Raw genomic sequence first — 71,620 nt, forward strand, 5'->3', positions numbered from 1 at the left:
TACCTGCCCTAAGGCACTGATTGAGGGCCTGTCGCACGCATCGGGCTGGATGCCAAGGGGAACACAGATGGAATGCATCCTGGATTTTAAGGAGCAGCTCCGGGTTGGAGGGATTCTCTTCTGGCTTCTGCTGCAGGAATTTAATCTTGGCCCTGGCCCTCCCGAACCACCTCCACAAACCCAGGTGAATGCTGGCAAGGTCATGGCTTGTTGTTGTTGTTGTTGCAGACCCAAGTGAACTGGAACAAAACAGATCCCACGTGCTCTACACGTGGAAATGGTCAGAGCCAATGGTTTATAAACTTGCCAAATGCTGGAGGAGTAAACACGTCTGTCCGTGGAGGCGTTGTCTGGCAGTGATGCATACAAACAGAGAGCCTGGACTTCCGGCGCTCGCCTTAAGGTAGCCTTGGTTTTAGAAGCCGGGGGCTTGCTCAGAGCTTAGCCACATGCACGAGCCTGCGCATGGCAAGCTCTTAGTCCCATGGCAAACTAACAGTCCCTATCATTACTGCCTGTCACAGAATGAACCTCCGAGGCATCCACGAAGCTGTCTGTTCACGAGCCTCCTTGCCTTGCTGAAAGCCGTTCCTCCCGGTCCTAACATCCTTTTAGGGTTTCGCGGTCAACTTGGCTTTTCAAAACTAACATTTATTACGTGCTTCGAAGCGCCAGCTTATGTATATTTATACGTTGTCTCCTAGAATCATCTCTAGGCCCTCTGAGAAGACTGCTGCTATTTTCTCCATTTCATGGATGAAGAAATGGAAACCCAGGGAAGTGAAGCAACTTGCCTGAGGTCACACAGCCTAAGTAGAAGTACCTGGTTTATCTGACCCCAGAGCCCACACCCTTGCTTTTGACCTTCTGGGCCTGACTATGCCATACGCACATTCATATTCCATGACGCCCACTGATCAGAAGGTTTCCTTTACTGGATTGATATCTCAGCCCATAAACCAATGGTTCCTAATCACCAGCACAGTGGTTACTGCCCTACAATCAGCACAGGAATTGTTCCATTGAGGATAAGTTACTCTGCCTTACACTTGCATAGGATGTGGCTGTTTACTTTCAGATATGTGGTTTGCCTTCACGGTCACAGCTCTGGGAGATAGGAATGATTATTTTCATCTCACGGCTGCAGGATCTGAGGCCAAAGAGGGGCTGTGGCTTGCCGAGGCTCACAGATAGGAATGGGGCCTAGAATGTAGCTCTGCTGACACCGAGCCCTTTGTCTGTGGCATCACACCCAGCTGTTTCCTCATCACCAGGGGCCTGGGGGCGCTCACTCTTCAATTCAGGCCCGTGGAAGAAAGCCTGAGGTCCCTGCCGAGCTGGGCCCCTGTGATCTTCATAGGCCACACTTGCACTCATTTCTGCACCCTCATTCCTAATGTCCCCTTTTGTCTAAGGAGCAGAGAACACGTGGTCCATGAGGGGCTGCACCTGTGTCCTCCGTCCTCCAGGTCTGGGGTGGACTCTTCTCCCAGAATGCAGATTAGACAGAAGAGAAAGTGGTGAGACTTCGAAGAAGGACATTCCCGTACCTCATGGGGAGGAAACAAGCTGTTTCGTTGGCTGCTGAAAACCCTTCTCTCTGTGGTAGGTGTTTTGCTAGTGGTGGAAGCAGATCTAGGGGTCGCTAGTGCCCTGGCTGGGGACAGGTCAGAGGGACAGACTGGGAATATAAACCAGAGTCAGGCACCGTACTGCTCTCGTCTCCCAGAACCAGGAGTTTTGCTTTGCTAGGAGGGCTGGGCTGTGTCCGGCTGAGGACGAGCCCGGGGCTCACTCTAGTTTTCTTTGACTTGTTGGAGGGAGGCCTTCCGGCCGAGGAAGCTGCAGAGGGGAGGGTATCAGCTCGACTCTCCGGCCTTTGGGGGAACTGGGCAGGAAATCTCGAGTGGCGAGCAAAGGAAGGGCCAGTGGGGTCCTCAGCAGCCGCCCCTCTGTGGGACATAATGGGTGGTTGCGAGCTATTGTTTCAACGGGTTCAAGTGTCTGGCGCCCCGATGACCTGGGCCCGCCTCTCAGAGGCAGCTGGGGTGGGTCTGGAAGCCAGAGCTCCCCTGGGTGTGGGCGCAGAGTCCAAGCTGTACAACCACCGGGTTTGGGGTTGTTTTTGGACCGCCCCGACTCTCCTGGGCCAAACTGATATCCCGATGCGGGGTGTGAAAATACTGCCTCCCAAGCGGCGACTCGGGAGCTGGGCCTCGAGCTTTGCTGCCTTTGGGGAAGGCCTTGGCACGGGTGGGGTGAAGGGGACCTCTTCTTACCTGAGCCTCGGCCTCCGTCCTTCCTCAGAGGCTTGGAGGCTGCCTTCCCTCCGGCAGGCCAGGAGAGTCCTGAATATACATTGTCGGTGTCCCAGCGGCGTACAGCGCCGGGACAAGCTCCCCAGACTCTTCATGCTGGTGTAGCCGCTCATAAATGGAGTTTTGGGGCTGGGAGCTGGCGAAATGCCTCCCTCACTGGCTGCCCTCGCCACGGCCAGGACCCCACAGGCCTGCCAGTCCGAGGAGGAAGGGCCCCCAGGAATGGTCTGCAGGCAGAGCCAGGAGGGCCGAAGCCTCAGGCCCTGGAGCCCAGGGAAAAAGCCACAGACACAGGCCAGTGGGAGGGCTCCCTCTCCCCAGCCTTTATCTCACCAAGTATCTCGGCACACAATGTTCTGGTTGGTGTTTCTTGAGCATAAATCTTTATTCCAATTGCAGTAGCTTTGACAGGAAAAATAGGGTGCATTTTCATCATGCTTTCCCCCTAATCAAATGCCTCTCTTGCCAGAGCGCTCTACATTTCTAATTTGGCCCTATTTGGATTGGGTTGGGGGCGGGAGGGACAGACGGTGTTATAGAGGAATGGATAGGACCTTTTTTTTCTTTTTTTTCAAATCAGAGGGACCATTTGGGTCTAAAAACTAGAGTAGGCCTTTCACCCTGGCCAGGAAGGGATGCTAGGAAAGCAGAAATTCCATTTCAGTGTAAGTGTTCCTCTGGGGGAAAAAATGCACCTTCAGGGAAAATAAGGAAGTTAAGGGGAAGGTGGCACGTGGAGGATGGGTGGAGATCTGTCACCCCTACCCTTGGCCAAGACATCTTGAAGTAGTCAGTGTTGATGAGCATAACCCCCCCCCCCAAACACAATTGCTCAGGGTGTTGGAGTTTTTGGAGGCCCAGGATACTGATTCTAGTCAACACGACACACTTTTCACCTCTTTCTGCCCTGTGGCCCCCTCCTCACTAGCCTCTCCTCTCCCCTCTCCTGTTCACTGTCCCCTGTCAGGGAGCAGTAGGAAGTCTTTGTTCCCTTCTGGCTTGGTCCACCTTTCCTCTGCACCTCCCCGAGTTTTGTGTGGGTTCTCATCGTGTTTACCTCTTTTCCCCTCTACGACCATCTACTCTCCCAGTTTCCTGACCCTCCCTACCTTCAGTCACTTACAGAAGTCACCCAATTAGCCCTTTCTGGGAAGTTCTTGGCCCCGCGATCATGGCCCAACACTGGGGCCATTGGAAGCTGCTGTGGGGCCGTCAGTGGGTGGCAAGAGTGCTGGAGGCCCTCATGTGTTCTCGGGTAACGATCTCTTTCTGCAGGAAGCCTCTGCAGGATAAGTGGAGGGCCCGCCATTAGTCCTAAGGCAATCTTAACATGAAATCAGATCTACCATGACAGCTCTCATGAGATTATTTCATTACCATTCTTCCAGACAGCATTGCAGCCAAAAGCAAATCTCTCCCCCGACCCCGAAGCAAGCCAGCCTCATAGGTCTTTGGTGCAAGACTCTTCCTACTGTAAGGCGAGTCCCTCCAGGATTCTGAAGCAGTGGACCTGCTTCTGCTGAGGCTCCCCAAACCTCCCCGAGGCTCATGCACTGGGCCAGTGGGCCAGGTAATCCAAGGATTAGGTAGCTTTGGCTCTGGAATGCTGAGCAGAGTTGCAATCCAGCAGATGTCCCTTTCTAATTATGTCCGGCTTAGGGGAATCTGTGAACCCAGTCAACTTTGCCCTGAAGTTTGCAGAGCTGGCTGGGGTGGGGGGAGGATGACAGCCGGGGGTGCCAGGGGTAAATTCACCCCACAATGTCCCCAGACTTGCAGAGGGTCACACTTGGGGACAATGACTGGAGTGCTGGCACATGGGATGCTTCCAAAAATTTAATAAATAATGATTTTTTTAAAACTGTATAAACTATAAATTACCATGCAGTCTTTATAATTTAAAATAATTTACAGGCTGAGGTAGGGAGGGGCCCAGGAGGGTGTGGAGGGGGAGCTCGGGGAGGGGGGGAGGGGCGTCCTGCAGGTCAGGCTCTTCTCCCAGTCTTCCTGCTGAGCACGCACACGCAGGCCGTGTCGATCCGGATAAACCGCCAGGCAGCCTGCTTGCCGTCCATGGTCAGCGCCTTGACGAAGGTGTGGGTCGTGGTACAATACGAGTTCCAGTGCTTGGAGTCGATGCCCCTGCACCCGCTGTCCACGGGCGTGGGGTCCCGGCACTTGGTCTCAAAAAAGTACTGTTTGAACACACTGTTATTAATGTTCACCTCCCCCAAGACCATCACCTCCTTGCCCTTGATGTCCGTGGCGGTGGTCTTGTCCCCCACCCACACGCTGACGCTGTCGCACACCGAGAACTCGCCCCGGTGGAAGACAGGGTGGGAGGACGACCGCTTGCTCCTGCGAGTCCTGTTGGCCAAGGCGGCTCCGCCCGCCTCCAAGTCCAGATCCTGAGTATCTGCGGCCACAGGAGGGGGGTGCGTGCTGAACAGCACGCGGGGTGAGCGCAGTCGCCGCTTTTTAAAGAGTTTGGGGTCCACAGTGATGTTGCGGGTCTGCCCGGCCACCCTGGCAGCTATTGCCCCTGCCGGGGCGCTGCGGGCTCGGCGGAGGGCTGTGTCAAGGGAATGCTGAAGCTTAGTCCAGTGGGCTTGGGGGATGGCGTGTCCTGCTGGGACATGGCTCTCGGGGTGGGCTTCTGCCTGGGTGCCGATCAAAAGAGCTGTGATCAGAGTGTAGAACAACATGGACATTACGCTGTGCACCTGGAAGGAGACAGAAACGGAGATAAGTCCACAGGGCACGGAGTTCTGTACAAAGGCAATTTCTGGGTCTTGACCTCCCGAGAGGATCCCAAAGAGCTGTCTCACCTGGGAGTCCAAGAGCAAGGTGAGTCTGGAATTTACCGTTCAAACCGAGAGACTTTTGAGGGTGAGAGGGGTTGCTGGCCACAATGACAGAGGATGACAGGTATAAACAGGGCTGGCTCAGGTGATCTGGAGATATGGTCACACCATCAAGGGGCTGGGATTTTTCAGGAAGGGACAAAGCCCCCAAATTCCAGTCTGTGGCACCGTGTGAACTTGGCAGCACCGTGTACAGGGTCCTCTGAGTGCTGTGTCTGCCAGCTGCAGGGGTCCGTGTGTGTCTGACACCTGTCCTTAGCACTCTGTTGAGCCCAATGACTTGACTCCCCTGGGAAGGCAGTGGGAAGGGTTTCCCAGGACTTGTCTTAAAGCCCCAGCCCTGAATCCACCCTCTTCACACAGCAGCACTGAGATCTGGTGATGGGGAACCCTTGTTGCAAATCCATGAAACATCATGTCTATCAAAAAAGTACAGAGCTCTGGGACCAGCATTGCCTGCCTAGTCAGCCACCAGCCAGCACGTAGAAATACCGACGCTGATCTAGCTCCTTGTCGTGTGACATTTTAAAACTTTTCAACTGCATTCATTTCTAATTTCTCATTAGTCTTGACTTAGGATTTATCATCTTTCTTTCATATACAAGGAAAGTGATCCACAGAAAAGTAACCAACAGGCCTAAAGTCATCAGCACAACTACGAACAGAATCCAAAGCTGACCCCTTCTGAAATCAGTCTACCCTTCCTTCCCCCCTACTTTGTCTTTCACCCTTTTTCTTTCAAAAATATTTTATTTATTCATTTGAGGGAGAAAGAGAGAGAGAAAGAGTGAGCGTACAAGTAGGGGGAGGGACAGAGAGCCTGACTTGGGACTCGATCTCATGACTTCAGGATCATGACCTGAGCAGAGGGCAGACGCCCAACTGACTGAGCCAGGTGCCTTTGTCTTTCATTCTTAAACATGCCTTTTCCTTTTATTATTTACTCCGATGTGAGTATACAGCGAATGGCAGAAATCCATCTGTCCCCAAGAGGCAGCGCAAGCAAGCCCAGACAGGGCTCCAACACTGTACCAGAGTTGCCCACCTGTGGATGGATATCAAATGTCACCTCCTCTGTGAAGCATCTCTAAATCTTGGTAGGCTTAGTGGCATCCCCTAGAGAGGGGGCCCAAACTTCCTATTCCAGCCCTTCCCCTTTCCCATCCCCACCCCCACAGGCCATTCTGCATTGGATCTGGAGTTAGAAAACCTTGTTCAGATTCCCATCTTGGCTACTTGCAAGCAGAGGGAAGTCACTTAATCTTTCTGAGCCTTAGTTTCCTCATTGGTAAAAAGCAGGCAATAACAACTATTTCACAGCGATGCTGCTGGGATTGAAAGGTGCGCACAAATCTCCTTACTTCTGAGTCATTCCAGTGTCCTGTGGCCAAGGACTTCATCTTCTTCAATCACACCGCGGCTTGTTTGCTCTCTGAGCTTACTCCTGTAAGATTTCAGCCTGTCTCCCACTGGCTGCAAGGTCCTGGAGTGCAGAGTCGTGTCTCATCCACCTGCCCTAGTCACTCCTTCCTCGGTGAGCCCCTCTCCTGTCTTCCATGGCGGCTTGCCCATAACCCTATCACCTTTCCCAGTGCCATGGGTAATCACATACATTGTCTGTCTCCTGAGAGCCCTTTAGAAGCTGTACCATTTAGAGTTAAATATTTCTGGAGCCATGTGCAGTGCTGGCACATAGTAGGTCCTCAAAAAATGTAAGGCAAACGAATGAAGGAGTGAATGGGGACGGCCCGAGAAGATCACTGCCTGCCTTCTTCTCACTGTGGTAGGTGCCTTCTCTTGGATTTTGTGGCTGTGGCTGCAGGGTGCATTTCTAATCTGTTTCAAAGTGATGCATTCTTCTCTTCAATACTGTGTTTCCCCCCTTCCATCCCCACTGGAAATAGGCAGCTCTTTGGTGAAATACCAAGAATAAAACCACCACATTCTTTTCTCTTGGGTTACTTTGAAAAAACACTGGTGTTTACTCCAGTCCTCCAGCCGACTATGCACATCTGGGCTTCTGCCCACTGCTGGTTCTGCTGGCTAATGGTGTGGCACATAAACTGTCCAGCCGACTGCCACAGAACCGAGCATTCAGTTGGCTGGCAGCTAAGTCACGCCCCTTGGTTTGCTCCTTTTCTTTCTTCTCAATACATGGTATCTCTCATCAGATAGAAGAAGGGAGAAGAAATGAAACCGAAAATTCATCCATTTATATCCAAATTAGTAACGCTTAGAATTTGGATGGGGAAATGGAAAAAGAAAACCACAAAACTTGAGGGTTTTGATGGTAATAAGGGACGTACTGCTCCCTATTTCCCATGACCAGGGGTTCCCACCTCCTCCTCCAGTCTCCCCCTTGGTAAGCCCATCCTCTTCTAAGGAGGCGGCTGAGACTTCTGTGGGATTGATGCCTGGACTGGGATCTCTAGCCCCACTGCTCTTTCAAAAGCCGGTTCTGAACCTCCAGGGACTCTCCCCGGATACTGATATTTTAAACGCAAGGCATCCCAAGCAAAAATCTTCACACTGCTACTCCGCTTCAGGATGATCAGTCCCGCCTTCCCTCTCAACAGCCGCAGCCCTGTTTTGGACCACTTGGTGGTTTATGGTGTAGTTCCCCAGCAGCTATCTCTTGTGAACATCTCCCCACACTCCCCTCCTAAATGTGTTTGTTCAACATTTCCCTTTATGCTGGCCCTGGAACCACCATCCCTTTGTCCACCAGCTCCAAACCTCAGCTCAACGCTGGCCTCTACTCCTTCCTCCTGGCCCTCCCCCCAGCCCTTTGCATTCCGTTCCAGTAGCAACTCTTGAAACTGTAGTTTCCATTCTCACCTCCTGTTCCTGGTTCAGGTCACAGAGCCATCTCCCCACTGATATCCTGGGCCCTCATCTCTCTTCTTTCAGTGCCTATTGTCTCTAGCCACCCCATTTAGCCTCTTGAAGCCCCGCTCTGATCACCTGGCCCTGCCCAGAGGGTCCAGTGGTGAGCAGCCGTCCTCTCGGTTCAGCATCTTCTTGGCCAGGAATGCTCCCCCCCTGCCCTCCCTGTGCCTTTTCTGCTCTGTTGGTTGGAGTCATTCACATCACCTTTTAGCACCCAACTCACATACCACCTCTACTGGGGGGGCCCTTTTCTATTTCCACAGAGACCAACTCTCTCCCTTCTCCACTTCTGCAGAGCATTTCCTTAGTCCTGCCTTAGGGCCCTTGTGTTCTCATCTCCTCCCCCCGCCCAAGGCAAACTCCCTGGAGGCAGAAAAGCACCCTGCCCCTCTTCGTTGTGTTCAGGTGACCTAGTGTTCACAGGTGACTCCGGCTCTAAGAGTCAGGGAGGGTGTGGACGCGCCCCTTGCTTCTGTGCTCCTTCACTTCTCCACGTGACCTCGGACTCTTAAGGAATCTTCCAGCTCGGACACGCTTCGGGTTTCAGCAGCCATACAGGTTACTGCTCTGCCCAGCACTGCAGGTGCTACTGAATTCTTAACATCGACGGTGACTTCCAGTTCACTGTCACAGTAACACATGGTAGTGGACGGCATTTCATCACGGGGGAGGGTTGCATCAGGCACAGACTGCTTCGTTAAGATTTTTGAAAATGTTGGAAATGTTCTCTCATTCAAGTTTTTAATCGACTCACCCCTAATAGCATACCCCATAATCTTTTTTAAAACTTTAGTTTTTATATTTAAAATATACTTCTTGGCCTGTTTTTTTTTTTTTCAAGTGAGAATATTGCCATGTCTGACATTTTCTCATAAGCCAGGGACAATATCAAGTATTTTTACTTATTCATTTTCATTAAGCTTTTTATTTTAGTTCCAGTAAAGTTAACAGTGTTATAGGAGTTTCAGGTGTATAACACAGTGATTCGACAACTCTACCCATTACTGAGAGCTCAACATGGTAAGTGTCCTCTTTAATCCCCTTTGGCTATTTCTTTTTAAATTAAGTAAGTGTTTCTTTTTAAAAATCATCAGCAGAGAACTAAAGAAAAGAAAAAAAATGAGTGTGATTTCTAGTCCAGTGATATGATGAACAAAGCACAGTTTACAAAAGAACATTCTCTCCTTGGCTGACGTAAAGTCACGGAGTGACTTTTCTTTCTTTCTTTTTAAGAACAACCCTCGAGGGGCACCTGGGTGGCTCAGTGGGTTAAGCCTCTGCCTTTGGCTCAGCTCATGGTCTCAGGGTCCTAGGATCGAGCCCCGCATCGGGCTCTCTGCTCAGCGGGGAAACCTGCTTCTCCCTCTGCCTGCCTCTCTACCTACTCGTGATTTCTCTCTCTGTCAAATAAATAAATGAAATCTTAAAAAAAAAAAAAAAAAAAGAACAACCCTCGAAGCCTTTCTGATGGTGACACGACAGGAGCCCTATCAGCTGAATGATCAGCTGGGGATGACGTCGTTAGGGGCTCACATGGGGGAATGTGTTTTGTGTCAGGACTGAATGTTCTGTATTTGTCCTGCTCCTAGCCTGAATGGAGGACATATGATTAAGAGAGTGTGTATGTGTATGTGTGTTGGGGGGGTGCCTTTTATTCAGGGCTCCCCAACTTTTGTGCCCTCTCGGACCAGGGGTACATTCTGGGGGTTTCCATGGTTCCTGTGCTCCAGTGATGACAGAAATTTCCTGCATCTGGTGAGTGATCTGCACACTGACTCAGGCTGCACGTGGGGAGGTGATGAAGCTGCTGGACGCAGCTGAGCAGGTGGCCCACATCCTTGCAGCTCGGAGGATTGACAGCACCTGGGGACGGAACCCGTCGTGGTTCACTGTCCAGGGAGTATGAGGATTCCTGCCTCAGAGGGGTGATGCCTAGAGCTAGTAGTGATTCTGGGCCAGAGACTGAGTCAGTAAACCGAGATCATTAGTGCTAGTGAGGCCAAGTGCCTGTGGCTGAGGAAAGCCAGCCTCCCCTTCCATCCTACTCGCCATGTTATGAGAGTGGGTCAAGGGTCCTTTTCCACGTACACTTGGCCTTGCTCTCATGTAAATATGCTGCGGTCTTCAGTGTAAAGATGGGGACACCCCCAGTTGTCAGTGCCTGCGTAGAATGTGAGAGGCCTTCTGCCGCTCCTCAACTCCCCAGGGAGGTCTCCCTGAGGCCTCAGCAGAGAATAGCATTTCCAGGACAGAACCCAGTGAGTGCCTCTGCTGGCCTCTCCCCAGGTAGGAAGCTTGGACCGGAAGGGACATCGGAGATGATCAAGTCCAGAGATTCTGGGTGTCAGAATTACCTGGAAGGTCTGCCAAACTGCAGATTGCTGGACCCCACTCCCAGAGTTTCTGATCGAGTAGGCCTAGGGTGGGACCCGAGACTCAACGCTTCTCACAGGGTCCCAGGTGATACTGACGCCGCTGGGCCGAGGACTATGTTTTGAGAATCAGTGATCTGGTCCAATACTTGAACTTGACAGAGGGGACACATGGGTGTTGGGGAGTCTGAGTGACCTAGGGGTTCTGCAGCTAGTGAGTGGCGGGCTCCAAGTATGGGAGCTTCCCATCGCTCAGCCTCAGCACCTTCCTGAGGAGAGAGCCCCTGAGGCCACACACGCACTGAAACCCATGGCTACACTGAGTTGCTCACCAACATCAAAATGAGAATTCCATTCAACAGGCTGTAAGTTTTACCTTCCTTGTGCCACAAATCCGGACACTGAGGGACACTTGTATATTCGATTATTTTCCTATTTGGTTGATCAGGTTTCTAGGCATCAGGTCGATTTTGTCCAAAAGCACTCAGAGTGCCCATGATAGAAATATGCAGCCAGAAGGCACTAGTGGGTACAGGCACCTGCGGCTTTCCTGGGAACAGGATCTACTGGCCTGAAGTCTTAGGCACACATTTAAAATGAATGAGGGGAGATCATAATTATCATCATTATCCTTTATTGGGCATAAGTACCTCATTAACCTTTGCAACAAACCTGGGAGGAGGCCTTATCATGATTCCTGTTGTACAGAGGAGGAAACAGACAGGTGTAAGAGTAAGTACCCAGAAGTGGGCACACACCCAGCCACCGTGGAACTCAGCGCTGGCCTCTGCCTCCTGATCTGGAGCTTCCCTCACCTTCTACTCCATGGCCAAGGACGTGAAAGTGATCAAGGATACTTCATCTCACAAGGCTGCCTACTCAGACAGACCAGGCGCTGTGTGGAGGGTCTGACCACTGCTCTCTGTCTGTTGGAGGCCCCGGGTTCTGTTACTACAGAGGTGGACAGCTCAGACTCTTAACCTGTCCCTGGAGGTATGGGACCAGCTGAGAGCATGAAGGCCACATGTGTTGGATCACTAGGCCCATCCCAGAGCCCAGCTGATTAACAGATGTGACTCCCCTTCTTCAGCCCGGAGCTCATGTCCAGCTATCTCAGATGCTCCAGAGCCAGCAGCCTCAGTGAGGCAGGTGCCCGTCAAGTGCTTACCTCGGTGGGGCCAGGACAGAAAGCTGCTGCCTTGGAAAAGCCGTTATTGGGCCCGGACGCTGAGCTGAGCTTGGGTCCAGCATGCCATCCAGCCCCCTGGACTGCACGACCACGGGCCAGGACTCTGTGGGATGAGAGAGCTGGCATTAGATGGGCGCTTTACCATATTCTCTAGCAGATGGATAGCTGTACCCTAGGCAGGAGGGTACAATAGTGTACACGTCCTAGGCAGGGGCGTGCCAAGAGGACAAATCCCATTCCCTGAGTTTTGGGTCTTTAGTGGCATCAGCACCTGCGAAGGACCTAGAGTCTAGCTACCAAAATTGCCAGGGGCTGACCTTGCACAGACCTGCGGTGGTCCCTGCCTCCCATTCTTGTGCCAAAGTGCTTGGTTTCTGCCCGGATGCAGCCCATGGGTCCTAGTGAGGAGCTTCCTGTCCCGCCCCAGTGCCCTGCTCCAGCAGACCCTGACTCAGCACCAAACCAGAAATTATTCTGTACATTACACACATGCAGATATAGTAGACCCATCTCAAGTTGGGATGGCCCAACTTAAGATTATTTATATGGAAGAAAAAGTCCTGACAATCGAGACCAAGTTGGTACTCTGATAAAAATCCAAATGAGTAATGGTGGCGGATACTATGACCTGACCACTGGATGGAGAACAGAAAACTCTTATGGAATTGGGTTGTGCCTCTCAGAGAATCATGCCAAAAGTCAAATTTTATCAATCAGAAGATATATAGGTGATACAATGAGAAAAAAAGTACTATTCGAGTTTAGATTGTAGTTCCTAGAAGCAATGGAGGTTTTCTGTTCCCCTCTCACTTCTATAAACCTTGTATATATGTTAAGTGTTTCCTTCATTCATTCAGCAATATTTCCTGAGCACCTGCTATTTGTTAAGCACTGATCTGGGTGCTGGAGACCCAGAAGTGAATAAGACAGACAGGATCTCATCTCTTATGGAGCTTACAGTCTTACATAAATAAAAAACATATCTTCTGATTCTTTACATGTCATGAAGGAAATACACAAGGTATGGTGAACAGATTGCGGGGTGTAGCGAGGAGATCCTGTAGATAGGTTGCTCAGTGAAGAGTTCTTGGAGGAAGTGGTATTTAGGTTGAGATCTAAAGAATGAAAAGGAATGAGGGAGAGAGCTTTCCAGGTGAAAGGAACAGCAAGTGCAAAGGCCCTGAGGTAGAAACAAGTCAAAATTGCTGAACATGTGGAGAAATGAATGGGGAGGTAAAAGGAACTAGGTCCGCAAAGACATAGCTGGAACGATGGTTTTATCCTAAGGGGAAGGGAGTGGAGGGCTTTAAGCTGGAGAATGATAAAATTTTTAGTGAATAAGTGAATGAATTATTATGTCTATTGTAGCACTTGCGAAGGATTGAGTCCCCACCCCCCCCCAAAAAAGTTCTAGAATGACATCTGTATCTTTCCTGTTTATAATATCTCTCCAATTCCAAAAACCCCTTTCCACATCACGTTTTTTCCAGTATGGACCCCCACCACTCTTCTCCCTTCAACTCCCTCTCATCTTGTACTACAGAAGCAAATGTCAATGAAGCCACCAAGTTCCTAATCACATACAGGAGGTAGAGGACAGGGAGGTAGAAAGAGCATCTGGAGTGGTTTTTCTGCTGTTGGAAATCATGATATTAAGGACTGGGATATTTCCATTCCTCTTCCTTACCCACTCTACTCAAAATATTCTGTTTGCCTCAGAAGCACCAGAAAAACCTTCCCATAGTCAATTGGGATTCAAGTCTAGAGATGGAAATTTACCTAAACACCCTTTAAAAATGTTAGACTCTGCGGCAAAGTACACCGTCATGTTTTCTTGGGGTTGGGTTTAGCAACTGGAGGAGGATAGCATGTCCCCCGGGGTAATAGGTGGGCTCCTAGGAAATCCAGTCCACAAATTCTTCATCCAGGTATTTGGCCAAGACTGACTGACCATTTGACTGGAACCCACAGTTAAGCATCTCCCAGCTTCCTCTTCCAGAAGACAAGGAACTACTATGATGATAGCTAAATTCTCTTGCCCTGATCATCTGTGATTCTATGATGTCAATTCATCTTTTCTGGCCTGTATCCCTACTGGATTCTTAAGTAATGCTTTCTCCCACCCAAACACTCTAATTATTATTTTTTTAATTAATTTTGTTTTTGTTTTTGTTTTATTAACACATAATGTATTATTAGTCCCAGGAGTACAGGACTGTGAATCGCCAGGTATACACACTTCATAGCACTCACCATAGCACATACCCTCCCCTATGTCCATAACCCCACCACCCTCTCCCTACCCCCCCACCAGCAACCCTCAGTTTGTTTTGTGATATTAAGAGTCTCTTATTTTTTTTTTCATTAATTAAACCATAAAACTTGCAGGCCCTATGCCAGCCACTATGTTAGGTTCTAAGGACACAAAGAAGAATATAACATAATATTTAACTTCCAAGAGCAAATAACCTAGAGGTGAGGAAAGACAAACACATGAACACACCTTCAAAGAACAGTGTGATAAGTATGATGTATATTTGACATGATATGGAAACCTAATCGAAGAAGGAACTAGTTTCATCTGGCCAGATGAACCAGAGACATAGGTTCATGAGGGGGTGTAACATCTGAGCAGGGTTCTTAAGGATGAATAGAAGTTCATCAGGGAAGAAAGGAAGGAAAGGCATCACAGATCCCCTCGAGTTCAAGAACTGGCTAGAGGTTCAACACGGCTTGGGGAAAGGAACAGTGATGGGTCTTGTACCCATACTACTTATGGTAGCAGGTGCCTATGAGCTTGGAGAGCTCACTGCAGTGGCCTGCCCATGGACTATTACTTCCTGTGTGACATAAAAGGTGACCACTTTCCCCTCTATGGATTAGCCAGGCAAGTAAGAGTGACTTTCTCTGGAAATATTCTGGATATTCCATTACAAGCCACCATGGCCTCTAGTTTAGATGATAAGGAGGGAGTGAAGGTTGATCTCAATTAAAAAATTCCACAACATCCAGGCAGATCTGTCTTCCCGGGGGTTTGCTATAGACCCATCACAAAAAGATCCCTCGCCCTATTGATGTCATCTAGGCCAAGCCACCTTGGTGCACCAGGGTCACCTGCCAAGCTAGATGGCTGAGTGCTATATTTGAGACCCTGTCTAGCATCCCCTCAACCCCTATGCCTTTGGCCTTCTCCTGTCCAGTGTAGGTACAGTTTGCTTTTGGAGAGAACAATACCCTGTCCAGAATACTGAACACTAAATGATTTTCATAGATGCTGCTGTTATTGTGTTTAGTCTTATGCTAGTGAAGGTTAGAACTCTAAAATTAAATCTGATTTAAATATTACCAATTTCTAATGCAAAGATATGAGGGACAAGCAACCCTAAGGCTTATCTATTTAAAAACTCTGTTCTCATGAGGCAATCACTTAATCAGATGGTTCTCACCCTTTCACACGTGCATGAAAATAAAGCCAAGTTCATTGCAGACCCACATTCCATTCCTTTTTCCAGGGCGTGACAGAATACTCTTTAAAGTCTGGTGTACCTCTTGCAGACCAGGACAACCCTAGTCTGTCCAGGGTTTCATTATTAAGGCAGTGATTCTCAAAGTGTGGCCCATAGTAGTATTAGCAATATCTTAGGACTTACTAGAAATGCAAATGCTCAGGCTCCACCACAGACCTAGCAATGCTGAGTGAGACCCTGTCATGTATGTTTTAACAGCCCCTTGGGTGATTCTTTGCACACCTAAGCTTGAGAATCACTGCTTTTGCAGGTCTACTCTGGCTCTCCTCTGTATGCAGCCTCCCCATGGAGTGAGGGATCCGGGACCAAGTGAGAGGGTCAACCCGGAGTCAGTCCACTACCGTGGATGGCTTGCTTGATTGGAACTTCCCATGTTATAGCCCATCTTATGTGTAGACCATGACCCCAGAACCCCAGAACAACCAGCCTCAAGTCAGCTAGAATTAGAGGTTCTTCTGGGGCCCCCTGAGATAAAGCCTACTTGAATATCTCTCTGTGTCCCCTTCACTTTCTTAAGGTCTCAGTGAGACCTTTTGGTCAATTTTAGCTAAGAAGCTTAGACAATGGCCAGTAGTTGAAAATTCAACTTGATATACAGTTGGAGGAAACTAAGCCTCTGGAGAGTTATCGGGGAGTAACAGGCATCAGCTAACAACCTGCTGATTGTTGGTCAGCATCCTGCAAAGTCCTCCAAGCTTGAACTTTGTGGAAGATCTCATCTAACCTCCTCGGTTCCCCTTTCCACTGCCCTCCTTCCCCGGTGGCTCGCCACCCTGGCTGACTACTGAAATTATGCAAGGAGCTTTCCACAACCCTGACACCCATCCCATCTCCAGAGGTTCCAGCTTAACTGTTCCAGAGCGCTGCCTGGGGATCAGTATTTTGTAAAGATTCCTGAGGAGTTCCCAGGGAAAAAGCCAAGGCTAAGAACCACTGCTATACAGGATGAACAGGATGCTTGACATCCGCTTTGATGAACTAGCAATTAAGAAAAATTATTAAGAAGTTAACATATCTCAGAAAATGTAAAGTGCAGACGTGGTCACATTCAGGCAACAAGAATCCAGCTTCCAAGACTCTCCACCCTCTGCCTGGCCAACCATCTAGATATAATTGATGTTCGTGAATTGGAAGGTTTTCTTTTTACTCCTTGCACGCCACTTAAAATGTTGTTTGGTGGCTGGAGCTATGGTAGCTTATATTAAGCCCAAGGATTATTTGCTGGCAAGGATTTGGGGATGCTTGACCAGAAAGACCTCTTGGACCATTCCTTGCACGTGCTCAGACGCGATGCTTAGTTCCAAGAGCAGCTTAAGCCACATCAAAGATGCCAGAACATCTGGTGCGAACTGCAGCCTCCTTTCTCCTCGCTTCCACCTGCCAGAGCTCTGTGCTGGGAAAACTCACTGGGGATGTCGGGCATTAAGAGCATGTAGTTGAGGGTATAATATAACAGTAATCATAGTTGGGGCTCTCGCTGTGACCATTCCCCTCCCCCCTTGATTCTCTCCTTTCTCTGGTAGTTCTTACTCTGAGCCTGTAGACAAAAAAGAAATTTGAAGTCTTTCGTGTTAAGTCTGTTTTCCTAATTTTTAGCCTAATCAGAAATTTTCTAGTATGGAACATGACCGTGAGGTTTGCTGACTAGGAGCTCTTTTTGGGGGGGTGGGGTAGGGAGGGTATTCAATTTTGGCCACTCAGAGATGATTTGATGTGTTTTAACTATTTAGTGGTTTTGGCAAGTCCAATAGGAAAATAGCACATCTGGCACCAAGGACGTAGGAAGACATTAAGGTTCAGCAAAACTGCTATTCTTTTTGACTGAAAGGATCAATGCTAGCAATTCTAGAGTGCCCTGCCACATTTCTCTAAAAGATAAATGGTCCTCTGGCTCTTTGGAAGACTCTGAGGTAAATTATAGAACCCTGGCATTTCTCCAGAGAGTCGGGCAGCTTAAGGGGGAAACCACCGAGACTGGCTGACCTCGAGCTTCGGAATCAAGGAGCAGTTGCTATGGGTGTCCACAGCCTGTTGGTGTGTGTGGCTAGCCACAATCTGCATGGTATTTACCTGACTGGAGTCATGAGCTGTGCAAGGCCAACACCGCAGGGAGGTTCCCAAAGCGTGGGCAATTAGAACATTGATGTAGTGGTGGGAGATAAGACATGCAAACACACAGCAGCCTTCCACTACAGAGCTGAGGGCAGCGCACTACTACAAGAACATACAGCTAAGTATCAGTCCTCGTATTATAGCCCGTCGGCTTAGTAATACTAACGCTATATCTATAATCTACAATTCGTTGCCAAAACCAATCCAATCGCTTTTCAAACTTCTCTGCAACCCTAAGAAAACATCTCCTTGGTTCCAACTGGCTGATGCTTAAACCACAAGAAAAAGATCCATTTCTTTCAGCCCTCCTTTTGGCCTTTCCCTGCCTGCCGTTCCCATCCTTGGGACTAAGAGCAGACAGAAGTATTGGGGGGAAAGGGCTCTCGGGTTGGTTGGGGTCTAAGGGAGTTTTCGATAACACCAGCACCTAGCGAGGTTTCTAATCCACAGCAGACCTCGGGTGACCACCTGGGAAGGAACGCATGAATGCAAACAAAACCTCGCCGGTAAATGCTAACCCGGATCCAAGTTCTTCCTTCTACTAGCTTTATAGGATTAAATGTCCTCAGCTCCTCTTGAGCTAGCCTTTTCCTCTCAGTGTGTGGTATGTTTTCCAAGCACTAGGTCAAGCAACGTTACAGCACATAAGTCTATAATGCAATTCAGATGTAACTTCAGAAATAAAGACAAGCTAATGATCTACAGTTCTGAGACAGACCAAGAAAAATCCTGGCCTTGCACAGTGTTCTAGGGCTTTTAAAGGCAGGCAGGCCATCGTTCAATTGGTGAGGGATAAGGTACGAGCTGTAGGACTTGAATGTAAGAATCCCAGTAAAATGTCACCCTCACTGGTCCATGAGACACCCACACCTGTCGTGAGACATCCATACTTGTTTGTGAGGCATGCTTGTCCATGAGACACATGTGCCTGTGAGACACACTCACCCATCCATGAGATGCCCATGCTTGCCCAGGAGATACACTCACTCGTCTGTGAGGCATACTCCCTTGTCCTTGGGAAACCCACACTTGTCCACGAGTCAGGGCCATTTCTGCTTGAGCAGCTGGACTCCTGTCTCTGCAAACACTGCCGCACCTTGGCCACCCTGCATCCATGAACATCTGGATCATACCAGCCAGCACGGAACACATCACAAGGGGAAACTGAGTCCCAAAGATGAGTTGGACACTTTCCCATACCGCACCACTCTGGAGTGACAACTGCCACCGTGTCTCCAGCTCCCTCACTCTTTCGCACTGACATTTCCTGGCTTGTCTGCTGACTTCACACCCAGAAAATCTGACTCAAGGCACGAAGGAGATAACTCAGCCTTGTTTTGCCCAGGCATGCAGCGCAGGCAAATCCTAGGGAACCTGAGGCTAAGATAAGAGCTGGAAACAAAGAATTTACTTCCATGTATGTGTTTGTCAGGGGGCTTTATGCTGTTCTAGCTACTTCCTGTGTACGGCTTTAACTATCCCAGTCCCGAGTGGGTTCCTATCGCACGGTAACGTATATCCTTGATGGGGGATGCTGGAATGTCACTGGGGTGGTTAACTATAATGAGGCTGTTTGACGTGCATTTTTTCAGCTTATTTGAAGGAGTTTCATCTAGCTCTTTCATTACCTTAGGAAAAAGGTCAGAAGAGATGAAAACCTGCTGTCCTTTCAAAAGTCCCTTGATTCTCAGAACATCCCCAATCCAATGTTTCTTCTTTTAGGTGTTATTTGCCCATGACATCATGAACAAAAGGAAAAGTCTGCCCTGCTGCAATTTAGTCCAGAGCTAACAAGAGACTCACAGGACGCATCCATCTCTGGGGACCCAGAACACTGTGGGTAATTAGAAATTCCACAGATGAGGACAGACAGTTTCACCCACTCGACTACCACATACGCATGTGCCTGCGTGCATACACACACACCAGCCATGCATCCTGCTATTTCTAAAAGTAAATTTGGATGTTTAAGATCCAAAGAACTATAAACTAATTTAGAATCTCAGTTGTGTTTTACATAATGACAGACCGCAAGAGCTGTAAAGAAAGGGCCACCAGTGATTCTACAGTCCAGATCCTTCCCTTGGCCCGGGGCTGGGTGCATTTCAGTCCTACCCCTCATCGGCTGTGTGACCTTTAGCAAGTGCTTTAACCTCTGCCTTGGTGTCGCCCCTCCAAATAATAATCTTATCTTCCACATGGGGTTACTGAAAGGATTAAACAGAAGGAGCATTTTGCCCAGAGCCCGGCACCTAGTTCGTCCTACATAAAGATCAGGCATTTTAATAACTATCATTAAAGACATCCAGCCAGAACTAGGTAGTGAGTTATCAGCAGGCTGGGCGCGGAAGTGAAAGCAATGCCTTGCGTCCATCTCACGTCCCCGTCGGGCCATCTCCCGCAGGATGAATCCTGCTGTTTGCCCCAGTCTTGGTTGGAAGGGCTGGCCACGCTCATGCTCAGAGGCCCCGTCTGAGCAAGCGTAAAACGCTCCGTCTGCAGCTACAAGATGATTATCTGCAATCATTTCTCAACAAAACTGCTGAGTAACAAACTGAAACATTTGTTTTTGGAATGATCCATTTTCTCCAGCCATGTGGCAGAGGGAGGAAGCCGCTCTGGCCCTGAGTACAGTTTGGGGAGCACAGTGCTCTTGGGCCATCAGGAAAACAGGCCCAGGTCCCATAGACCTGATAGCATCTTTAATTGGGGTCATCGCTGCCTCACTGGGAGGGTGAATCACAAGGAGATTACAAAACGGAGGTATCCTCGCTGTTCAGTTGATGCTCAGGTTTCCAAGGGGCTGGGGACAAATGGTAGCATCTGCTTGAATGTTGACTTCTTGAGGTCTTCAGTGTTTTTCGAACCACGAGCTGTCCCAGAGTAGGCTCTTAGGGAACGTTTATTGAACAGAACTGAAAACTCTTCCCACAGCTGCACCAGCTTACTCAAAGAAAATCATTATTTCCGGGACGCTTGGGTGGCTCAGTTGGTTAAGCGGCTGCCTTCGGCTCAGGTCATGATCCCAGCGTCCTGGGATCGAGTCCCGCATCGGGCTCCTTGCTTGGCAGGGAGCCTGCTTCTCCCTCTGCCTCTGCCTGCCTCTCTGTCTGCCTGTGCTTGCTCTCGCTTCTCTCTCTATGACAAATAAATAATCTTTTTTTTAAAAAAAATCATTATTTCCTATTATATTGGGAAAGAGCAAGTGGTCCCAATTTATATTGCTGGATCACTGGGTCAGCCCCCCTTTCATTTTGGTGAAGCTTCATTGAAGGAGAATGTCCCACTGGTGGGCTGACAGGTGCACTGCTGAGGAACTAAGAGTCTTAGCTCTCCCAGGACCCTCATCCCACCTCCACCACCAGCGCTAGTAAGTACATACAGGTATTGAATCAACTCCTTCTTTCCAGCTTGCTCATGTCTTTGTCCAGAATTTATTTGGGGAAAGCTGTGCTCCAACCCAGCCACTGGTTCTATTGTGCAATTCAGTGGGATGGCAATCACCTCATTGTTTAGTTACAACCCAGGAAAAGATGAAAAAAAGAGAAGAAAACAAAGCACACACATACAGACCGAGGGTGGAGGCTGTGTGATGATAATGAAAACCATTTGTTAGTACTTCACTCCTTTCTGTGAATCCACTGGGTTCCTGGCGCCAGGCCTCTTGTCTGTGCGGGGAGCTGCACCTCTCGGGCCTTCCAGGGACTCATCCGCCATCATGGCGGATGTCTAGTCTAGTCTAGTCTAGAGTGTGTCGCCTTTTGTCCTCAGGAAAGAGGACATTTGACTGTCCCGGCTCCTTCTGGGCCCCAGCCACCAGGCCTGGCTCCGGCTCTCACCTCTGTCCCAGGGCGCCTCTCTAGCCTGTGGAATTATGCATTAACCTCAGCTGTTTTTAAACTCTGCCTGAGCCAGACCGTGGTCTGTGCTGTGCAAGAAGGGCTGTCCTCTGTGCCTACACTCTGTCCACGTGCAGTCCCGGCTCTCGATTTAACTGCTTCAACTTTTCCTTCTCTCCAAAGAATTTCCATATTCCCAAAATACAGATTTGAACTACTTTGTAGCATAAAAAAGAAAATAAAAATGTAAAACTAAAACAAACTTAAAAATTTCAACAAACAACCCCCCCACCCCCGCAAAGCCACAACCAGGAGAATAGTGTGTATCTATCTCCCTCAGCATGTCTGTTTTGCTTGCGCCATCCCAGGTGAGGAATCATCTTGAAAGGCACAGGGAGATACAGGCTTGGACCTGTGCACTTGGGCCCATTAAGTCCTAGTGCCTCACTGCCCACCACTCTGCCCACTTCTCAACCCATCACAGCATCTGTCCCAGTCATGTCTCTCATTCAGACCCATGGAGCATGGCAGCGTTCTCTCCAACCCACACCACCATCATGACTACTGCCTCCTCCATCATCATGACCACCACCCACCATGAAAGGCTTAAAGAACTTTCTGGAGTCAGGGAAGTCTGGCCAATGTTCCCCACGACCTCCTCTTAGGCTGTCAATAGAATCAGCAGAACCAGAAAAGAGGCATGCCTGGGGGTTATCTATTCTCTCCAGAGTAGTTAAATTAATTGTTCAGGTCCATAGAACTTCTGATGGAATGGTGAATAGAGCTGGGTCTAGAAATTAGTATTCCTGCTTTCCTGTCTGCTCCATTATATGTTTCCCAGTACCTATTTTGGAAGCTGCTTCTCCCCCGCCCCTTCTTTCTCCTGAGATTTTGTTGTCTTGTTGTTGCTTTTATCTTTGTACAGCCAAAAATGTAGATGACAACATTATTCAGTTTTGACCTTGATAAAATCACCTCAAAAGAGGTATATCCATGATGGTCCCAAGAACATTCTAGACACGCACACACAAATTCACAAAGGTAAATAAGGAATTATGTATCTTGGTTCTCCAAAATGAGGCAGGTTCTTCCATTTGCCTAATGCATTGTAGTAAGGATACGTGTACAGTTTTTGCCAACATCTTTGAGGGTGTCTGTTTCCTCACATCTGAAGAGAAGTGGACTTTGTATTTAGGCCCTTGCAGGGATAGAACCCTCTCCCAGACCCCTCCCATCAATCTCTGGAAGGAGGTACTCCTCTGACTAGTCCCATTCCATAGTAGTGATTGGTCCCACTGGTTAGAGAGGAGTTCCCTCAGAGTCCAAGGATGGCTCTCTCCCCACCTTCTGTGCCAGCAGGAGAAGGGACCTGCCAGTTGTCCTAGGAGGAGGCTTGGCCAACTCCCTGGCATGCTTCTTCCTCAGCAACAAGGGTGAGTACACCAACATTGGAAATTTGAGTCTGGGCTTGGGGTGGGAAGGGAAAAAGGCAGGAGTGGCACAGAAGTACCCCAAGATTTCCCTTAGGCCTCTCCCTTAGGCTGTCTGAGAGGCATTCATAAAGACAGAATTACCTCTATGCTAGGTGTAAGATTAAATGTAATGTAACATTAAAATATGTATTAAAATATGTTAAGTACTTCACATAAAGTATGGGTTGGAAGTGAATACACCTACCATCACTAATAATATGGAACATTTATGGTGTCTTATGTGCCAGACACGCTACTGAGGGCTTTCCATATATTATCTTTTAAAATACTTGTTAGAAATCTCTGAGCTCAGTATTATCCCCATTTTACAGATAAGGTAACTTCAGCTCAGCATGAAGTGAACAAGTGCAAGGTGACACGGCTTAGTGGGTGGTGTGACGCCCAAGAACCCAGGGCCTCTTGCTCTGTGGTATCCTCCTCCACACCTGCTCTAGATTGCTCACAAACCTGATCATTCAAAGGAGCAAGAGCTTCATCCTCTGGGGTTTGCACTGAGTGTCGATTTCTGCTTCTGTGCTATGGGTGATGGATAAGCGAAGGTAGCCATTCCATTACTTCTCACATACCTTTTACTCCCAAATTTACTATATGCTTTTAAAAATCTAATGCCGACATCTATAATTTTCTATTTATAAAAACCCAGACTTCTTCACTTGTCTGTCGGAAGACTCTCATTGTTCACAACCTCTAGGGAACCCATAAACCATTCTTCCCTCCTCGCTGACATACTCTAACCACCATGAAGTGGACTCTGGAAAGACCAACTCTTCTGACAGAAACGTTGGCACAGTGGCTCCAACTCTTGGTTTTGGCTCAGGTGAGGATCTCAGGGTCATGAGACTGCGTCCCCCGTCGGGCTCTTTGCTGAGTGCAGCATCTTCTCCAGAGTCTCTCTCCCTCTCTCCCTCTCCCCCTCCCCCACCCCTGCCAAAATAAGATAAATCCCTAAAAAAAAATGGAGGCACAGAAGATGGATGCTTAGAATGTACAGTTGTTTCTTCCCGAGTAATTTATAGACATTGGAATGTAGCTATTCCACTTACTTTCATACGTTTTCTGGATATGATTTTACTCTTAATTATGAGACCATGAACAATAGCCACAGGCAAGACAGGAACTCCTCTCTCTGGGCTGGGATATGATTCTCTGCTGGTTGGCTTTTTGGGTGTGAAGACCAAGCCAGAGGCTGATGGGGCCAAGTGGAGTCTGTTAATATTTCCATTCATGGACATGCAATAGAAAACCATCTCATACATTTACAGGAAAACATCGAATATAATATCATTGTTGAGCTTAATCAGAACCAGAGTAAAATTCCAGTCACTAAGAATAGAAACTTACCCTAATGATTTCATTTTTAGTCCAAAATATACAGTGTTTTCTCTGCCTGCTCTGTTTGTCACTTTCTAAAACAAGAAATTACCAAGCTATGACTTTGGTTTGAGGGATGGGTAGAAAGCAATAAACACTGAACAGAAATGCAAAGAGATCGAATATCAAGGGTCCTTGGTGCATGAGTGTTCCAAAGTGGATTCAGCCTGTGAATTGCTGACTTTATTTCCCAGAACTGTGTGAATTACTCAATCAGGGTCCAACTGTCCAGGTTTCAAGCTCTCAGCAATGACTATTTATACAACAGAAGTCAATCAAAAGGCAAAGAAAAAAAGGAGTTGAGTTACCAACAATGTTTTTTGTTTTTTTATTTTTTTTCCTGTTTCTTTTTGGTGTTTCTTTTGGTTTGTTCATTGTTTGTTTGTTTGTTTGTTTTAGGCAGACATGGTTGTTTTCACTGATAAAAGGTGAAATGGTTTTTTCTGAGACGAACGAGAAACTCCCACTATGAAAAACACCAGATCAGGGTTTTTCATCTGACACTCTGGGGTGAAAATCGGACAGTCTCTTTAGCCCACAGGCCTGCTGCCTCCAGTAGCCCTCTTTAAAGGACACAGGGTCTCTGTCATCTTTTAACTTCTCGAGAATAGCATGAGCAAGAAAGTGCAAAGCACAGGAAGGCTCTTCACCAGTGAGCAACGGCTGTCACCTACGGGCTGACAGCGACATTTTGGCAGACACATCAGAATGGCACACACTGGCCATGAATTAAGTGGCTTGGCCCAATCCCCTTGGGGCACCATGGGGGCTCTGAATAATGCTGGCACCAGGACAGGTCTGGCTCTGATGCTGGACCTGCTGTTTCCAATTAGAGGCCAGCCTGGGGCCGAGCCCAGGTCAGGGGCAGAGGGAGAAAATGCCTTTCTCATTTCCCATCAGCTGGAGTCTGAGGGGTGTTTGTGGCATGAATAGATGAGTCCTGAACAGATGGGATCGGACCAGCCAAACACCTGCAGGACCAACGCAGTGAGCCGGGATTCGCCCTACCCTTAGGAAACCTGATGTATTTATCGAGCGAAACTGAAGAAGCGGCCTGAGAAAGATAGAGCCACAGCCCACCTTTGAAAAAGGTGGGGGTTAAGGGTGCTGACCCCTCATGCCCTTGAAGATCCACACGAAATTTTGACTCCCCTGCGACCTAACCACTGATAGCCTCCTGTTGACCAGAACCCTTGCTGAGAGCATGAACAGTAGATTAACACATATCCTGTATGTTACCTGTATCACATACTGTGTTCTTAACCATAAAGTGAGCTAGAGAAAAGAGAGGGTACTTAAGAAAAATCAGAGGAAAGAGAAAATACGTTTACAGTGCTGTACTGTGTTCATCAAGAAAAGTCCACATGTAAGTGGACATGTGCAGTTCCAAAGTCAACGGTATCATAGGAAGCAATCGAGAAAGGGAGGGAGTGGGCAAAGCAGAAGGAGGATGAAGAAAGAACCCCACGGGGTAAAGGAGCAATAGCAAGGAGAGGGAAAGAAGCCTGGAGAGAAACCAGAGAGAGAAGGGGCTGGAAGAAAGGGAGAGACTGATGGAACACTCTGAAGATGGCCTCAGCCTCAGCTGCAGGGAGGTGAAGGAATCCCCGCCCAAATCACACTCACACTCCTCAGCCTAGAGGAAAAGCCCAAGCAACAGGTAATCGGAGCCATTTATAATTAGCAAGCCCCCTCCCCCAACCCGAAAGAACCCAGACTTAACTGAACTGGCTTCTGGTAACCTTACAAGATAATCCTGACAACGTTTCAATCAACAGTCCATTAGAATATGAGTTTTGCTGGAAAGATTCCAAATTTGAGCCCAAACCCAATGATAACATTGCCTTGGCAGGATGACACAGTGATTTCATTCCATAGGTTAGGATAAGGCCACATCCCAGGGTACACAACATCTTCAACACAAAATCCTTCAACACAGAGCCGCCGTGCTGGGAGTGCCAGACTGGCCCTTAAAATAAATGAGATTAAATGACCTCACCATTATCAGATTCAGAGAAAATGACTTGGAAGAGAAATTGTGAGGGAAAAGGACAGAAGGACAATATCAGGGGAATTGGGGCTTCCCATTGATGCTTGGATCCAGCTGGAGATGGTTATAGTGTAAACTTTGTTTAATCAAATCCTCTGTCATTAATAAAACCCCAAACCAAATCCAAACACAGATAAATGATGATGTACTTGGACTTCATATTGGCTTGCATCATTGCTTTCCCCAGGTGCCATGCATAAATCTGGAATGCAGGCTTCGGGAGCTCGGGCTGCAGAGAGACTGGCTTCCGCCATTCCGCTGGTGCCCTGCCATTTCCGTTACCGGGCTCAGACAGTCTGCAGAGGGGACCCGCGACACTCCTCTCCTCCGCACGGCAAGCATTAAAGGCAGACCAGAAAGGTGAGGCATCTGGAAACCACTCCAGAACAAAAATGACTGGATGACTTGGAGAAATTACAAACTCAGGAAGGCTTTCAGGGGGAGAGGGAGACGAGCTGCTCTCCATCGCTCCCAGAGACGCAGTTGGGATGAATGGGCAGAACTGGAGGGAGAAGCTGGTCCCTCCTCCACACAAGGTGGCTCCAGACATCCAGAGAAAGGGATGCGTGGCCCGCTGAGCTAGAATCCCGACACAAGCCATATTCAAGTCAGGCTGAGTAACTGTAATGGCCTCTCCTTACAACAAACCTGTGTTGATTCAGGTATAAACAATGCAAATGAAAACAAGGAGGAGGAAGGAAAGGACAGAGAATGGATAACGATTTAATAGTGAGGCTGATTCTTTACATCACTCCACCAGATGAGCACACGTGATGGAGTCCATCCTTCCCTCAGCATTAGCTCCCACTGACCTCTCATTCTGGGAGCCCGTGTGTGAATTTACTCTCAGGGATTTGCATGTTTAAATGGATGGCCCCTTTGAGATCCAACCAGAGAAAGAGATCTGTCCTCACACTGGAGGAAAACTAGCTGGTTGGACTTATTGGGGGCATTATGTTATTCTCCAATGTGGGGTCTTCCTTAGGGTTTAAAAATTTTTTTTTCATTTATTTATCTGAGAGAGAGAGAGAGAGCATGAGCCGGGGCTGGGGGGGGGGAGAGGAAGGAGCAGACTTCCCACTGAGCCGGGAGACCAACATGGGGCTGGATGCCAGGACTCTGAGATCATGACCTGAGCTAAAGGCAGTCACCCAACCAACCAAGCCACCCAGGCACCTTCCTTAGGGGTTTTTAAAGGTCTATCTGGCAACACTTCACAGACCTCTCGCACGCTGATTTTAGAATACGCCCTGGCATGAGTTGCAGCCAGGCTCTGATTAGAATGCTGAATGCTAGAGAAGGGTCCTGGGCAGGGAGGGCAGAGAGATGGCCTTTAACAGAAGGTGGGCGATGGGGAGGAGGCTTCAGGTGTACCGAAACAATGAGGGTAGCCCCAGAGCCTCCTTCACCCTCAGACAAGACCCCTCTGATATATACTTGAATTACTCATCTGTCTTAGTTGAGGCTAGTAACGTGTGTAACTGCTCCTTTAGAAAGCCCACTCTTGTTGGCATAATAAAACTAATTTTAAATAGATGCACATATTAAAGACAGACATGGGAAAAACCACTAGAAGGAAATCCAACACAGTTGAGCAGCGGTTGGGTTAAAGGGATTATGCATGATTTTTATTTTTGATACTTTCCAATATTTTCTAAATATTTTGCAGTGAGTCACTGATTGCTTTGATCATCAGAACGATGTTATCGCAAAACTTTGACAATATTATATTTAAAACTGCAGAAGTTTTCATGGATTTTTACCTATGAAACCCCACTTTGGAGACTTGATCCTAAGAAAGGGATCCTAAAAGGGAAAAAGCTATATTCGTGACTTTTTTTTCCTCAGTGATTTATAACCGCAAAATCAGAAGCCAAGTGTTCTTCAATAATGGACTGGTTAATTAGTGACATCATGGAAAACCTTTTTCAAGAATTTCTCTGTAGTCATTAAATAGGAAAACTGTGAAGACAATAAGAACAGAGCGGGGGACGCTTGGGTATCTAGTGTGAACTGGGTGGCAGGGCGGGCTGGGGGACAGGTTAGAGAAGATGATACGTGAAATCACAGCAGTCAAGAGAAATCATGTGTGGACAGACCAGGCCTGGAAGTAAATACACAAAATGAAAACAGCTGTACTGAGTGTGAGAACTTTGGGTGATTTCCTTCTCTTCCCCCCGATGCTGCAAATGTTTGTAGTGTTGTTATAATGGCTTTATAGTGAAAATAAAGTCCATAAACCTTTCCATCGCTTCTTTCTGTAAACCCCGTGGGTGCTGGGCGATACCAGACATGCTCCCATGTCAGTGTTACCCCCGCAGTGCCTCGTCTGGGCTTCTCCACTCCGCAGCAGCCCAGTCAGCACCCCAGGCTCATTCGATGCCTTTGGGGAGGTGGGCGTCTGGGACATGCTCAATCCGTGAGCAGCCTCTTTCTTTACTCAAGTTATAGTTTTATCATGTTGAACAGAGAATAAGAAGCACACGAATGTTCCGATGTGTGTGGACGCACTCCCTCTATTTCGCAGTTCCTGGGCATGAAGGCATAGGGCTGAGGACTCAGATTCTCCTTCGGTTATTGTTGACTCAGGCAGTTCCAGCCTCTGAGGCTCACATAAGGTTTGGATAAAGTGTCAGCTCCTGATTATCTGTTCTATGGAAGGAAAACATTGGAAACAAACCACCAAGCTGTCTGTTGTGCACATCACTGGGTTGGGTTCACCCCTGGCTTTGGGGAAAGAGGAGTTGGGGGAGTGGCCGGAAAAGGAAGGGAGCTACTAACATTTAGCACACGCCTACCCCTTGCTAGGTATGATACTGGAGGCTTTTCGGTGACTGCTCACTTGCGCTCATTGGACAGGCAAGGGAACAGAGACTCGGAGAGGTTAGGTAACTTGTCTGTCCTAAGTCACACAGGCTAGAAGAAGGAATTATCTCATTCCAAAGCACAGGGAGTGGTAGCTTCCGTTCTCTGGGTACATACTAACAGATAATCCACAGAATTTAAAAAAAAAAAAATCTGGAACTGACTTTAACCACCAGGGATCCTTTTATCATCCGTGGTCCTCAAGCTGGGATGGTTTTGATCCCACAACCCCACACCAGGCGGCATTTGGCAACACATGGAGATATTTCTGGAGTCATAACGGGGCGGGGGGAGGTTGCTACTGGAATTTTGCAGGCAGAGGACATGAATGATGCTACACATCCTATAGCACCCACGACCACCTACCACAACAAACACTCAACTGGGCCACAGTGGGTTGAGAAGCTGTGCCATATCGTAATAGAAGTCATTGCAACTTCTCCCCATTAAATTCACTTCCCAGCTCACTTAGGAAATTAACTTTCTGTGGTTCTGAACAATTCTGAAATACATAAAGCATCCGAGGTGCTGTCTGTTGACTGATCATAAAATTAGGAACCACTCAGCATATGTAAATCAAATAAATGTGCATAAAATCTAGATGACAATGCCAAGTTTAAATCTAAAATTTATGAAGGGAGTTTACAGTGAAATTGCCAACAAGAAATTAACAACTCCCCAAGTGTTACCAATTGTGGCTAACCCTAATCTGTGTTAAATTCTATGATGAATAGCTAAATGCTCACTTGAGTCTCGGGATTCCCATATGTAAAGTCAGAAACTTGGCTGTTTTCCGATTACAAGGTCAAATCACTAAATTTTAACACTTAATATATGTCTATAAGCAGGGAGTAAATTGCTTTAGTTTGCTGTGGCTTGCCTCTTTGGAGGAGTAGCACAGACTAATTTTCTTACTTCTATGGCATTAAGACGGCTTCTGGAAAATTAGGGGCATGAATTATTCAATATTCTTATGGCTCCCCATAATTTTATACACATAGGGTTGTACAAATATTTGACAAAGACTCTTAGGCGCTCTGCAAAACTTAAAAGGAATCATCTGTGTTAGTCTTTGTTGTTTGTTTTCATTTGGTTTAGTCTTTAATCAACCAACTAGCATTCATTGAATAGTAGGTCTACTGCGTCCAAGTCCATGCTCGGTACCATAAATACTAGACAAGTATAAAGTATGAGCGTTGCCTTCAAATATAAACAACATAGAGGAGAAGATAAGACCAGTGCACAGGAAATGTTCAGGGAGTAACTTCGCTCCTAAACTGTGTTGTATAGACTGTCAGCAGCACTGGTTCAGAGAAGACTGTATCACAAGAAATTGTTGATGTCTCACATCTATCTTTCCCATTACATTGATGCTAGCAGAATGCAGGAGCCTAGACACTTTCTTCTTTGTATCTATCTTGGTGTCCTGACAGAGCCTGACTGTAGAATCCATTAAATTAATATCCACTTAAGAAGCAAATGAACGATCTGAATAAGAAGTGGACTTTGATCTCGGCCTTAAAGTCACAGAGATGTCTAAACCAGTGTTTCCCACCCCAGAATGTACAAAGAGATTTGGTCAAACAAGGGTTCCATGATCAAATGCATGTCAAAATTGCTGGGTTGGAAACAGCTCTCTTTATCAAAGTGTTCGTGTGCCAATATGCGCTGAGAATCTCTGAAATGATTCATTTACGTGAGCTCAATCTTACTTGATCACGGAAACATTCTTTTTGCTGAAGATTCAGTAACATAAATTTGGATCCATATACCAAAAAATTCACTTTGAGAATAAGCTACACCATCTAAAGAGAATGGCTTCTCGAACTGACCAATGCTTTGATAACCAGTACAATGGAGCCTCAAAAATGAGCATTGGGAGATTTTCTAGAGAGAGGAGAAAGGAAGTCCTGTCCCTCCAAGCCAGGCCTGTACGAAGGGCAGACCAGGATATTTTTCACGTCGCCCTTAAGTGGCTTTTCCGAGTGACCTCTGTAGTCCTGGTTTCTCGAATCCTGCTTTGGTTTGTTGTAACAGCTCGAGCCCTGGATGCACATTTTTCAAAAATTTGGATGAATCTATTCTTAATATTCCCAGTGGGCTTGTACTTTTATTTTTTAAATGTCTTCTGCCCTGAACTGCTCAATTGGGCTTGATAAATTCTCAGCAGATTGCTGGCCCCAGAGCCCTAGATGATCTGGACCAGCTGCTGCTTGTTTTTCTGTAAATCTGCCCTTGCTTTGATTTCGGTGGGTTTCCTTGCACAGCTTCCAATTATAAGGATCACTTACGGGCACCAATCCACTAAAAAGGTAAAAGCAAAAGTACATAGCATATTAAGTTTCTTTACCTTATTAAAAGCTTTCCCTTTGTCCCTTTCATATACCTTTCAAATGTATAGTTGTTTTTTCCTTTTCTCATCAACTTTCGAAACAAGCCTTCCAGATCCCAAAGGGTTTTTATTAAAAGACAAAGCAGTTTAAAAATAATTGACGGTGAACCGGAGGGCTGAGTAACATTCTGCTCCCACCAGGAGAAAACACAAGCAGACAGTGACACATTTTGTGAATTATTTCTATTTAAACATTTGAGCCTGAGGATACAGTTGAGGCAGAGCTAAATCCATTTTCGCAAGTAGCTTTGATTTTAAGATAAATTTGTAAAATCATTCCTAGTACATTGTGTCATGTTCTATCCCAACTTATAATCCTGAATTTTGTTTCTGGATGCCTCCCAAAGGCGCTGGTCATTGGGAAGGGGCCTCAGCCCAGCCTCACCGACACGGGAGCCTGAGGCTGGCATTGCCAAAAGGCCCAGTTCCTTACCCCCAAAGGAACGGACAGATGCAACTTCAAAGCCCAGGAACCGAGTTGTCAGTTTCTGTGGAAGGGTAGCAGAAGAAGACAGGAGCACAGATCCTGGTGTGTCTGACTCACCCAGGTTTGTCTGCGCAGTGCCGCGGCGGCTGTGTGGTTTACCCTTCCCCTCCAACACCGACACTGTACCCTCGTGGCTCAGGTCGAATCAGCTCCTTTGGTCCCATTTGCTTCAGCTGCTTTCCCCAGAGCTTGGCTCTCAATGCACAGGCCTGGCCAAAGGTCGCTGCAGAGAGCTGTGCTGTGTCTGCACCTCCCTGTTTTCTCCATCACACAAAGCCCCATTTGTGCTGTGCCTTCCCCGCAGAGTTGCTGCCCAAGATCTAATGAAACGCTGGGACCATCTCTCAGGAAACGAACAAAGCCTTTGGGCAAAATGCCTCTTGTAGATGACATGAACTGGAGAGAAGTCACATAATTTGTGGCTAGTGGTTGGCAATTGTTCGACTTAAATCAACAAATGTATAGCAAGCCCCTGTTCCGTGCAGGTGCGCCACGGTTGGAACTACTGGAATCACAGAACACGAACAACTACACAGAGATACAGAATGGAGGTATACTGTTGGTTCACTTACGCAGCAAACATATAATGAACACCTACGATGTGGCAAGACACTGCTCTGGATATGCCGATACAGTAGTGAACAGAGTGGAAAAGTGCTCTGCTCTCAGGGAGCTTAAATTCTAGTAGGTCAGACAGAGAACTAAGAAGAAAATATCCAAGAAAATGTCAGTCAGTGAGAAGTGCTGGAAAAAAACAAGGCATGGCAAGGTTTGGGAATTTTAAGTCAGGGAAGTGCTAGTTCGGTTGGGGTAAGGTCTTTTTGATGAGGTCTCTCTCTTACAAAGAGATCTGCATGAAGTATGGGAGAGAGCTATGAAGAAATGTGGGAAGAACATTCAAAGTAGAGAGGATGGCCAGAGTAAAGGTCCTGAAGCAGGAGTGTGCTTGGTGGAAAACAGTGAACGTGCTGGGGCAGAGTGTTTGCCCAGGAGGGTACAGAGGATGAGCTCTGAGACACACACATGGCCAGCTTTCCTAGAACTTTACAGGTGCTGGTAGGACTTTGGACTTTATTCTAAAGGAAAAGGAAGCCATTAGAAGGCTTTGAATAGGAAAATGACATGAGCTGATACATTGTTAAAGGAGCACTCTGACTGAGCCTGCACCGTGGAGAGCAAGTACAGAAGCAAGAAGACTGCCCAGGTGGCGGGCTGTCATAATCTGGGCAAGAGGTGGTGATGGTGAGGACTAGGACAGCAATGCAGGGGAGATGAGAGGACACCGTGAGCAACATATATGGAAGGAAAGAGGCAAATAAATTCCCTACTGGACTATGAGGTAGAGGAGAATCAAGGATGGCTCGGCTTCCAGCTGGGTGGAGAACATTGTGGAAGGGGCAGGTTTCAGGGGCGGAATCAAAAGTTTAGGTTTGGACATGTTAAATATGAGATCCCTATGGGACACACAAGTGGAAAGTCTGAGTAGGCAGCTGACATAGAAATCTGGAGTTAAAGGAAGAGGTCAAGTGCTGTAAGTATACATTTTGTAAATATCTAGCTTTGGAACTTGTCTGGGATAAGGAGCCTGGAGAAGCAGTGCAGGGAGGCTTACTATGTGACTTGACTTCTGACCTTCAGTCTTCTGTAGAGGAAATTAAATAAGTGTCCCCTCTCTGAGATTACCCCCTCGTTCCCTGCTGTGCCTTCTCTGGTAAGTCTCTGGAAGCTTCCTGACAGCAGAGACCATCTTATTTAGTTTCCTGTCCCTTCCAGTGCGGAGCATGTACCCAACACTTCAGAGGTCAAAACCACTGATGAATTGGATTAGCAAACCATGTACCAAGTACCTACTCTACGCCCAGGCTGGGCCGCCTGCCATGTGCTTTACTAGTGGTATAAGGCCCACTGGTGTGGAGAGTCAGTATCACCTACGATCAGACAGTAGAGAATCTGAGAAATCAACTGCCGATGTGAGGGATGCACCAATAACAGTCAGTCCCCCCGGGACCAGTCTTATCTCTGTTAACTCAGTGACATCAGGTAAGTCATCCCACTTCTGGGCTCAGTTTCCTCACCTGTAAAATGATCTGGTCTGACTTATCTCTAAGATTCCTTGTGGGGCTAAATTCCAGCCTCACCAGATTAAGCATTACACGGAGGCTGGAGGGCTTGAGCTGGCCCTGGGTATTTGTTTCACACTCACATCTCTTTCAAGTGAGTCCAATTCAGAAAGAAGACACTCAATATCTGCTCTTTTGCCCACTTATTTTCTGTAGCTCTTGGTGTCAGCTTTAAAAAAAAAGAGAGAGAGATTTTATTTATTTATTTGACAGCGAGAGAGGGAATGCAAGCGGGGTAGGGGGTGGTTGGGAGAAGAAGAAGCAGGCTTCCCGCTGAGTGGGGAGTCCAAGGTGGGGCTCCATCCCAGGACCCTGGGATCATGACCTGAGCTGAAGGCAGACGCTCAATGACTGAGCCACCCAGGCGCCCCTTGTGTCATCTTTATGTGTATTCATTTCATTCAAACGAATATAGTTCATTTTCATATATATGGCTAACAATAGCTAAAATTTATCAAATATCTGGTCTATGCTATGGATTGTAAATACTTGAAATAGATGACCTCACTTAATACTCAGAGTAGTTCCAGGTCTGCTCTGTGCACAGAGGAGGAAACCGAGGCTGCATACGTGCTGTGTATTTGCTAAAGCAAACCTCAAAACTCAACCAGCTAACCAACAAACTCACACCAACCTCATGTTCTAACCAGATCACATAATTTTAACCTCAAAAATCTCAAAGAAAGTCAATGACACTTAGATTAAACTTCTAAATCTTAGAGCAACAGAACTGGTTTAATAACTAGCTAGAATTTTAAGATAAATTTATCTTGAAGGATACTGCATTAAAAAAATTTCCTTATAACCTCAGGAAACCTTGGAAAGGTCTTTGGGGATCGAGTGGAAGTTTCTCAAACAAGTATGCACAATTCCAGGTTTGCCATCCTGTTTTCTGTTCTAATGCCTCCTACTCAGAGGTAACTAGTATCAACATGTAGAGCACATCCTTCTAGAACTGTCTGTGGTATCTAAATTTCCTACTTTAGCTATCTAGGGGTACTTTCTTTCGACCCAGGCTTATGCCCTCAGAGTGTGACAGAGAAGAGAAGGCCTTTCTCTCTTGCCCAGTTGGTAAAAACGGAGTTTCACATGGCAGTGAGGAGAGGGAGTCATGGCTCTTGTAATTTTCCAACGTGATGGCGCTTGCTGGAGGCACCATCTGTTCGCAGGGCAGCTCTGAGGGCTGGACATCTGATTTCAATAAGCCTGGAGAGTGGTTCCATCCTACAGCACATTAGTAGGCAGGCACATCTGCTCTATTTCCACACTCCAGAAGCCAAAAGAAAGCTGGTCTCGTGGAGCCTGTGGTGCGGCTTGACGAGAGAAGATGGTAGTTACTGTTGGATCTGCTCCAATCCCTTAGAGGTCAGGTTGTGACCCAGAACCTTTTGGAGCTGAGAAGCCAGGCGAGTATTGTTCTTTATCATTATTTGTGTTGTCTCAATCAGACAAAAAAAAAAAAAAAAATCTATGAAGTCTGGATGCAGAATTCTCAAGTCTGGAATTCCGCCCACGTATGGAAAACAAGACTCACTCAAGGAAACAATGTCACTGTGTTTGTCACCCACATACTCTGGGGTCTGACCATGGAGAATAATTTGCGCTTTATCTGGGCACTCTTCACCTGGGGCTGTCGGGGAGCTGCCGCCCAGCAGAGGCCAGCAGGAGACGCCAGACAGGGGACTGTGACAGCAGAGTCAACACTTGGAGCTCGCTGGGTGACTGCAAGGGCGTCCCTGCTGCTGGGAGGAGCCCCGTGTTCTCTGTGATCTCTGGATAATTATCAGCAATAAGATGTTTTATTTAACAATATTTAGACACTGAGCATAGTAACATCAACAGGCTAATTGCTTCCATGTTAATGAGGAGAGCCTCCCTTCATCTCCAGGCGGCGTGCCTTGCGGTGGAGTAAACAGATAAACCTGTGCCCGCCCAGCTTTCATGAAGTGGGCAACACTTGGTCCTCACCCTTCCCTCCCACTGACGGGGCCTCTCCCCTGACCCCACAGCAGCTGCCTTCCCTCTTCTCTGGGCTTTCCATCCTCTCTGGAGGCCCCGATCATGGTGCAGCTGGGCTGTAGGGAGCCTCTGTGTGAATTAGCAGAAGATGCCCTTTGCTCCAGCAGACGCAGCCTCATGCCAGGGGGACGGCGGCGTAAGCAGAGGCCCCACTCATCCCTGTGGCTAGCCACCCTCCCAGGACACAACCTGCACAACCACACCAGGGATACCCACTGTCCCTCCCCTGATGGCTCGTCAGGGGTCCGCTGGGGACTCTCTCACTGACTCCCAGCCCCCAGGCCCGGACCCTCAGATGACTGACTGCGCATTGCCAGAAGGGCCGGGAGACACCCTGGGGACCCAAGGCAGTGTCAGGAAAGGCACAAGGAGGGGACGGAGGGGACAGGACCGGCAGGGGTTCAGGTCCACCCCCCCTTTCCTGCATTCCCGAGGGCGGCTCACCTGGCACCAGCCTCCTTCCCCACTGCTTCTGTGATCTCTGGCCACTGTCTCCTTCATGGTCTCCTTCCTACTCCATACACACAGCACTGACCAACGCAACGGCTTGGGCAGCAGCACCTCCCCCACACCCCGGCAGAACCCCTGCCGGCCTCCCACCCACACCCGCTCTGGGATGCCTCTCTCCCTCGGTGGGTCCCCTGTCACCCTCCGTGCTCAGCCTGGGGACCCAGAAGTGAATCCGACACTAGGTGTTAGTAGCTGGGAATGTGGCCCTGATCGCTTTTGGTTTTGCTGTCAACGGAAGCCTTCTGGAGACTCACTATCAACCCAAGCGGTGGCGCTGGAGTGGGGCTAGGGGCAGATAAAGGGGGTGGCTTCATGGGACCCCCTGAATCATGCATGTTCACATCTGGCTTTCACAGCAAATCCTGGCTGGGAGGCTTCCTGGTGTCACCCAGCTTTGAAGTCAGATTGGAGGTCCAGGTAGTAAATAAACGCCGAACTTCATAGCACAGGGGGGTGCTTTCCCAGCAGGGGCCAACTGTGGGAGCCACTGGCTCCTGCCCCGGAACCGGAAGGGAGCAGCCAGAAAGGGATTCTCTCCATCTCTGGTGCCTGGCTTCTCCTCCCAACCAGCCCCATGGCTGGTCTCTCCCTGTGGGATTCTCCATCTCAGAGCCCTGCCTGCCTTCCTCACGTGCACCTGCACTGCCTCCACAGCCACCGTTTGTTCCCCATATTCTGTACACACAGCAGACATCACACACGCGTGCACACACACACACACACACACACACACACAAGAGCACACATGTGCCCAGGAAACAAAGGTGCTTCCCCTGCAAATCCTGTGCCCTGGATGCCCGTCCAGCCTTGCTTTCTGCTGGTCTTCACAAGGACTCAGAACTCACTTTTTCTTCTGGCAAGTTCTCCTCAGAGAACGGACGGTGGGCTGCAAGGGAAGCAGCATCAGTTGTTTCCGAAACCTGACTAAGTCATATATATGGTGAACTCTGACCCCCCACTCCCTTGGCATTTCCTGTGCCCAGAAACAGACTGGGGGAAGGAGTGGCGGTGCTAACCCCTAATCCCCGTCAGCCGCTGGTTCTCGTGCCCTGAGCCGCCCAAGTTATGTTAAGGAAGAACAATGTCAGTCCGGCAGCCTCAGCCAGCCTCCAAATTCCTGAGGGGTCAAAGCCTGACTTGAGGTCTGCCCAGCCAAGTGTCTCATACAGTGCTGGGCCGGTGTGGGTGGTTGACAAAATATCATTAGATGGCAGGGGTGCGACGAAGACCACAAGAATGGGCTCTTTCTTGCTTGCTACTTGCTTGCTATTAATTTGCTGGGACATCCTGGATCCCAGGAGAAGCCAGATGGCCCAGGGGATGAAGTAAACAGCCCTAAGGCCCAAGTAGCTTGTTGACAGTGCCTTTCTGGGAATTGGTCCTTCGTGGAGTTTCTCAGGAAGGGGATCAGGCATTTGGCTCAAAGGGCAGGGTCTGTGTGACCGACAGTAGGAAACAGGTGGAATCCATGGAGCCCAGGGTGTGTTGGGAAATCGGCTGTCCGAGGGGAGGGGAGTCCCGGTCTGCAGCACCTGCTGCTTTCTATGGTGTGAATGCTCCACTGGAAACTGCCAGTGCCACTTCACTGCGTGTGGGTCGAGAAGAGAAGCTTACTGGGGAGTAGGTGTGAGCCTGTCGTGGGCCAGCCCCAGCCACACCCTCATCGAACGGGGAAACAGGGCTGTCCTTTACCTTGGCAGCATCTGCCCTTCTCCCCCTTCCTGCCTGGCAGATCTCAAACGAACCTCAAATGCCTTCCTGCAGGAATCTGCCCTGCCCTACTAAGACACCCTCTCTAATGGCAGTCTCTTACCGACGTAGAAACTCGCACTCCCTCAGGTGACTGTTGGCCGTTGTCTTCCTGGCTAGTCTACGAGCCCCGTGAGGGAGCTTGTGAGGGAGCTGGGTGAAGTTGTTGTGCCCCCTTGGATGACTGGTGCCCAGCACAGTGCATGGCACAAAGTTAGTGCTTAGTAAACAGCCAGGTGCGAGTGAAAGAAAGAAGTGAGCTGAGGCCTGACCTTGGCTTTGCTCTAGGCACTGCGATCATTCTCTAGAGGTCTGATCCTCCAGCCTTTTGGTTTTCTTTTTTTTTAAAGAATTTAAAGATTTTATTTATTTATTTGACAGAGAGACACAGCGAGAGAGAGAACACCAGCAGGGGGAGTGGGAGAGGGAGAAGCAGGCTTCCCGCCGAGCAGGCAGCCCGATGTGGGGTTCAATCCCAGGACCCTGGGACCATGACCTGAGCTGAAGGCAGATGCTTAACGACTGAGCCACCCAGGCGCCCAGTCTTTTGGTTTTCTTTCCTTCTTTTTCTCCCATTCATATATACATCACATATTATACATGCCACATATGACCTGTAACATATATGTCATATATACCATGTATGCTATATGGAACACACCATATGTGACATATGACAAACACACCATGTATGACATGCATAATACATATGTCCTATATGCCATGTATGATATGTAACATGTGTGATATGGGTCACATATGATATTTTATATTGATCTATATGATTGATATATTGATTGATATGACATATTATATATATATGTATAACAAAGATGGCAAGACTTCAGAAGGATAGTGTAATTTTCAAATTACAGCAATGGGTCCACCTTTGTGTGTGTGTCTCTGTGTGTGATGTATGTGTGTTTGTGTCTCTATGTGTTCACATGTGTGCGTGCCTGTGTGTGTCTGTGAGAAAGAGAGAGAAAGAGAAAGGAAGGGAAGAAGAAAATCTTATAATGAAATGTTTCTGTTTCCTCTTCCTTGGACAAGGCCACTGGGTCATAGGAGAATCCATCTGACAGCCAGCCCTGTGGCATTAGATTCCTCGCTGTCATTCTTTTCCCAAAAGGCTACAGACTTCCTTGGAATTAAAAGGGAACTAAGAAGTGTCTGTGGGCAGGACACAGTCGTAAGCATCCCTGCTGCCCAGAACAGTGCAGCTGAGCTCAGGGATGCCTGCTGAATACTTAACTTTGAGACAGATCTCCCCTTGGTAGTAAGAATGAGTCTTCGTTACCGATTTTGTTGGGAACAAAAAGTCCCTCCATTTTGACCTATCTGCTTGGGACACGTGGATAGAAACATCTTCAGAACATTTTACTAGTTTTGATCATAAACTAGTTTTGATCATTTACTAGTTTTGATCACAACTCACAATTTACTTCTCCCCAGAGTCTAAGAAACATAGAAGACGCTTGTCTCTGCGATTTCTTTCCTGTCTGCGTCCAGCACATTCTGGCAGAGCCAACAGCCAAAGCTAAGTTCAAGGCCACTTTTCCCCCTTGCTGGTTGCTGAACACATTCATTTCAGGGGCCATTTCATTTCAGGGGTCAAGGTTCCCTTGCTTTTGTGGCCATCCTAGGAAAGATAGGTGAGAGCCAGGTAGGACCACCTCCAGGTTCCTGGTAGGAATGGAAAGAGGCCGTTCCCCATCTGTGCCCAGCATAACAAAGCCACGTGGAGGCCGTGAGTAGTGGATCCCAGAAATCTGTAGGAGTGATTTTTAGCTGGCTGCAAATGCCCCATGGCAGGAACAGACCCAGAGAGGTGGGGGAGAGTTCTGGAACAGGGTGGGCCCGTGTATGTAGAAGCTGGACCTAAGAAAAGAGTGGGTGGAGAACTAGTATGGGGAAAACGGGTTGTGATTACAATAGCAACAGTGCTAAACTCTTCGAGGCTTATGTGCCAGGTGCTCTGTTAGTCATTTTGTAAGGATTTCTAGCCCCATCTTACAGATGGCTTTACTGAGGCTCACGCTACAAATGAGTAGTAAATCACAGTGACACCATGACATTGAACTTCTGTCTTCCTTGTCTAGGGATTTAAACTCCAATCCCCTTCTCTTTCACAGTAGGAATTCCTTAAACTCTAAAATATTTCATGAGTCACTGATACCTGAAATTTAACTTTCCAAATTTTTAATACTTTAGTGAGAATATCTACTGTTTGAGATATCTACTGTTTGAGGGGTACCTGGGTTGCTCAGCGGTTAAGAGTTTGCCTTCGGCTCAGGTCATGATCCCAGGGTCCTGGGATTGAGTCCTGCATCAGGCTCCCTGCTCAGTAGGGAGTTGCTTCTCCCTCTCCCTCTGCCCCTCCTTCCCCCACCCCCACCCTTGCTTGTACTCTGTCTCCCTCTCTCTCAAATAAATAAATAAAATCTTAAAAAAATATATCTTCTGTCTGAACAGCTTTTATGTGCCAAATACTGTGTGGTTACACACATTCTCTCATTTAACCACTACTTTATAAAGGATGTATTATTATCATTATTATTATTATTCCAATTTTATAGTTGAGGAAACTGAGAATCAAAGGGAGTTAATATCATGTATTTAAAACCACACAAGCAAAATAAATAAAGTCACACAATCAGTAGGAAGGAAGGACCCAAGCCAACCTTCTGCTTGCCCTTTTGTCTGTGAGTGGTTGGCTGCCTTCTGATGGAAAGAATATGATGGCTGCTAAAAACATCTGCGCCTAGGATAAGCATCGGTTTCAGCACTTATCAGCCCCATATTTCTTAGTATGATGAAGGGTCAGAGGTCACTTTTGATGGAGAAGTCTGAAAGCATCAAACCTCTGTACACCAGGAAGGGGACCTAATGAGGGAAGGGGGGTGCCCAGTGACAAGTTGGCAGACAGGTTCTCTGAGGGAACAGAGAAGGGACGGTCCCTCGGCTGTTTCATGACTTCTGAGGCAGTGTGACAGAAAACCTCATCACCTTCACCCTCCAAGGCAACTATGAGACCACGTCTGTGGGGAAATACATATTTCTATGGACTGAGTCAGGGCTAAATTAGACATTAGGGTAATGCGACACATCTGAATTTCATCACCATGACATCATCTTTTAGACCTTATAAGTGTTCATAACGGTATTTTTGGTAGGCTGGAATAAGCTGTCTCCATCCGAGGTGTATTACTTTCAAGCTACATTTAACAGACTAATAAAATGAGGTGTTAGCCAGCTAATCCCCTGTAGTCATATCCTCAGAAGTAGCCACGCAGTGAAAGGGACCAGAGTTATGAGTAAGTGTCCTGAGGTGGCAGTGAGGGCACAGACCCGGACCATACTGTGTCACTTGGAGGAGATGGTGGGACGACCAGCGCTGTGTATTTGGGACCAGCCACTCCCCTCTCACAGGAGACTCCATTATCTACCACCTTGGAATCCTGAGACCTTAGAAAATGATCCCTGGTCTGAAGCGACTCCCCACCCCTGCCTCAAGAACTGGACATCCACATCCTTTGTGAGGTGGCACAGGGGGCTGATCTGGGGACGTGGGGAGCATCTCCTTTTCACTTGCCCTGGGCTAAACATCAGTACTTGTGACATTACAGGAATTACTTTCCTTAACTGAAGAACAGGACCAATGTCTGATATCAAAGACTATCTTTGAACCACGATTTGCATCATTACTTCATGTGGTACCAACTTAACACAGGTCAGTGTGTCTGTTCAGGACCCAGTCTCTGCCAGGCTGTGTGGGATGCCTGACTTTGTCCCTCGCTGGCCTTCCCAGTGCTCTAGGTCCTACTCAGCCCTCACCGAGCTCCTGGCAAATGATGGCACAAGCCCCCCCCCCCCTTCGCCAGGAATGACCAGTGGCCCTTCAGGATGAGCTGACCCAGAGATTTTCCCCTGGCGCTGGCTACTCTTCCCTCCCTCTCTTCTGGGGTCTGCTCCCGACTAGAACCAACTTGAGCTTAGATTTTGCCCCCTTGCTCCTGTTTTTCTCCCACTCACCTCCCTTCCCTGACTCCTCTCTTCAGTCACACATCTCAGAGCCCTTCAGTCTTGCTCTCTGTCCCATTGAATATTAAAGTTCACATCCAGCTCTGGTCTACAACAGCTCTTCTGTACATCTACCAGAATAGGCCAAGCCTCCTGAGCCCTGCTCTCTCTGGGTCCCCTTAGCTGAAGGGGACTCCACAGACTTGCAGGGCAGCCCATGTCATGCCTCCTCCAGGAAGCCTTCCCTGAAATGCGGGATCCCACTGATGTCCTTCCTAACCTTCTGTCATAATCCATGTCTGTGCCATACTTATCAACTTCATTCATTCAACCAACACCTACTGAGCTTCTATTACGCGATGCACACTTCACGAACACAACAAAGTTCCTGCCCTCATTCTTACATTCCTGTGGAGGAAGCAGATTAATACTGAAACAAACAAATACTAGAATTAAGTATAAATACTAGAAATACTAGAAATAAATAAAGCATGGTAAAGGACTATAGCCTATTGGTGGCAGGGTTTGGTGGGAGGGTAAAATAGATATCTTAAATTGGAGCCATCAAGGGGCACCTGGGTGGCTCAGTCTGTTAAGCATCTGCCTTCGGCTCAGGTCATGATCCCAGGGTCTTGGAATGGAGTCCTGTGTCAGGCTCCCTGCTTAGCGGGGAGTCTGCTTCTCTCTCTGCCTGCTGTTCCTCCTGGTTGGGCACTCTCTGTCTTTGTCAAATAAATAAATAAATGAATAAAGTCTTTTAAAAAATAATAAATTAGGGCAATCAAGAGGGGACATCTGAGCCGACCAAATGATGAAAAGGGAACCATGCAAAGAAGATCTGTGGGCAGAAGCTATCCAAATAGAGGAAATAGCCAGTGCAAAGGCCCTGAGGCAATAACCACAGCACTAGCATGCTGAAGATATTACAAGAAAGTCAGTGTGGCTGCCACATAGCAGGCAAGGAAAGGAATAAAACAGGATGTTGGAGAGAGGGAAGGGATCCAGTTCATAAGAAGGCAGGGATTCTCCTAGCAGGTCTTCAAACCTACTGACATTTTGAGCCAGATAATTGTTTGTTGTGGGGGACCATCTTGTGCATGGTGGGCTGTTCAGCTGCATCCCAAGACTCTACCCACTAGATGCCAGTGTCACTAACCCCACCCTCACTTGTGACATTAAAATTGTCTCCAGAAGTTGCCAAATATCCCCTAAGGGGAAATCACTCCCAGCCAAGAACCACTGAAATAAGGTCATGGCAAGACTATAGATTTGAGTCCTTAATGGGAACCCACTAGAAGGTTGAGGCCTGGGAAATAAATAAAATAAAGATTGACATCTTAATTTTTGAAATATGTTATTTATTTGTTTTATAGAGAGAGCAAGTGAGCATGAGCAAGGGGAGGGGCAGAGGGAGAGAATCTCGAGCAGACTCCCCACTGAGTGCAGAGCCCAATGTGGGGCTTCATCCTATGGCCCAGGGACAATGACCTGAGCTGATGCTAAGAGTGGGATCCTTAATAAACTGAGCCACCCAGGCACCCCATGACTGGCATCTTTAAAAGGGTGCTCTGACCTTAGCTGGGCGAAAAGGCTGGGGAGGGAGAAGAGTGGAGGTAGGGGGCTGCATGAGGGGGCCCTAGTAGTATGGGGGATAGGGGATAATGGTCTGGACAGGCAGTGGTGGGATGGTGAGCAGTGACTGGATCCAGAATTTATGTTAAATCCAGACTTGCTGGTGGATGGGAAGTGAAAGGTGACAAGGAAGATAGAATCAAGGATGGTTTCTAGATTCGGGGTCTGGACAACTATGGGGATAATGATGTCATTATCTAAAAGGGAGAAGACTAAAGTAAGACCTAAATCTACAATATCCAAGAGGACATGACAGTAACGCCCAAGAGCCAGGAGCCCGGGGAGAGGTCCGCATTGGAAACAGACATACAGAAGTGGTATTTAACACCTAGGGAGGATAAGGTATCTAGGAAGAGAGTGATATGGAAAGGGAAGGAGGCTGGACTGAGCTCCAGGGCACTCCAACATCTGGAATCAGAAGGCAAAGCCAGCCAAGGCGAAAGAGAAGGGAGAAGGGACATGAGTTACATCTGGCCTGGTAACTCCAGCGCCACCTCCTGTCCACGGCTGGGTCACCGAACAGTCGGGCCGCTCCTTAGGCATATCCACTTGCGTCCAGCGCCAACAACCCTACAAAACCAGACTGGGGCCACGCAAACCACTAAGCAAAAGTCACCGTGTTTAATCCTTCCTAAGAAGTACTATTAGTCCCATTTTCAGCAGACGAAACTGAAAATTGGAGAGGTATGGTAAGTCACTGTCAATCACATGTGTTTTTAGCCCCCCGTCCTGGGCCTGGAACCCTGGAGAGTCTGATTCCACTTTCACACTTTTTCCACAGTGCCCTTGGCCTCTTAGATTAGGGGCCCACTCCATGCCTGGCACTGGCTCTGTTCCCATTGTGGCAGGAACGGCTCATTTTTGCCCAGGCTTCTAGGAAATGCTTTCCCATCTGCTGCTGCATTCAGTATGGGCAGGAGGGAGCTAGGATCACTCGTGCAGGGCAAGTGACTGTTAGGGGTCTACCCTACCCCCCACCCCCAGCCAACCAAGGGCAGAGCCAGTGCTGGTACCAGGAGTCTCGCAGTCCTTTTATAAGTCTCACATCTTACTTTTATACCACGGCCAAGGTGCTTCCCCCAGCTGGCAACTTATTCAGCCAGCTCTACCCATTCACAGGGGCAATATCATTACTCTCATTTTATCAGATTAAGACTCGGAGGCTCAGAGAAGCTCTGGGATGTGCCCAAGTTACAGAACTTGGGAGAAGCCCGAGCCAAGGGTAAACCCCTGGTCTCCCGAATCTCAGTATTAACTGAGATGAAATAAGAACTCCCTGTCTGATTTAACCACTTCTTCTTCCTTATATAACAACTCTCCCAACCCCTGAAAGAAAGAACTACAGACAGGTTTGTGGAATTTTCCCAAGGATGAGTTTGCCAGTCAGAATTCTGTAATAGGGGGCGCCTGGGTGGCTCAGTGGGTTAAGCCGCTGCCTTCGGCTCAGGTCATGATCTCAGGGTCCTGGGATCGAGTCCCACATCAGGCTCTCTGCTCCGCGGGGAGCCTGCTTCCTCCTCTCTCTCTCTGCCTGCCTCTCTGCCTACTTGTGATCTCTCTCTGTCAAGTGAATAAATAAAATCTTAAAAAAAAAAAGTATTCTGTAATAGGTCCATCCATAATCATTTCAGGAGGTGAAATGATTAGGAGATGGAGGTTCTGTGTACCCTGCCAATTTGAATCCTTATTTTGCTTAACTATAAAGATCTTTTAAAAGAATCTTTGAAATGTAGTTTTGCTTTATTAAGCCCTGTACTTCCTGACATGTCCCGCTCTGTTTAAGAAAAATTCAAAACAACAACAGTTAAAAGCCCTTCCCTCCCCCCAAATATTTTCTTTCATTTCCAAGATACAGAGATGCTGACACGTGAGCGTGAAGTATGGAGTCAGGCTTTGGTGTCTGACCTCCTCAAAAAAGAAAATGAAAACATTTCTGGGTGTTCACACTTTCCCCAGGAAAGGACAGACACAACACTCTTGAACCCGGATAAAAAGAAAGGTAATTCATTTCATGCCTAAGAAACATTCCTGATGGTGTGTCATGTTCTGGGACAATTGAGTCCATCTGTCATTGCAAGTTTCAGAAAGGGTAGAAATAAGCTCTTCCCCTCTCCCCCCGGCTGTGGGTACACAAGAGTCAGTCAGCGTGTGTGTTATTTCCTTGAAAATAAAAACAACAACAAAATCAGGTGCAATGGTGATGTACTTAAACAGCCTCTTGGCTGCTTTCCTTGTAGCCCCCTTCAACTCCCCTGCTTGGCTCAGTAAAACCCACCTGCCTGCGGGAAAGGAGCTGGGTTTGACACGCGAACGTTCCTCTGTTATAAACGTTAGTTACAATGTGCAACTGACCTGGTGACATTAATTTTATAGGGAGTAGCGGAATGGGTGGTGGAGAGGAGGGAATAATACTCTAACGGAGATGAAAATTATCCCTGAGAACCAGGTCCTTTTTCTCCCCTTCTGCCCCACTCCCCTGAAACCTCAAATAGAGATGTCTTAAGTGCCCCAGAAAGGAGCATTAAATCTGTGGTCTGGACAGGAACTCAGCATTTGAGGAGAAATCACTAATAATCCTTTTTGAATCTTAGTGGTGAAAATAGGGCCCAGTGGGAGGGCATTTTATGAGGAGAGAGTTGGAATGAGCCCCAGGGGAGCGTGAAGAAGCAAAGATGAGGGGGAAGGCGACAATTCCACAGGAACAAAGAGGCAGGCAGTTTGTCACCACTGACCTGTCCTCAGGGGCTGCATTAGCTAGGCTCTCAAGAAAATTGGGACATGTCACCTTTGTGGCCCCAAAGAAGAATCTTGGCACAGGTCACTCATGTCCCCTCCGCTGGGAAGGGAAGGTCTAGGGTCAGTGACACATCGTGGGCTGGGGTGAGGGCTGGAGTTAGGATTAGGGTTTGGTTTGCCTGACTGTGGCCGCTCTGGTGTCCACAGGAGGAGCCTTTAAGTTATTTATCCAGGAGAGAAAGTTAAACCCCATGCATTGGGGCGCCTGGAGCCTAGCTCATGAGAAAATGTTAGGCTCTCTGCTCTGGGCAGGAACGTCTTTAGAATTTTGACAATGTCAACATTTTAATGGCATCTTAGCTCTCCTGCCCTTATAAAAATATACTAAACGGGAAGGATGTGATTTGTGGGAACAGAAGCTCCTTCCAGAATTACTGCACCCACACTAGGACCAAAGCATTTATCCTGGTCACATGGCCAGGAAAGGCAGAGATACCCCTCTGACGGTTCCTGGTGACAGAGTAGGACGCCTTGTGTCCCTTGGACAATGATGTCATGGTCCCGAGTGGGGAACAGAATCACAGGAAGATGGCTTTGCAAGTCGGAGATGGAGAAAGGTGATACAGGAGGTGGGAACGAAGACAGGAGACGACTGTTGGTGTCCCCTTGCTCAGTTTGCCAGAGAAACAGCAAAACTCAGGAATAATCACATTTAGGGAAGTCCTAGTTCTGATGAGGTTGAGGAGTAATAAAGAAGGAGGAGGAGGAGTTAGAGGAGGAAGGAGAAGACATGCTGATAGCAGCTCTCAATTCCAGAGGGTCCATTTGGTGGCAGGCACCTCACACGTCTTCATTGTTTAATCTACACTGTTGTTTAATCTAATCAGTTCATTGTTTAATCTACAATGGCCCTATGAGAATGGAATCCTTGTGGCCTCACGGAGAAGGACAGGGAGGCCGTGCGAACTCAGGTCACCCGCAATCCAACAAGTGGAACTCGCAGAGCTGCGACTGAACTCCAAGTCTGTCTGGCTTTGGAGCTACGCCCTTTCCTAAATCATGCTATCGTCCTTACCAGTAGCTTTTAACCTTTTTCAGTGACTCACAGTGAAAAAATTCATTTTCCATCACGATCCAGTTTGCACACATGTATGCCTAAGCATATGTACGACTAAAACAGAAGTCTCATGTATACTTTCCCTTTGCTACATGCAATGCGTTCTGGCTTTTAAAAATTTTATTCTAGTCTCTTGCATTAAAAGAGAGAGAGCTGTACCACTAGACTGGTTTCACAGCCCCCTAATGGGTCTTCGTCTTTGAAAAACATTCTCCTTTTCTCTACTCTATGGCAGTTGGCTTGAAATGTTTTTCAACTTCCTGCTTGATCTTGCTGGATGCCGGGCAGTATCTTTGCTTCTGAGGCATGCTGCTAATTATGTACTCTGGACCATCCCTCTGGTGGAGGGGTCATCATTAATCAAATATTTCAGAAATTACAAATATCTGACAAAGCCCTTTGCTTGGAAAAGAGTCAGTCCAGGAAACCATCCAGAAACATAACCGCTGATCTCAGGCACCAACTAATACAATATTTTAAAAGCAGCTGATGCATGCTTGCAAAAGAAACTCTTTTCTCTGCTTTTAGAACCTAAAGGACTCCTCTGCTCTCATGGGGAAATGCATGCTCACCATCTCGCCATAATGCCAAAGGAAAAGCAACACCTTAGGGGGTGTGGCAATCCGTCCATCCACCATCAAGAGTGGTGCTGCCTTTTTCAGTTTTTTTGAGTACACCTAGGATCTGCAATCAGACTGCTTTGTAGGGGAGTGTGCGTGTCTCCACCCCGGTTTAGGATTTCGGGGACACTTCTGTTTCGACAGCGAGGGACAGTGACAGGGTTGGTTGAATGAGATTTAGGTCATGGAAAGAGAAGTCCAGATCAGATGGCTCAGCGCGAGTCAGCCCCAACGAGATGCGGACTCAGTGACTTCACTTCAAGCAATGTGCACGCTAATTGAGAAAACATGTTCCTGTGATGGCCTCATGCAAAAATCCAGATTTACGAATTTTTTTTTTTTTTATTCCTAAGAATTCCTTGAATATTTGCCGTGCGTGTCTATACAGCTTCCCAGAGTACTTTTCCTTCTTCCTGAGGAGCATTGTGTTTTTCTGCTGTGGCCCGGGTCGGGTTTTTAAAAGGGTGGGATCCTGAAAGAGAACAAGTGGGCATGTGGCCACAGGCCTTGGGGAGAAGGAGGAGGCAGGCAGGAGAAGAGAAAGATAACCAACACCTTCTGTCCTTTTCCTGGGGCAGAAAAAGTGACTGAGATCCAAGACCTTGAAAAGCAATCGTCCACAGAGCTCAGCGAGGGACCCTTCTCCTTCATGCTTGTGGCCCTGCATTCTGAAAGCCCTCTGGGCTGGCCTACCCCCCACCCCCACCCCCATTCCCAAGCCCCAGCATTAGGCTTCTGGGACATTCACTGCATTGCAGGTTCTGGGCTAAGTTTGCACTTTCTAGCATTCTCCTCTCTCACCTCATGACTGCCCTCCGAGATCGACATTAGGATTCCTTTTTACAGATGAGGAAACTGAGGCATACAGGCATTAAGGAATGCGGCAGAGAACCAAGAAGAGGTGGAGCATGGATCTGAAGTGAGTGCTGTCCGATTTTGTGTCAGGGCTTCTTCCAACCAATCCTGCCCACCTGCAGGACACACCACCTCCAGGAAGCCTCCCCGGAATACACCACACCATTCAAACCTCTCCCTTCCTGTGGCTCTTAACCGCCACATCAGCGGTTCTTCCACTTGTCCCCCTTCTGATGCTGCTCTCCACTGCCCCAAGCGTGTTAATCTAAACGACAAGATAAACAAGCCTACAAACAGATTCTTTTTGGTCTGCATGGATGTTTTGAAAGTGAAAAAATTGCACATTTGGGCTCCAAGTTTTGGCTTTTCTTGAAAAGTTGAAAGATCTGGCCACCCTGGACCCATCACCCTGCAGAGCAACAGAAGGCCTGTCCCCTTTCAATGGGGGCACACTCTCTGTAGTTTACTGTGGTCCCCACTGGCTTCCGGACTCACCCCACTTACATTATCTGATGAGCCTGTAAAGCCATTTTATTTCTGACTCCTGAGCAAGCCCTTGGGTGGGATCATGACTCATATTTATCACAGACAACCCCCTCCCACCCCTGTGCCCAGTCCCCTGACTAGCACAGTAATAAAGACGTTAATCTGGGAGAAGGAAAATCAATCTGGTGGCCTGATAACCAGGGGACCTTCCTCCCCAGCGGGGTGGGGACTGTCCACCCTTTAACCGCAGGTTCAGCCCTAGCTGCTCAGCCACAGACCCTGGGTATGGGGAGTATGGCTGCTCTGCTGTCATAGGAAACCCACCTTCTCCTTCTTTCTTCTCTTGTTAACTTGATAAGATACATAAAATCCTAAAGACACAAGTGGTTGGAGGAGGAGGCGTTGGTATGTGGGGTAAGAAACCAAAACACTCTTCAAGCTGCCAGTACAAATGGCCATTCTCAAGAAATGCCTTATTTAGAGAGCACTGCATAACAACGCTGAAAGTCTGAGAAGTTTGCCGCTGGAAGAAAATCACACGAGACTCTCCATGCATCTTTTTTTTTTTTTTTTTTTTTAACCCGGGTACGAGGAGGCAAAGATCATTGAGAAATGAAGCGTTTGGCTAAAATTCTGTCAAAATGAGAGTGTTAGTTACAGGAGGTCCAAATATAGGTGGATAAATTCCTAGAGAAGCCTTTAATGCTACCAAGAGATTTCTTCTCCCAATGCAGCAAAGTTTTATATATGCAGAGATATAAAAAGTGCAACGATGAGATTCTGTGAGCTGAAGTGGAAAGCATGAAGGGAGGGCTGCCCCATACTAAGCGAGAACATGGGGAAGGGCAACTCATACCCACAGAGGGCTTCCTATGTGCCAGGCCTGTGCTGGTGTGTGTCCGGTGTCCGACACGTCCACCCACCCACTTTTCTGACAGCCTGATGGGGCAGGTACTGCTGTTACTCCTGTATCATGGAAGAGGAACCCACAGGGGAGATGCCCTCCTGCTGTGTGATCACCTCCTGCTGTGTGATCACCCCCCCAGTCACCTCCTTCAGCACCTGTTGGGCAGTGAGAGCCCAGCATGGCTCCAACTTCAAAATCATCGTCCAAAAGGGATCTTATCTCTCCTGGCAACTCCCATACACCTCAGGGAATCCACTTCTGGTTATTGACAAGGATGAGGGGGTAGCTCAGTGCATCAGCCGCAAAGCTGGATGTTTGCAGGGCCAAACAGGATGGCAATTCACCAGACTGAAATGCAAGTCACTCCAGCCATGCCTCAGATCTGCTGTGATGAGGAGGCGACACAAGACCTGAGAGAGAGGCTGAGCTCTCATGGCTTCTACCGGACGGTTGGTCCTCCTCAGGCTCACTGAGGAACAGGCTGTGGTAGGCAGACACATGATAGGGTCACCAACCCTGGCTACTTGAAGGCTCAGCCAAAGGAAATGGGATGGGGAAATCAGCCTATCGGTCCCCAAGAGCAAATACTTTGTGGTTATCGGGAAACGAGGCTGGGAGTTGTGGATGGTAACTGCCCTCGACATGGAATGGCTTCTGTGGGAAGCTGGGGCCGTTCACTCCCACTGACTCGGGAGCCAGGTCCTCACACTTGGCGGGCTCTCCACCTGCCGCAGCCACCACAGGCAGTGTCGACATGGCTCCCTCTGCTCAGCTTCATGGTCGATTCTCCAGGAAACCCTGACTGTCTGCCACTAAGAGTATACCACTAATGAGAAACTCTCCACACGTGAAGAGTTGGTCCAACTCTTGGGGCAATTTTAAAAGCACTGTTGCTAGTCCCACCTGACAGACTGTGTCATCAGACCCTTCTCAGCCTCATTTAGACAATCTCCTTAAGTCTCTTATGTCGCCTCTCCCAACCCATTAGGAATCAACTCTGAACTCTGCCGCCCAATGGCTTCAGTAGTTTTCTCTCCTGCTACTTGGGGATGCGTAGCAAGCAGGTGTTTCCATAATCCCCTCCAAAGATAGCATTCATCTTGGCCCTTGGCACTAGAAATAACAACTGCTTCCATCTTTTGTCCTGGGTAAGATCTTGGGGCAGGGTTAGGCACAACGTGAGCTGTTCTCCTTGAGAATAAATCCAGGGTCACAAGAACCACCTCTCCCACATCGTCTCGCTCGCTGACTTTTTTCAATCAAATGTCCCATTTTTGATTCCCATTTATTCTCACAGCTTGGGCACAGTTGTATTAATTGATATCAACATGTTCCCATGTTGATGTAAGTGCTGGCCATGCTGGAGAGAGTTCTGTTTCCTCGTTCTCTTGTTCAGGGAAAGGACCTCCCAGTGCCAGAATGTGATCCATTTAGTAAAGGAGGGAAGGATTCCCTCCCAGAGCTGTGGACACCCGGGGCAAGCAGTCTGCCTGTATTTTTAAGAGCATATGGCAGAGAAGAAAAGCAGCCATGCTCTAATACCACCTGTCCCTTCCCCCTACTCTCTTTGGTTTTCTTTTCATGTGGGTCATTTGTAGTCAAGCTCCACTGACAAAAGGCAAAGAGTGATGCCTGGCAGGACCACAGCAGTGAGGTTCCTGCCAATGGCCTCCTGGAGCCTGACACGCTGGTTGTGGGAGAGGAAGCCCAGGGCTGGACTTCTGAAGCCCCATTTCAATGATGAAATAATTGATGCCCTCACAGTAGGGCCTAGAAAAAGGGCCCCTTTTGGTAATTTCCAAAGGAGGTTTTAACTGGGAACAGTATTATCCTTTTAATAGGCATTTAGCCATGTATGAGGGTGCATTTTTTTGGTCGTCACCATGACCTCTGGCACTTAGTAGGCAAGCTAAGGACATTAAACTTCCTGCATTAAGTAGGTCACACTTAACCAAGAATTGTCCCCCAGCATTGGGAAACACTATTAATTCAATACAATAATCCTATAGATTGGAAAAGTAAAGCCTGACAAGTTCACTGAGTTGCTCAAAGTCACAAACATTTTTTTCTCTTCTGTCTCTCAACTCAGGAAAACTATCACAGACCATTTGCCCAAAGTACAGCAGAAAAATGTCAAGAGATCATCTCCATGTTTCAGTCCAATTTCTACTATGTCAAGATCTAAAGCCAGCAGTCTATAAAGGCTCCTCAAAAACACGTGAAGCAGCCAATTGAAGATTAATGAAAACATCAGGAAGCACAAGAGACTCTTCTTTATGACATGTTGTCATTATTCTGGTCTTGGCCAATCGCTGTGGCTGAAGGTCTAGCTTCCTTGGCTAGACCACCAGAGCAGGTGCGGGGACAACTCCATCCCTGTGCACACCCAACCAAAAGATCAGTGCCTGGGCTTCTCCAGCTGCATTTCTGGCTCAGGGCCATCCCTGTGTTACTATTCTTTGGAGTCAGGACATGAACTGTTTGCCTACTGCCAGGTAGAAAGGTCCTTGGGAATGGGTTGGGGAAGGGTCTTCCATCTACATTTATTTGCCTGATGCCACCATCCACTGTTCTGTGAAACTGGCCCATCGCTGAGCTGATTTCTCAAAACTGGCTAAACCTGAGAGCTAACGATTTGGCTGATGGTTTGCAAGATCAGAGGGGCCAATCAAAGAAAAAGAAACCCTCTGGGAACCCACCTTGTTTGCTCAGAGATTTTAAGGGAATCCTCAGCAAACCTTCCACTGGGCCTGGAGAGCAGAGTATTTGCTGCAGGCGAAGGTCTCCAAGGCATGCTCAGGACCCCCTCAGTCCCTCCAGATTTCTTAACTGGAAAAGACTAATAGCTGGGGCTCCGGACCGGGTCTTGCGCTGATGGCAGCTTGGGGGCCTGGGCCTCACCCCTGCTCCAGGCACAGTGGGGAAGAGCAGCAGCATGTCTCCGGGTAAGTTCTCTGCAGCCCCAATGCGGCTGCCCTCCCAATAGGGCAGTGAATGTGCTGCAGTAGTGCTCAGCACTTGTTTCAAAGGGAAGAGGTGAGATTTTCTCATCAATTTAATCTCAGTAATGATGAGAAACTTCCCTCAGGCTCCAGCCCTGCCCTGCCATGCCCTACCCTCCCTGCTGATGTCGGCAGCTGGGGCCCCCTTCCTGGCCATGGCACAGATCTCTCCATGGAAGAATAGCATCAAGCCTCCCTCTGGCCCCCCGGCTGGGGGAGGGGTAGGGTGGGCAACAGAACGAGGCAAGAACCTCACTCTTTGGAGAAAGACTAAGAGTACAGAAAGAGTCACCATGACTAGGATGACTGTCCCGATTGGGACCCAGTTTTCCCGACAGGCTAGCAGGCCTGGGCTGCTTCAGGGGTAAGATGGCCGCCCGGGGAAGGCGTGGCCCTAGCAGCGGGTTAAGAATCCTCCCAGGTCCTACAGTTCCTCAAGACATGTATCCCCATGCCCCAGAGACCTCAGTTTCCTACTTGTGGCGCCTCCTAACACTTTCCCCTTCAAGCCTGCCCTTTTCATCCCCCGGCTTAAAGATGTTGGGAAAAAGAGGAGGAGTTTGGCAGCATGTGACCTTAACCCAGCCCCCTTCAACGACCCAAGAAGGAGGAACACGCCTCTCTTCTGTTAGTCAAGGCCAGCAGCTCCGGTGGCAAACCCCACAACACTTCTCCCCACCACTGCTGCCCAGTCCCGCAGTCCCCTCTGAACCTCTGGGAACATTGCCCATCATGGATTGACATTTGGGTTGCCCAGGCTGACATATGACTTATTCCAGAACAAGACCCACAGAAGGCACCCATCCAGATCCAATGGAGCCTTTCCTCTACACAGGGAGAAAGTTTCAGATATTCAGTAAAAACCAACAAACAAACAACAACAACAACAACAAAACAACCTGTAAACACTGCTCAACAAGTATGGGCAGGACCCAAGTGCCGCTGCCCATTCTGCTCTGCTCCGGGAGGGAGAAGTGTTCCCCCTCCAGTGGCTGAACTGACAGCTTCTAGAGTCTGAAGACCCTGCAAAGATGTCACTGGTGGGCCTTCCACCACTATGTCTGAATTGGCCAGAATGCAGCTGGCCACGCACGTGTAGGGGAGGAGGGGGCTGGCACTGGCAGTGGGTGGGGCCAGAGGATGGAGCCAGGACAATTAATCAAGTGCCTTTTCTCCAGGATTTCCATTGGCCTTGGATGACAGATGGGGCAGAGACACCCAGGAGAGCACTATTTTGGTTTCCAGCTGGGAACGTGCACTAAGTTTTCCTTAATATCCACAGCACCCAAAAGGCTTTGCTGTAATACACTTTAATGCACGAAACACCCATAAATTATCCTTCAAACTGTTACAACTTCCAACCTGGAACAACTTGGAAAAACCAGCCTAACAAGCAGGATCTTTTTTAATCTCTCAAGTCACAAGGGAAGAGAAAGTTCAAGCAGAAAACACCTTCCACGAGAATCTCGGAGATTTTTTTTTTTTTTTTTTAAAGGAGAGTTGTATCAAACAGAGCTAAGCCACTTGTTTATGTTGCCTCAAAGATGCCGCTTCCTGACCCCTGGGTCCTCTCTCTGCCTCCCCTTGGTTCTTGCCGCCTGGACCCAAGGCGCTGCTCACACCACCCCTCCACGCCTGCTTCTCCTACTACACCTGGCAGCAGACAGCTGGAGGTGAGGCGTGTGACCCAGGTAGCAGGGCTGAGCTTTGGCGACCTCGGCCCAGCGCGGCTCCTTGGAGGTCCCCTGATGCGTCGAGTCCCAAGCCCCTCACTCGGGTCTCCCAGCCCTCCAGCAACGCCGGGAGGAGCCCGAAGACCCTCACTCGGTTCCCTGCAACACTTCTAGCGCGCCCTAACCGGGTCGTCCCGGTACCTGGGGACGGCGTGGCACTTTTCGGACTCGGCGCACACAGCAGCCGAAGCGCGGGGCGCACTGGCCCTCCGCGGTGCAGACCACCATTCCTCTCGCCCCGGCGCGCCCGCAGCCCGCGCATCCCTCTCTCGAAGCTCTTTCGCGCTTCCTCACTTGCGCGCTGTCCCCTTCCAGCCCTCGAACTAGCAGCCCCAGGCATCGCCATGCGGCTACTGCAGCCTCCGGGGTTGCCTCCCCGGACTGCGGGCCATCGGGAGGCAGGGAACTCCGGGACGAAAGAGAGAGAGCGCTGCCCACCACCACCACCACCACCACCACCGCGATTCGCCCGCCTGCCCAGGCTCCCGCGCTCCCGCACCCATTCGGGACGCTCCTCTCACGGCTGCACTTCAGCCCGCGGGAGCCTCGGGGGTGCCCGGAGATCTCGCCAGACCGGGATCCATGCACTCTCTCCCAGGGAGCCCAGCCGCGCTAGCCCGCGCCCCTGCCCGCGCTGCGTCCCTCTCGGGGCTCGGCTCGGGGCAGCCTGACTCACCGCTGCGCTCCCCTCCGGCTCCTAGCGCTCTCTGCTGTGCATGAGCGCCGAGCTGCTCAAACACAAGCTTCTTGAATTCTTAGCCCCTCCTCCCGGACTCCTGAGTCACTCACTCCAAATCCTTCCCCCACTGCAACCCTCCTCAGCCCGGGCCCCGCACCTGCTCTGGTGGGCGGAGGTGCCGGGCTGGAGGGGGTCCTGGGTGCTAGAGGTCGATCGCTCCCAGGAGGGCTGGCTCGACATCGCCGGGGAAAGGTTCAAACCTCCAGAGGTCAAAGGGAAACACACGAGGGTCGGAGGGGCCTCGCGGGCAAGGCCTGGACGGGGTTTTTCTGGAGCACCGGGGCGGGGGGGCGGGGGGTGTGCGGGCTTCGAACGCCCCAGGGCCAGCAGGCGGTTGTGGGCGGAGTTGTCCCGACCTCCTCGCACTTCCCCACCCTTGCCTCTAGCGTCGCCTGAGGCCAGCGCTCCGGGGGTCCGCCCGACGTCACGCTCCGTGCCCAAGGGTTTGGCTGCCTCTGCTCAAAGCAGCGGTTAAGGAGTTCGGAGAGCTTTTGGCCTGGGACGCCACCCATCGCCCCGGGAGAAAAGAGCACCCAGGGGAGTTTGGCGAGATGCAGGTGCCAGGGTTCCTCCAATTCAGTGGAAGGTGGGGGCTTTGAGAACAAGAACCAGCTTTTTTTAAAGCCGTCCCCCCTCCCCCAGCAGGAGCGAGTTGGCATGGGGACAAGGCTATAGGATTTATGCGGCAGGACCTAGACTCAGGTCTGGGTTCCAGAAGCTTCCTTGCTGGGGCTGCTAACCCCTCTGAAATTGTAGGCGAATTTGTATGTCTGTGTTGGGTGTGTGCCTTTTTCTGGCTAGAGGGTCTGCTGCTTTCTTCAGTTTTGCAAGAGTTCTGTCACTCTAAGCTGATCTAGGCAGAAAGAGCCTGGTGCCCTACCTTAGGCCCTAAACAAATTCCTTTTTATCCTCCCAGTGTGGACTTCAAGTGAAGTTGGATCTCTGGGCTGTCTTTCCAAGATTTCTTGGGTTCCTGGATTCAAAGTCTCACAGGGGAGTGCCTCTGGATCCCCCGCCCGGCCTTTCCCACCGCAGCCCCAAACTAGCAAGGCAGATTTCTCACCAAGTGCGCATCATTAACTGTCATGTTCCGGAGAATCCATAGGTCTTTGAAAATTCACACCCCAACTCCCTCCGGGGGTGGGGGGAGAGCTTCCGATGTCTTCACTCCTTCCTTGCATAAATTGTATGCTGAACCCCCTACCCTGTTTCTGATGCCACTGGAGGAACAGATGTGGGGGGAGAGAGGTTTCTGATGAAACCATGCCTGCACTCTTCAGGTAAAGGTCACCTTCAGGTACTGGGGTTTAGGGAGACACAGGGGTGGACTTCCTGTTCTAAGCCCAAGAGCGGCCCTTTATGCCCAGTGCAGGTCACTTGAGCAAAGTCAAGCTCTGCTTAGGTCCTGGCAATGCCCTTAAGATATATCGGCCTGAATTCTTCCCTTCTTTCTGTTTGTACCTTTGCCAGGATACCTAAGTCCACTCCATGGATGCAGGCTGAGAAGGATGACGTAGGAAGAAAGCCCCAGAATTGAAAGTCAGCCTTAGCTTTGGGATGAGCTCATTATTTCCCAGCAAAGGCTCTTTCACTGCTGAGTTGTTCATATACACCCTGGGGGCTGAACATACTTCGGGGGAGGGGGCTAACAACTGGGGACACCATAAACGGCCTTTCTGTGGAGGTAGCATTGGAGTCTGGGTGATGCATGAGGAACTTCAATATCGTTAAGTTAACAAAGGGATTTCCAGACAATAGGACAAATTCATTCATCAATTGTGCCATGTAGAAACTTGTCTGAAAGCACCAGCCCTAAGTCTTACCTAACAGCTGCCTGAGAATTTAGGGATGACGTTCTAAATTTTAGAATAGCAGAGAATTTGCTTGTTGAATCCAGAGCTTTTGTATGCAAACTTGTGGCATCACCCAGAAGGACAAAAGGATTTGAAGCACTTGTGGTTCTCTTTCATGTGGTGTGTAAGAGGGAAATTTAAAATGATGTAAGCAGAATATAAGCCTAGACGCCCCAGCCCCCAAATTGTTGATTATATTCTGATGGCACATGTTGGTTTAATAAGAGCCCTTTCCTTCCCTGACTAGCTCAGTTTCTGTCCCTGAACTTTAAGGATCTCAAGTAAATCAGAACGCGTAAATGACAAACAAATAAAAAAACACTCCAAAGAGTACTCATTGAGCACCTGCTGTGTGCATGGCACTGTGAGATGGCCACTGTCCCTAATCAGAGAGCACGTGCTCTTGTGTGAGCTGGATTGGTAGGCCCTACCTGTGTTTATCACGGTCTCCCCAGGTCCTGGTACAGGTCTTGGCACACAGTAGGTGCTCAGTAAATGCTTAGAGCCATCTGTGACTGTCAGACAACCCATTCTCACTGCAGTGGTTTCCATCAGGTTACTGATCAGGCGGGGCCTTGGCCCAGAAGCTGTAGCCAGGTGTGCCTTCTCTTGCCTCTTCCACTTGCATGAAGGGCCCCGAAGGCAATGGCCTTCTCCTGGGTCACTTTAAGGCCCCGACTCACTATAAGAATGCAAAACAGCTCAAGGGACAGCGGGCGGAAGGAATGGTGCGGACAAGCAGAGGATAAGAATGTTTTCCTGTACTAGATTTTCTCGAAAGAGCTTTTTATCTAGGGTATCAAAATAACCAGCAGCTGATGCATTTGCTGCCTCGGAGGACAGATTGTGGCGTGTGCAGCAATTGTTATTTCTGAGGCTTCGGGAAGCCTGCAGCCACCGAGTGCCTCATCAACAGCGACACTCAGCTGAGCATAAAGCTCCTGCCCGTCCCTTGCTTCGTTCCAGAAGCCAGGACAAAGTGCACATGCTATTTAAAACACCAGTAGGCTCGGCAGCGATCTGCCAGCACTGATGGAATTGCCGGATTTGCTCGCAATACGTGGGGAACAGAAATATTGTCCCAGTTGCTGGGGGACGTGGTAGCTCCAGCTCCAAGTCAGGTTTTGTTTTTTTTTTCCTTCTTTCTAATCAGAGTGGAGAAAAACTTCAGGGGAGAAAACGTTTTATAATGCTTCCTGAGACGACATGACCACGGAATCAGAGATGATTACCCTGCTGCCTCCCTGACACGGGGAGACAGGGGCCCCGGGAGGGACGAGGGCTCCGCCAAGTTCAAATGGCCAGGGTCATGGCCAGAACTTGGCTCTGGCTTTCTACCATCCTTTCTGAAAGAGGCCTAGGGAGAGACCTCTGCTCCCCCCCCAACCGCCCCGCCCTGCCAACCCTGCCCTAGTGGGGAGGCTGGTATGAGAGCAGAGGCAGGCCAGTGTGTGGACAACAGTCAGGGACTCTGTCTTCTCCCTTGGGGGAAGGGGGGAATGTCCCAGCCTCCTCCCAGGGCTCGCCCCTAGTGTATCTAGGATCTTCAGTTTCTTCGTCTCTACAGGGTACTGATCTGGTGAACGTTCACTTGCCTTTTCTCTCTCAAAGAAACTGCTGGTCCTCCTGCCGCCCAGCCGCCGGATTTCTCAACTTCCTTCCACTATCAAATTCCTCCGCAGAGTGATCTACACCCACCGTTTCTTTGGCTCCCCTTAACTTCCTGCAATCTGGTTCCCATCTTCTTCCCCTCCCCTCCCCTTCCCAGTACCGAACTGCTGTTTTCTCCTTAAAGGTCACAGTTGCAATAACAGCACGGCCACCGACATAATAATCGCAGTGTTTCTTGAGTGCGAGCTGTGTTTCCGGCTCGGGGCAGGGCGTCTTCTGGGCTCAATCAGTAGGTATAATCCCTTTGTGAAAAAGGAGGCTGAAACTAGGAGGTGAGTCTCTCACTCATCCTAAGTTCCTCGTAGCCAGTGGCCTGGCCACAGAGAGATGTGAACAACCTGTTAAAACTCCATGCCTCCTCCTTCATTCAGCCCAGCTGAGCGGACTTTGCCAGTCTTCCCTCTCCTCCCCTGAAGATTTCCTGCACCAAACACTTCCTCTCTAGGCGTCTGCGACTGTGCTGTCCTGGCTTACTGGTGTCATCTGTCCTTGGAATGCACGTGCCTCCATGGCTCAGACCTGGGGCTTGACATTCTTCCCCGCTTGGTCCTCCCCACGTTAGGATTCCACACCCAGCCCTAGCTCTGACCTCTGGCCCTTGCTCCGTGGGTCACTAACATCTTGAGCATTCCTGTTTGCAGAGTACTACCTAGGTTCTTGTTTTAGGCCACCTGCCCAGGGACTGGCAAGGCCCACGCAGCCATCCTACCTCCCACCCTCTGCGTCCCCATCCAAAGTCCTTGGTCTCTGCTTAGCTGCCAGAGCCCCGAAGGTGCCATCACAGGAGCAGGTCAGAGAATCTAGCTGGGCTCGGGGTAGTTCGGCTCTTCTCCAGCAGGGGCACCGCAGTCCAGGAGAGCCAGCAGCTTGGAACCTAGAAGATTTAGCTCATCTATCCTATCTACTCTCTAAGGTCCTGTGAACTTTGGGAGAAAGGTCTATTCCTTTGGAGCCATGATAACTCTAACTCCTTGTAATTATGTAACTAGATATCTCAAGTAACTCACTTCTGAGCACCTGCTGGATGCCAGTCCTGGTCTAGGTGCTGGGGGTTCAGCAAGTGAACAAAACAAGCCTCTAGCCCTGTGGCACTCAAATTCCAATAAAGGACTCCATCCATCTCATAAATATTCGTGTAACGTACATGATGCACTAGGCCCGTAGAGAGAAAACTGTGATCTTGGCGAGCTTAGTTTGGAAAGGGGGTGGGGGATGAGACAGACAGAGAGACAGGCAGCGATGATGCAGAGGACCATCTCCTTAGTGCAAATCAAGCAGAGTGAGCCTCCCAGTGGATCGGACTCTGCGCGCTGCTCTTGTGACCCAAACAGCTGTGATCCTCCAACTTCTGACTGCTTTCTGTCCCCACAGGGCCTCTAGTAACCCCACGGCCACCACGTGGACAGCAAGCTCAGGTCTTCATTGGTGCTATCTTCGGAGACCTCCACGGTTGTCAGAGGGGCCGGCCCTCTGTGCTTCCCCCTGAGCCTCCCCAGCCCCTGTACTGCCCCAGAGTCTTCATCTGGGTCCTCCCCATGCTGCCCATCACTACTGGTGTGGGCCGTTCCTGACTGGCCACCCCAGAGATGTCCCCAGGTCAGGACCCCTCTGTGGCCAAATCCTGCCTGCGGAACATCTCAGTTACACTTCCGTGTTACGTGGTTTGGTGTCGACAATGAAGGTTCTGTGATGCTGGGGCAGGGAGGAGCCTGGGGTGGGTGGGCTCTGCTTCACCATGGGTGGCTCTCTGGCCCCTCCATGGTCCCGCTGAATGCTGGATCTGTGTTCGTTCTGGGGCAGGGTCTGTGTTCAGTATAAGGAAAAAGGTCAAGAAAAGCTTCCCGCCATGTATGAGTGTCCTATCCACTGGGGAAGCAGGCACAGACACACTAGTAAGACCTACCCCAGGGAAGATATGGAAGCTCGGGGGAGCAGCATGGGACCAGCTTGGAGCTTCAGGGACTCTTCATGCTCCTTCTCATGGCACGAGCATCGAGTCCATAGTCCTGAAAATGACATGAAGCCCTGGGTCATCCCGCACCCTCATGCCCCCTCCACTCCCATCTTGCTCTGTCCTTTTCTCTGCCGTCACTCCATCCGCGTCCAGTTGTGTTTGTTTTAGTTCATTTCACACGCTGCTCTGGCATGTCTGGGTCCTTTATGCCATTTCCAGAGCCTCAGAAACAGTCAGCCCCCCACTTCCTTCTTCATCTGACCCATCCCTCTTCCTTTGAGGCTCGTCTCTTAGAATCTCAAATGACACTTCAGATGGTGTGCTTTCTCTGGTCCCCTAGAGAAAGATTTGGTGCCCTTTCCAGGCACTTCTGCAGCATTCTGTATGGTACAGAGCAAATGCTTAATAAATCTTTGTAAAGGAGGTTTTATTGGAGCTGAGCTTTGAAGCATGAGGAAGAGCCAGGGAACAGTGCAGGGAAGGGCATCATTTCAGACAGAGGGAACAGCATGAATGAAGGTGTGCAAGTGTGAAACAGCACAGTGCATGCGGGAAGCTACAGCCAGTTCAGAATCAATGAGCTCAGCCTTGCAGGGTATGGAGCCAGAGTAGTCACGGATGAAGGAGGCCTGGATTATGGAGGGTGGGGTGGAGTATGGAGAGAACAACTTGGAGTCCAGGCAGAGTGATCATCCCTCTGCCTCATCTCAAAAATGGTTGAAGGTGATTTCAGGGGAGGGAAGAATAATCTTCTGTCCTTCTCTCTGCCTCCGGAGCTTCTTGAGCACACTCCTGCCTCCAGAGAAAGCCTCTAGGTGCTTACAGGAAAAGGCCATGAGCATGCACCACAATCGTGGGATAGGAGGGAATGGGCAATGGCACCAATACTTTATGCCACGTCCTCAGCCTGATGCCCCAGAGTCTTTCATCCTCACCTCCCAGTTTGTTCTCCCAGTCTCCTGGGATTGAAACATGAAGTTTGATCCAAGTGAACAATGATGATGGCAGCCTGAGCGGGGCTCTGGGAGCTGAGCAGACAGAGGAGACATGTTCAAAATAAATCCGGGGGGAAATCTGTCAGGACGTGGGGTATGGTGGATGGTGGGACAAGGGAGGGGAAGAGGTCTCTTGCATGGACCCTGGGTTCCCGATTTGCCTGACCTGGAAAATGGTGGTGCCAATTGCCAACTGTGGAGATGGGGTATCTGAAGGGGGAGCCTGTGGGAGGGCAGACACAGAGGTCTTCAGTTGAGGATTCTGTGGGACCTGTGGAACAGTCAAGGGCATACATGCAACATGAAAGCGTGAAGGTCAGGAAAGGTGCTTGGGCTAGCTGTCTCTGCACACTGCATGCAGGCTGAAGGGAACCACCAGCATTATCTCAAAGTCTCCACTGATGACTTCTCTCCCCATTGATGCCCTTCTCACTCCTCTACCTTGTTGGTCCAAGGATAACTGTGGGGCATCTCCCAGAAGCCTGGGCCTAGGGATAAAGGCCACTCCTTCCAGCAATCTCTGTTTCTTTCCTTTCTGCTTCAGTAGCCCTCGCTCTGCGCCCCCCCCCTCCACTTTAGGGACAGGCCCAAGAGGGGGCCTCCTATCCCCACTAAACTCTCAAATCCTGCCAGCTCTCAATTCGTAGTAGCCATCATAACATCTGGAGTATGGTAGGTCCTCAATAAATGCATTTTATATGACTGAATAAGTTGAAGCTCAGAGAGCTTGAATAACCTGCGTGAGGTCACACAGCAAGGGAAAAAGTAGCCTCGTCTGTTGGCCTATCAAGCCCGCACCCCTGGTACTACTCCTTATTGAGGGATATTTGGGAAAGGTATTAAAGAACCCAGTCTTGGGTCTCTAAAATCATTTTTTGCCAACATGGTAAAAGCTAAGAAGGCTATACCACTTAGGCATGCTGGCAGGCTTAATTCCACTGCAACCCTTGGCCATGGGTTGGGGGGGGTTGTCAAGAAGGCATGGGGGTCCTTTAGCCCCACCCTCCCTGGCTGTGATCCTGCTGAGGAAGCCCACAGGAAGTTGCTGGGAGCCCTTTCAGGCTAGAGGGGCACTTCCTCAGTGTGGAGCGCAGGCTGGAGGTGGAGCAGGTGTGAGGCAGGGGTCACTTGTGCAGGGGCGAGAATCCACATCCCAGTGGGACCTCTCTGCCAGACTGTGAGTCTGGCCAAAACTGCCTCCCTCTGTTCTGCGTTCCCTTCACCAAGCTGACCCGGCTTCCTCACTGAGGTCTCAACACCAGGGGGACTTTGGAGGCAGCCTGACTGCTCACCTCTGGGGTAGGGTCCTCCTCAGGGGCCCCAGCGCTCCCTGGGACCTGGCCTCCATCGTCTCCGCACTTGATTATAAAGGCCTGTCTGCTTTATTGTTCCCCTTATCTCTCCCCCAACAAACTTCTTGGGGGGCAGTGGCAGGGGCGCCGGTGTCTAGAAACAGAAAGATCTGGGTTCCTTATTCCAGTTCCTTCACTTATAGAGCCCAACACCTGTAAATTAAAGTGATGGGTCCCTATCAGGCACTGGTGTTTAGCTGTGCTCAGCACAGAGCTGGGTGTATCCCCCACCCCACCCCACCTCCCCGGGTGCGCACGCCCCTTGCATGTGCCCTGCCAAGGGCCGAGTTGCACGGACTGCAGCTGTACGCGGGCAGACGGAGGGAGGCTGGAGTGCCCACCACAAGGTCAGAGAAGGAGAGGCTGCCGGACGCGGGGACGGCAGGAGGCAAGGTTGCAGACCAGAACCCTTCTTCTCCAGGCTCCTGCCTCCTCCGGGCAGTAGAATGTCCTCGGGCTGCCTTTCCTCCCTCATTCTGCAAGCCTGCAGAGGTTTGGTTTGTTTTTTTTTTTTTTTTTTTCCTCCTTCCCCAGGAATGGAGATTCATTTATCGTCATTCTAATTTTAAAAGTTCTCCATGTGCAGAGATGACTTTGATCTTCAGCAGGAGTTTATTTCTTTCCATTAGCATCACATTATACAATCTCTGACAGATTAATCACAGCTATTGTTCTACTGTTTATTCTACACACTGTATCATTTTACTTTCAAAATGTTATTTTAATTAAGAAGGAAGCGCATTAGGGGAAGACATTTTCCTGACAGACGGGCTTCTCTGGCCCCCCCAAGCAGGTGTATGCCCCTGCTGCTTGCAAGGGTAACGTCTCCAGCAAGGAGCTCAGGGAGGAAGTGCGACCCGGCCTCCTGTCATGTGATGGGAAGACTGGGAATACCTTGGTTGAAGCGGAGTTATATATTTTCCAAGAAGATTTCGATTTCTTCTTGGTCTTTTTAAAAAAGGAACATGTGCTTGTATTATGCAGCGTAAAGACCACTGCCCTAAATGTGGCTGGCTTTTGATAGAAGGCTGCACAGGCATAGAGATTGGGCCTGTGCCCTTCATGCTTTCTTCATCCAAAGTTTGGATCCAGCCTGTCCTAGCCACTGGCCACCTCTGTGACCTTGGGCAAGTAAATTAACCTCTCTGAGCATGGGATTCTTCAAAAGAGGACAATCCTCATCAGGGATGCCTATGGAAACTTCGGGAGGGTTCAACAAGACACTGAGGATAGCCACTTCGGGATGTTTCTGGGCAATGATGAGTGCTTGGTGGGGGGATCATTATTGATTCCACAGACGCACTTCCTTGTGCTCAGATCAAGTGAGCGAAGGGTGACAGGAGGGGGAGAGGCGGACTTCACCAACCTGCCGGTTTTGCGGAGGGCCCACCCTGGGTTGGAAAGAGTAACCGCCTTGAAACCACAGAATCCAAAAACACATTTCGACTTCACCATCTACCCTCAAGTTCTGGACCCAGAGCCAGATATCAAGCCAGTTGGAGCAACATGTTCATTTTTTTTGAAAAAGAAAAACATTTTGCAGTGAGGGCAAGAATGCCTGCGCAAGTGTTCTGAGCAGCAAAGCTCCTGTGTTTGACATCTTCCCGCTGGCCTGAGGTGACAGAAAGGAGCTGCTTGGCTACCAGGTTCCCAGGATGGGTGACAAGCTGGTTTAAACTGTGCATCTGATGTGTGTGCCTTGATGCAGACAATTCTGGTTCAGCCGTGCAGCGTCAACGCCGGCATCATCCAGTCAGTCCTGATGGGTGTGATTAAGGGGACAGGAGGCCTTTTCAGACCCTACTGGAACTGAGTTTGTGTTGTCATAGAGGAACAGCAGTGGCTGAAGTACGCCTATCCCTAGATGGAATCTAGAAGCCATCCAAGCCCTGACCAAGGAGCTACAGAAATGAAGAAAAGCAGCGCCTGAGTGGCTCAGTCGGTTAAGTGTCTGACTTCGGCTCAGGTCATGCATGATATCAGGGGCCTGGGATCGAGTCCCATGTCAGGCTCCTTGATCAAAGAGGAGTCTGCTTCTCTCTCTGCCTCTGCCCCTCCTCCTGCTCATGCGCGCTCTCTCAAATAAATAAATAAAATCTTAACGAAAAAAACCCACTAAAATTCCTAGAGAGTAAAACTGCCCTCCCTACTTGGAATTCTCTATTAGGTCCCATCGGAATAAAGTTCAAGGAATAACCACAATTCTTTTGTTGCATTGGAATTTTGTCATTTCAAATACTGGGCGCTCTGAGATCAGATATTTGGCTTTTTTTCTTCTCTGCGCCGGCAGATCTGAGTACATACAGTACCTGGCAGAATTGTCTTCAGTAAGAGTCGTTAAGCTGAACTGAGTGAAACGATGCCAAGAAATGGGCCGTTGTCTGGCATCCTTCGTTGTAGAGAAACTTCACAACTAAGGAGACTTAGCCACTTCAGTATGAGCAGCTGGGATCTGTTAGGGTGGAGTAAAGGTATAAATGGGGGTAAAAACCAAAGACAGCACACATGGCATTGTCATTAACGGCATCTAGCGTGCGGTTAATATATGAAACGGGCCATGTGTCCAGAAGCAGTGTACAAAGTCACATTGTTCCAAGAGTGGCTTTAGCAATCTTTCCAAACTCCTTGCATGTGTGTAGGGAAAGACAGATCGGTTTGCAGTGGAAGAAAGGGAGGTTTACCGAGGACATCAAGTACAGTATTTGCAGCTCTCTCGATGGAGGAATGAGACACAGAATATACCTTTTTATGGGGACATTTCCTTTCCAACGAAAGCAAAAATCCTTGGAAATACTCTTAGTTAACATTTTTATAGGCTTTGATATACTTTTCAGCACTTTCATAGATCACAGATATTCCTTTAAACTTCAGAAACAAAACTAAGTTAGCACGATTTTAGCTTATTCTACACATTTTTCTAATACCGGGGCTGGTAAACATTTTAAGTGTCCGTGGCTTCCAGTGGCTCTGAAAGTTGCTGCTTGACCTCTAAAGTTGTGAATCTCTTCAGGTCATTCAGGTCTAAACCTCCTTGCTGCCTCTTAGGGAAATTTGCCGCTCATGGGAAATTTCCGATCATTCACTACCTAAGCCCCTGGCTTGGCTTTCCTAGACCCCAGGGTGGGTCTAAGACAAAAGTCACTCAAAATGGCGTTGTCCAGGGCTTGCCAAAGTCAGAGACGGGTTTCACTGCTAATGGTTTCAAATAGCTGTTTTAAAAGGTATAACTAATAATAAAAACCTAATAAAAATTGTAGTCAGGCGCTTTGCAAATATAATGCATGACATAAAAATGCATAATACAAACGATTCTAGTCGGTGTGCTAGGAGACAGTGTGCTAGGATGTGAAGAGGCGTGTTGACACTGTCTGTTTTTAGCTGTGCCTGACCCATGGGGTGCAGCTCAAAGAATGCTTTGCAAGAAGAATGGCACAAAGCTGGCAGGGCAGGAAAATACCAAACAAGATGGAAGGGAGAAGGAACTTCAATGTGCTCCGTGTTTGGCTACATGTAAGTGTCCAACACACTCACACGCAAAGTCGAACGTGATGCATTTTTTTTTCAGTGCCTCTTAATAATTTTATTCTCAGTCTTCCTCTTTGGCTCAGGACCAGCAAAGTCAAGGTTAGCGTGATGGAAGGATTTGCAGCCTTGAAGGAATATGCTTCCGAGTCCAGCTCAGGACTGGTCCATGCAAAATGATAAAGGGACTTCTCCTTTTACATGGCTTCCCCTCTCCTCCCTACATCCCTCCAGGACCCAAGCACAGTGGATCTCCCTGCCCAGGTGGAACAATAGGCAGGGTGTCAGGAGTCCTTCTCTTTGGGTCTCTGTTTGACTCTAATTTCCTGCGTGACCTTGGGCACAGATTGTTTACCTCTCTGGACTTGGTTTCTTCAAATGAAACAAGAGGCTTGGACTAAATGGTTTCAAGAGTGTCTTTGAATTGCAAGTTGCTAAAATAAGTCAATCCACATTAAGCAACCTATCTAGTAGGTACTTTCATTTTGAAATAAGCTGCCTGAAAAGGGCAATGCTTATCCAAGAGGAATGACTATTTAATGGTGAAATTTCAGGCTTCTGCCAAATGAAAAACAGTTCTTTTTTTGAAGCGTGTGTGTGTGTGTGTGTGTGTGTGTGTTTTGCATAGGAGGGGTGGTTTAGATGGTGAAGAGCTTGACATCCTTCTAGTTGCCCACACCAAAAACACTGGGGACATCGTTGACTTCTTCCTCTTCCATCCAGCATCCAGTTTGTTAGCAAATCCTAGTGGTTCATTCGACTTAACCTACCTAGAATCTGACCACTTTTCTTTGTCTGATTGTCAGTGGACCATCGTCATCTTTATCTCTCCCCTAGATTGTAGCATTTCTCTCTTAACTGTTTTCTCTGCTTCCAGCGCTGTCTCCCTTCAGTCCAGCTGCTGCCAAAATGATCCTGCCAAAAGTCAAAACCCTCTCTTGGAATCTCTGCAAGTCCCTTTGGGCCAGATGATACTGAGGTAAGAAACAACACCAAAACCTCAGTGGCTTAACCCAATCGAGCTTATTTCTCCACTAAAGCTTCTACCTGAAAGTGACCACATCACCCCTACTCCCCCATTTTGCTGGAGCAAGCCACACTCTTGTCCATTCTCAAAGGGCGGGAAGGTCCCTCTCCTGTGACTGGAAGGGAAATAATTTGTCAGCAGCACAATGGCTGCCACAGCTCCCCATCTCACTTGGAAAATATCCCAAGTCCTCATCACACCCTCCCGGCCCCTGAAGGTGTGACTTCCGACTCCATTACTTCTCTGTCTCACCTCATCCTACTTTCCCTCTCCCTCCACTTCAGCGGCTTCACACTCCAGGCAGGCTCCTGGAGATACTGTGAGTAACAAGAAGAAATGTATATTTGGTCTTGGACCAGCTCCTGGCACAGAGCTCCTCAAATCCTTGGAATTTCCTGTGAGGAGATCTATAAAGGAATCTCTTGTTATGTTAATGAGTGTCTTTTGGACCCCACCTAGATTCCCTGGTGCCTGACAGGGGAAGCAAACGGATTAGATGGGTGGAACTTTCAGCTCCACCCCCTGACCTCAGGGGCAGGGAGAGGGGCTGGAGGTTGAATCAATCTTAAATCAATCACCAGTGGCTGAGGATTTAATCTATCATACCTGTGTTAGGAAGCCTTCCCAGAGGAGTGGGTTTAGAGCGTCTGAGTGGGTAAGCACATGGAGATCAGGGGAAAGTGGGGCACTCAGAGAGGGTCTGGAAGCTCTAACCCTTTTCCGCATATCTTGCCCTATGACCTCTTCCATCCGGCTGTTCTTGACTTAGATGATTTTGTCATAAACTGGCAATCCCATAGGTAAAATGTTTCTCTGACAGATTCTAGCAAAAGAATCAAACCCAAAGAGAGGGTCTTTGGAACCTCTTATCTATAGCTGATGGGTCAGACACACAAGTGACAACTTGGATTGGCAATGGGCATTTGACGTCAGGGGAGAGGGGACAGACAGTCTTAAAGGACTGAGCCCTTAGCCGGTGGGATCCCAGCTCAATAGCAAACTGAGCTGACTTGTAGGACACCTAGCAGGTGCCAGAACTGCTTGGTGGTATGGAGCTTCCCTACCCTCCCATTGAAATTGGGCGCAGAACTTTCACTCCCTCTCAGGGCCTTTGCACTTGCTATCTGCTCCTTGGAAAGCTCTCCCACCAGAAGCTTGTGGAGCTCACTTCCTCAATTCATTCAAGTCTTTAGGGCTCAGGTGCTCCTTCACACTGAGGATTTTCCTGACCACTATAATTAAAAACACAAGTCACATTCTCCCACACATACACCCCAGCATTTCCTATCCTGCTTCCCTGTTCCTAGCGTTTTCTCCTGAATTTATCATCTCCTAATACAACATGTAACTGACATTTATTTCCTGGCAGAGAGTAATTACTGTGAGCATGGTCTCTATATTACTCAGGTTCTAATCCATGACACCTCTATATCCCAGCTCGTGACCTTGGGGAGGATACTTGACCTCTCTGTGTCTCAGTTTCCTTTTGTGTATGTCAGGGTTAATAATCGTGCCCACCTTACGGGGTGGTGGTGAAGATGGAATGTGTAAGAGCACCAAGAACGGGCACACAGAAATAGTCCTTGCTCTTCCCATCTCTTGTCTGATTCGCTGCCATAGGCTGTCAGCTCCACAGGGCAGGGAGTGGTATCCTTTTTCAGCCCTGGCCCCAGAGCGGCATCTGGCAACCATAGGCACAGCATATTTTTTGCATTAACGAGTGACCGACTGCTTGAACGTCTGGCACGTTGGGCGAGCCGGCCCTCGCTCAATCTACTCTTTCCCCTGCAATACCCTCAACGCTCCTGGGCCTCAGCATGAAGACAGCTGTGGGGGACCGTCTTCTCCATCAGACCAGACCACACAGGCTCATGGGCCCTGCAGCATCTGCCTCTACAGGCTCCCTGGGACGTCCTTAGGTGGATTCGCTCTGTTGGGAGGCGTCCTGGTACACTTGGAATCTGAGTATAAACCTGGATCCCAGAGTGTGGAGGAAACCGGAGCCTGCTCTGTAATGGCCAACACTTTACTGGGTCAGCCTCAGCTGTGGCCTTGAACTCTGCCCTCTGCTGATAACTATGCCCTCTGGTATGCCTGTTCATATTGCAAATTAGCCTCTTAACGCTGTCATGATTTGTTTCCAGGGTGTCCCTTGGGGGTATCTCTGAAAGCCCAGCATCTGTCCCTGGGTCAGGCACACAGGAGGGGCTCAACACTGGCTAGCCAAATGAAAGAGCCAACAGATTCGGAAACCCACTGGGTGGAAAGCAGGTTTCCCTCATCAGTAGCTGCAAGAATTTTGATCTCCTCAACTGTGGGAAGTTGCAAAGAGAGCTATCAGAGCCCGTTTTTCCATTTATAATTTGACAAATTAATTTAACATCACAAACCTGAAGTGTCTTAATAAGGAGCATCTGGATTCATGGGCTGGGGTAGCACATCCCAGGCCAGCAGATCGGGCTTTCCCAGGTGGGTGGCTGCCTGAGGGAGCTCAGGGCAGCCAGCAGTTGCTTGATTCGCCCCACACAGGGAGCACCAGAGCTTTCCATGATGGAACACGCCTAGGGTTACAGAGCAAAGTGCAGATACCGAGAGAAAATTCCTGGAAGTGAGGACCCGCCAGGACGGTTCATGTTGTTAAATGCATTACAAGAGACAGTGTTTGCAAAGGTTGGGGGGGGGGCGGTGCACAGGGATCACGTGCCATAATGCTGAGTCCTGGTCTTGATTCTGTTTGCCTCTCCCCCCCTCCGCATCGGATTCTGTGCAAGGCCTGTGGGGAATGTTTTTCCTGTCTGCAACTCTCAAACTTCAGGACCCAGGTATGTAAAAGATGGGTGAGATGGGAACATGTTTGTGGTTGATGGGAGATAAGAAGGGAGAATCACTTGGATCCTTTCTTTTCCACCTGGGAACCTGGTAGGGGAAAATGAGGCCAGATGTGTTTGCTCAGATGGGCCCATGGCTTGTAGCTTACTTCCTCTTTGGCTGGGTACCTGCTCTCGCCCCACCCATGCCTGTTCTGGCCCTGCTCTCTCTCTGGGGTGTGAGGGGGCGGGGCAGGGGCGGGACACAGTGCTGTGCTTATTTGGGGGCTCAGCACTGGGAACAACTGAGAAGCAGGTGAAACCTACCTAGCCCCATACTATTCTAATCCCCTTCCCAATCCCTTTGCTTCTTGAAACCCTGTGTGACCCAGGCAAGTTCCTTACTGGTGTTTTTGTTTGTTTGTT

The 71,620-nt window shown here is 48.9% G+C and overlaps 1 protein-coding gene across 1 annotated transcript; it reads right to left on the bottom strand.

Annotated features, from left to right (window-relative positions):
- Nucleotides 1-4,138: 4,138 nt before the first annotated feature.
- On the bottom strand, nucleotides 4,139-56,024 carry NGF (nerve growth factor). Its single transcript, XM_044238980.1, has 3 exons — nucleotides 55,951-56,024; nucleotides 11,612-11,735; nucleotides 4,139-5,041 (listed from the first exon to the last, which is right to left on the bottom strand). The coding sequence occupies exon 3, from the start codon at nucleotides 5,027-5,029 to the stop codon at nucleotides 4,304-4,306; it is 726 nt and encodes a 241-aa protein (XP_044094915.1). The 5' UTR covers nucleotides 5,030-5,041; nucleotides 11,612-11,735; nucleotides 55,951-56,024; the 3' UTR covers nucleotides 4,139-4,303.
- Between the last annotated feature and the right edge of the window lie 15,596 nt (nucleotides 56,025-71,620).

The sequence above is a fragment of the Neovison vison genome, chromosome 2 (genome assembly GCF_020171115.1).
Source record: "Neovison vison isolate M4711 chromosome 2, ASM_NN_V1, whole genome shotgun sequence".
In the NCBI taxonomy this organism is placed as follows: Eukaryota; Metazoa; Chordata; class Mammalia; order Carnivora; family Mustelidae; genus Neogale; species Neogale vison.

Bases quoted from the DNA above. Each gene is read 5' to 3' on its own strand.
- NGF (XM_044238980.1), bottom strand. From the start codon at position 5,029: ATGTCCATGTTGTTCTACACTCTGATCACAGCTCTTTTGATCGGCACC.